Source organism: Meles meles, chromosome 3, assembly GCF_922984935.1.
Source record: "Meles meles chromosome 3, mMelMel3.1 paternal haplotype, whole genome shotgun sequence".
Lineage (NCBI taxonomy): Eukaryota > Metazoa > Chordata > Mammalia > Carnivora > Mustelidae > Meles > Meles meles.
This window is the reverse complement of record NC_060068.1, coordinates 22685058-22757146: the sequence shown is the minus strand read 5'-3', so window position 1 is coordinate 22757146 and position 72089 is coordinate 22685058. Positions and strand designations below refer to the sequence as shown.

Here is a 72089-nt window from a genome sequence, read left to right as displayed (position 1 = left end):
CAATTTTAAATATCTATGCCCCTAACGTGGGAGCAGCCAACTATATCAATCAATTAATAACAAAATCAAAGAAACACATCAATAATAAATACAATAACAGTAGGGGACTTGAACACTCCCCTCACTGAAATGGACAGATCATCCAAGCAAAAGTTCAACAAGGAAATAAAGGCCTTAAATGACACACTGGACCAGATGGACATCACAAATATATTCAGAACATTTCATCCCAAAGCAACAGAATACACATTCTTCTCTAGTGCACATGGAACCTTCTCCAGAATAGATCACATCCTGGGTCACAAATCAGGTCTCAACCGGTATCAAAATATTAGGATCATTCCCTGCATATTTTCAGACCACAATGCTCTGAAGCTAGAACTCAATCACAAGAGGAAAGCTGGAAAGAACCCAAATACATGGAGACTAAACAGCATCCTTCTAAAGAATGAATGGGTCAACCAGGAAATTAAAGATGAATTGAAAAAATTCATGGAAACAAATGATAATGAAAACACAACGGTTCAAAATCTGTAGGACACAGCAAAGGCAGTCCTGAGAGGAAAATATATAGCGGTACAAGCCTTTCTCAAGAAAAAAGAAAGGTCTCAATTACATAACCTAACCCTACACTTAAAGAAGCTGGAGAAAGAACAAGAAAGAAACTGTAAACCCAGCAGAAGAGAAATCATAAAGATCAGAGAAGAAATCAATGAAATAGAAACCAAAAAAAAAAAAAAATAGAAAAAATCAATGAAACTAGGAGCTGGTTTTTGGAAAGAATCAATAAGATTGATAAACCCCTGGCCAGACTCATCAAAAAGAAAAGAGAAAGGACCCAAATAAATAAAACCATGAATGAAAGAGGAGAGATCACAACTAACACCAAAGAAATACAGACAATTATAAGAATATACTATGAGCAATTCTACGCCAACAAATTTGGCAATCTGGAAGAAATGGAGGCATTCCTAGAGACATATAAACTACCACAACTGACCCATGAAGAAATAGAAAACCTGAACAGGCCCATAACCAGTAAGGAGTTTGAAACACTCTTCAAAAATCTCCAGAAAAAAAGCCCAGGGCCAGATGGCTTCTCAGGGGAATTCTACCAAACATTTAAAGACAGCCTCTTCAATAAACGGTGCTGGGAAAATTGGACAGCCACATGCAGAAAAATGAAATTGGACCATTTCCTTACACCACACACGAAAATAGACTCAAAATGGATGAAGGACCTCAATGTGAGAAAGGAATCCATCAAAATCCTTGAGGAGAATGCAGGCAGCAACCTCTTCAACCTCAGCCGCAGCAACATCTTCCTAGGAACATCGGCAAAGGCAAGGGAAGCAAGGGCAAAATGAACTATTGGGATTTCATCAAGATCAAAAGCTTTTGCACAGCAAAGGAAACAGTTAACAAAACCAAAAGTCAACTGACAAAATGGGAGAAGATATTTGCAAACGACATATCAGATAAAGGGCTAGTATCCAAAATCTATAAGGAACTTAGCAAACTCAACACCCAAAGAACAAATAATCCAATCAAGAAATGGGCAGAGGACATGAACAGATATTTCTGCAAAGAAGACACCCAGATGGCCAACAGACACATGAAAAAGTGCTCCACATCACTCGGCATCAGGGAAATACAAATCACAACCACAATGAGATATCACCTCACACCAGTCAGAATGGCTAAAATGAACAAGTCAGGAAATGACAGATCCTGGCGAGGATGTGGAGAAAGGGGAACCCTCCTCCACTGTTGGTGGGAATGCAAGCTGGTGCAACCACTCTGGAAAACAGCATGGAGTTTCCTCAGAATGTTGAAAATAGAACTACCCTATGACCCAGCAATTGCACTACTGGGTATTTACCCTAAAGATACAAACATAGTGATCCGAAGGGGCACATGTACCTGAATGTTTATAGCAGCAATATCTACAATAGCCAAACTATGGAAAGAACCTAGATGTCCATCAACAGATGAATGGATAAAGAAGATGTGGTATATATATACAATGGAATATTATGCAGTCATCAAAAGAAATGAAATTTTGCCATTTGCAATTACGTGGATGGAACTAGAGGGTATCATGCTTAGTGAAATAAGTCAATCTGAGAAAGACAACCATCATATGATCTCCCTGATATGAGGACATGGAGATGCAACATGGGGTTTAGGAGGATAGGAGAAGAATAAATGAAACAAGATGGGATTGGGAGCGAGACAAACCTAAATGACTCTTAATCTCACAAAACAAACTGGGTGTTGCTGGAGGGAGGTGGGGTTGGGAGAGTGGGAGGGGGTTATGGACATTTTGGAGGGTATGTGCTATGGTGAGTGCTGTGAAGTGTGTAAACCTGGTGATACACCGACCTGTACCCCTGGGGATAAAAATATGTTATATGTTTATAAAAGAAAAGAAAAGAATGGATGAATACCCAACTTTTGTTGCAACATGGACGGGACTGGATGTGATTATGCTGAGTGAAATAAGTCAAGCAGAGAGAGTCAAGTATCACAAGGTTTCACTTATTTGTGGAGCATAACACATGACATGAAGGACATTGGGAGATGGAGAGGAGAAGGAAGTTGAGGGAAATTGGAAGGTGATGTGAACCATAAGAGACTATGGACTCTGAAAAACAACCTGAGGGTTTTGAAGGGGCGGGGTGGGAGGTTGGGGAAACCAGGTGGTGGGTAATAGGGAGGGCACGTATTGCATGAAGCACTGGGTGTTGTGCAAAAACAATGAATACTGTTATGCTGAAAAATAAATAAATTTAAAAAAAAGAAAAAAATATATGACAACAGAAAAAAAATATATGAAAGCAAAAAAAGGAAGAACCTCGTCAAAAAGAACCTCAAGTATAAGATTTATATACTATCAGGATAAACACAAATACACAGAAACACTGGTGGAAAGAAAAGTTGGGAGAGTGGTTATAAATTCTCAGTGTAGGCAAGGAACATTATTTTGATTCTTCCTGGATGTATCTTGATGTCTTTGTGAAAGGACTCAACTTTCCTAAGATAAAGAGGGATTAAAAATTGTTTTACCTATGGGGTAGCATTCGTTGGGGAAAGGGGATTACCTTGAAGTTAGCGCCATATGTATATTAGAAAATAAAGATTAAAAAAGAATAAACTAGACTAAACTAAACTAAAATTAAAAAATAAAAAAATAGAAAAGCAAAAGAAAAACACGGGTGTATATATCAAAAAGTTCAGGTTAGATGGTTATTAAGGAATTTGATGTACTGGACATCTCACTGTGATGGGAAATATGTTAAAAATTATCTATATGTATAAAAAAAGAACAAGAATAATGGTAATGAGCTAAAAATAAAAGTTGTATTTATGAAGTAGTAGTGGTTTTTTTCTCTCTCTCTCTTTTTTTTTCTTTTCTGTTTGGTTTTCTGGGGGAGGGACCTGCCACGTGGGTTTTCAGTCAATGATGTTCCCTGAGTTAAGTCCTCACCCTTTCACCTCACCACCACCTTCAAGGGGGTGGGCTCTGAAGAAACTGTTTTTTTTTTTTTTCAGGCTTTTGTTCTCTGGAGGTTTTTATGTTTGTTCATCTGTTTTCTCTCTCCTTGACAGCTTTTGATGGTTTTTAGAGGTTTAGAGGAGAGCAAACTGCACCACAACCTCCCTCTCAGAAAGAAGCCTCAGAAAGCTCTGCAGAGCTCCTGGCAGAGTAGGTTCTGAGTCACAGTCCTTGGGCATGCAGGATCTCCTCCTTGTACCCCAAACCACAGCCGTGGTGGATGTCTGGGAAGCTCCAGACATCCAGACATCCAGAGATGTTCCAAGCAGCGATTGCACACTTGGATTTTCCCACTGGCCCGGGCTGGGAGTGCCTGGTTTTTCCGGGTCCAAGTGCTCCTGGCTAACGCCTCTGAGCACCTCTCCCAAGGGAGGGTGTGGGGCATGCGTGTCTCAGGAATGCCATCTGGTCAGGCTCCCAGCCCCTCACGGGAGCCAGACCCCACGTGTTATCGGGTGTGCTGGTAGCTCAGGCATACTGGCGGCTCAGGGACCAAGACCTGGTTTCTCTGCCGCACTCTCTCTGGCTCAGCACCAGGGGAGGCTGTCCTGGGTCTGGTGACTTAAGCCCCTGTCCCTAACCGCCCCAATTCCCACAATTTCCCCCATGATCCTTTGCTCTTTTTTGAGTGCTTTCAACCAGACTCCAAGTTAATGCTGGTCCCCAGATGCAGGGCATTCTCGTATTGGGGTATTGCTTTCCAATTGGTCACCTCTGGTGGTTCCCTCCCCCTTTTGTTTATCTTCCGATATCAGTCCAAATTTCCCACTCCGCTTTACCTGTCCACTGGAGTCTTCTGCTCTTGTAGAGATCCAGATGTGTATAATTCTGATCTCAGGCTGATTTCATGGGTGATCGGAGTTCTTTGGTAGCGAGTCAGCTCACTTTAGGGTACAGGTTGAAACGGCGCCTCCTCCTACTTCCCGGCCATCTTGACCTCTCTATATCTAAATTTTAAGTGGGATTTTGCAGTTTGAAATCATATGTGCAGAAATTTGCATCTTTTTAAAGACTGATTTATTTATTTGAGAGAAACAGTAGGGTGGAGAGGGGCATTGGGAAAGAGACATCTAAGCAGTATAGAGTCTGCTGCTGGGCTCATCATACAACTGCAAAACCAGGACCTAAGCCAAAACCTAAGATTAGGACAACCAACCCACTGCAACACCCAGGTGCCCCAGAAATATCAATTCTTATACCTACTTACTTTCCAGATAATTAATGGTCTGTTCACAAATCCTAGGAAACCAAACAAATGTACTCATCATTCCCTGAACCGGGTCACAACATGAATGTTTAAGCTGAATAAATAGAAAGGCCTTTATTTTTTATATTTATTTTTCCAACATACAAATGCTTATTAATACGAATGAGGATTTAAAGACAGGCAAAGTGAAAATAGTTATAGAAAGACCTTTGAAGATTTTATTTATTTATTTGACACAGAGATAGAGATCACAGGTAGGCAGAGAGGCAGGCAGAAAGAGAGGGGAAGCAGTCTCCCCACTGTTCAGACAGCAAGATACATGGCTTGACCCCATGAACCTGAGTTCATGGTCTGAGTTGAAGGCAAAGGCTTAACCCACTGAGTCACCCAGGCACCCCTAGAAAGACCTTTAAATAAAGAATATCTTCTGTGTACATTTGTTTTCATATGGCACCAGAAAATAAACCCTAAAGAAATTAATTTAAACCTGATCCTGTGTAAACATGAGAATTTTATTCTTTTCCAATCATTGCATCCTTCTTAATCATCTCCAGTGGGATTTTCATTATGGAGAAATGAGTCAGGCAGTGGGACTGCGTAATTGGATAGAACTGTGAAATATTTTTAAGTCCTTCAAAATTCTTATGTTCCCAAGGGGAAGAAGACAAATGAAAGAAGTTTAATATGATTTGGTTAAAACATGAGACAATGGAATATATTTACAAATATCAAGACAGTTATTTGCAAATGCTTTTAGATACCAACTGGAGCTTTTTTTTTTTTTTTAAGAAATGAAGTTGGAATAAATAACCTTAAGTAAAGTTCAAATAGTGCTTTGCTTTATAGTACAATTAGGTGAATGGAAACTCTGTAAAAATGTTACCAAAAAATCATTTAGTTGGATCATTTCAACGACACTGATTAAAAGTCAGCAAAGGTAACTTTAAATACTGTGCCAACTATGATTCACCCATAATATTAGGGTGTTTAATTAAAATGTAATAAATAATAATTGAAGGGATAATTTAAAATCTATCCACTTTTCCTTGTTTATTATCAGTAAGACAAATAATTGTCCCTGATATTCCATAATTTGTTTACTTAAAGAGAATAAATATTGGATATATATAATATTATAGAGGTATATTTAAACTTATGAGTATAAAAACAAGTAATATATATTTGGAGAGTTTTTCAAAAGTAAAAGCCTGTTATTCATAGGACACATCTATGATATCTGTTTGATCTACTGTCATACCCTATAAAATAAATCAACACTTTAAGTATTCTTAAATAAGAATTCTATTGAATACAAATGTGTTGGAATGGGTGTATATAATTACCACCACTAGCAGCGTAGCATATAATCTCACTATTATAAACTCAATTAAAATTTCCTTCTTTTATAAATAATTAAAAAACAATTCAGATTTATATAATGATTAGAGTCTAATTTCAGATGTACAAGACATAGAATATATGCAGTGGATTAATAAATATAATTAATTAAATTTCTTTTTTTCTCTCTGCTTTTATTAACATCAGTTTCATTGTACATATAGTTCTTATGGCTGGAAAAATAGGAAAACAGCATCATCAGGATTCATATATATAATTCACATGTGTCTACAATATGCTACTCATATAGCTGTCAGAATAGTAAGGAAAATCCTTTATCAAAAGCATCCCTCAATTAACTCCTGACAAAATTGATATTTTGTAGCATCCATGTTCCTGAAATAATCATGAAGAATGGGCTTGCTATTATTCATTTGATGGTTGGTACACATCCCTAGGACTGACTTTGAAGCCTATATTAGTTTATAACTTTCGACTGTCAATGGTTCTCAATGCAGGACACCAATTTTTATTGATATGACTTTTTGTCTGTGAATCAAATGCAGCTCAGGTCCATGTCTTTATTCCTGTTTTCTGTGTTGAATTCTCACTCATTCCTATTATGCCACAACTATTACAGCAACAAAATAAGAGCAATGGTGAGGCTATGTAACAGATCTTAAACCTTCTCTTTGGATCTCAAATGTTTCACTTTTATTCATATTTTATTTGTCAGAACAAGTCACACAGTGAAACTTACATTAAATTGAGAGGGAATATTCCATTTCTCTGGATGTGCTAATCCCCAAACAAATCCCCAAACTTGTTCCCAGGGGGTAGTGCTTGTATTGCTTTAATGGTATACTTTGATATGCTTAGCTTTCCATTTGACTTATTATGTTCCCATCACTAGTCAAGATTTTCCTTTGAAACCTATTATAATGCACAAAGGACAACTACAAAATCTCAGTGAGATAAAAAATAAAATAAGCATTTATTTCACGCAACCTTACAGATTTGATGGCTGGTTTTTGAGTTCAGAATGGTTCCATGTGTCTCTTAATCCTCCCAAACCAGCTCAATGGACAGCAGCTACTCAGGGCATACTTCCCTTGTGGTGGAAGTTCAAGTTTTCAAGGGAAAGCTGCTTATAAAATAAGCAGACTCCAACTTTTATCCACATTTTTATTAACATATAATGTATTATTTATTTCAGGGATAGAAGCCTGTGATTCATCAGTCTTATATGATTCACAGAACTCACCATAGTACACATACCCTTCTCAATGTTTATCACCCAGCCACCGCATCCCACCTACCCCCTTCCCTTCCAGCAACCCTCAGCTTGTTTTCTGAGATTAAGAGTCTGTTATGGTTTGTCTCCCTTTCTGGTTTCATCTTTTTTCATTTTTCTCACCTTTCTACTATGATCCTCTGTCTTGATTCTCAAATTCATCATATTGGTGAGATTATATAATTGTCTTTCTCTGATTAACTTATTTGCATATCATAATACCCTCTAGTTCCATCCACATCATTGCAAAAGGAAAAAAATTCATTTTTGTTGGCCGCATAGTATTCTGTTGTATATATATATATATAGCATATATTCTTTATCCATTCCTCTGAAGCTGGACATATAGGCTCCGTCCATAGTTTGGCTATTGTGGACATGGCTTTTATAAACATTCATGTGCATATGCCCCTTCAGATCACCACATTTGTTTCCTTACGGTAAATATCCAGTAGGGAAGTTGGTGGGTCATAGGGGGGCTCTGTTCCCTCCCCCTTTTATTTCACTCAGATGTCTTTTACCCCTTGTCTATAGAGAATTTATTTTAAATTTACTTAATTTTTTCAGTGTTCCAAGATTCGTTGTTTATGCACCACACCAGTGGTCCATGCAATACGTGCCTTCCTTAATACACACCACCAGGCTCACCTAACACCACAATTCCTCCCCCCAAAACTGTAACTTTGTTTCTCAGAGTACACAGTCTCTCATGCTTTATCTCCACCTCCAATTTCCCCAACTCCCCTCTCCTCTCCATCTCCCCATGTCCTCCATGTTATTCCTTATGCTCCCCAAGTAAGTGAAACAATATGACAATTGACTCTCTCTACTTGACTTATTTCACTCAGCATAAGCTCCTCCAGTCCCATTCATGTTGATATCAAAGTTGGGTATTAATGCATAATATTCCACTGTATATATGGACCATATCTTCTTTATCCATTCATCTCTTGAAGGGCATCTTGGCTCTTTTCACAGTTCATCAAATGTGGCCATTGATTCTATGAGCACTGGGGTATATACAGAGCTTCTTTTCACTACATCTGAATCTTTTGAGCAAATACCCAGTAGTGCAATTGCAGAGTCATGGTGTAGCTCTATTTTTAAATTTTTTTTAAGATTTTATTTATTTATTTGACAGAGATCACAAGCAGGCAGAGAGGCAGGCAGAGAGAGAGGAGGAAGCAGGCTCCCCGCGGAGCAGAGAGCCCAATGCGGGGCTCAATCCCAGGACCCTGAGATCATGACCTGAGCCAAAGGCAGCGGTTTAATCCACTGAGCCACCCAGGCACCCCGTAGCTCTATTTTTAATTCCTTAAGGAATCTCAACACTGTTTTCCAAAGTAGCTGCACCAACTTTCATTCCCATCAACAGTGTAAGAGGGTTGCCATTTCTCCACATCCTCTCCAACACTTGTTGTTTACTGTCTTGTTAATTTTGGTCATTCTAACTGATGCAAGGTGGAATCGCAATGTGGTTCTGATTTCAATCTTCCTAATGGCTAATACTGATGCACATTTTTCATGTTACTGTTAGCCACTTGTACGTCTTCTTTGGAAAAGTATCTGTTCATGTCTTCTGCCCATTTTTTTTTTTGCATGATTATCTGTTTTTTGAGTGTTGAGTTTGAAGAGTTCTTTATAGATCTTGGATATCAGCCCTTTGTCTGTACTGTCATTTGCGAATATCTTCTCCCATTCCTTGGATTGCCTCTTTGTTTTGTTGACTGTTTTCTTTGAAGGTCAGAAGCTTTAGATCTTGGTGAAGTCCCAAAAGTTCATTTTTGCTTCTGTTTCCTTTATGTTTGGAAACTTGTATTGAGAGAAGTTGCTGTGGCCGATGTGGAAGAGTTTACTGCCTTTGTTCTCCAAAGGGATTTTGATAGATTCCTGCCTACATTGAGGTTTTTGTTTTGTTTTTGTTTTTGTTTTTGTCCATTTTGAGTTTATCTTTGTGTATGGTATAAGAGATTGTCGTGTTTCCTTCTATATATAGCTGCCCAATTTTGCCAACACCATTTATTGAAGACACTATCTTTTTTCCACTTGGTATTTTTGCCACCTTGTCAAAGATTAGTTGATCATAGAGTTGTGGGTCCATATGCAGACTCTCTACTCTGTTCCACTGGTCTATCCTTCTGTTTTTGTGCCAGTACTATGCTGTCTTGGTGACCATAGCTTTATAATAATGCTTGAAATCAGACAACATGATGCGCCCATGTTTGCTTTTCTTTTTCAACATTTACTTAGCAATTAGGGGTCATTTTCAGGTCCATACAAATTTTAGGATTGTTTGGTTCAGCATTATGGAAAATACTAGTGGAAATTTGGCTGGGATGGCATTGAAAGTATAGATTGCTCTGGCCAGTATAGACATTTTAACAACATTTATTCTTCCAATCAAAGATCATGGAATGCTTTTCCATCTTTTTGTTTCTTCTTTAATTTCTTTCATAAGTGTTCTGTAGTTCGTTGAGTACAGATACTTTACCTCTTTGGTTAGGTTTATTCCCAGGTATCTTATGTTTCACAGTGCTGTAGTAAGTGGAATCAATTCTTTAATTTCCCTTTCTGTATTTTGATTATTAGTGTAAAAGAAAGAAACTGATTTCTGTGCATTGATTTTGTATCCTGCCACATTATGCAATTGCTGTATGAGTTCTAGTAGTTTGGAAATGGAGTCTTTTGAGTTTTCTGTGTAATGTATCATGTCATCTGCAAAGAGAGAGTTTGACTTCTTCTTTGCCAATCTGAATGACTTTTATTTTCTTTTAGGTGTCTGATTGCTGTTGCTATGACTCCTAGACTATGGTGAACAACAGAGGCAGGAGTCATCATTCTTGTGTTTTTGACCTCAAAATTAAGGATGTTAGCATTTCCCCTTTGAGAATGATATTCTCTGTGGGTTTTTCATAGAAAGATTTTATGAAGTTTTGGAATGTTCCTTTTAATCCTATCCTTTGAAGAGTTTTTTGTTGTTTTTGTTTTTGCTGTTTCAGGAAAGGATGTTGTATTTTGTCAAATGCTTTTTCTGCTTCAATTTAGAGGACCACGTGGTTCTTTGTTCTTCTCTTATTGATTTGTTCGATCACATTGGTTAATTTGGGAATGTTGAACCACACCTCCATCCCAGGGATAAATCCCACCTTGTCACAGTAGATAATATTTTTAATGCACAGTTGGATCCTGTTACCTAGGATCTCATTGAGAATCTTGACATGTACACTGATCATGGATATTGGTCTAAAACTCTCCCTTTTGATGGGGTCTTTGCCTTATTTGGGGATCAGGGTAATGCTGACTTCATAGAAAGAGTCTGGAAGTTTCCTTCTATTTCTATTTTTGGGAAAAGCTTCAGGAGAATGGGTATTTTTTCCTTCCTTGAATGTTTGGTTGAATTCCCTAGGGAATCCATCAGGTCCTTGGCTCTTGCTTTGTGGGAGGTTTTAGGTCACTGCTTTAATCTCCTTACTAGATATTGGTCAATTCAGGTTGTCAATTTCTTCCTATTTTAGTCTTTGAAGGTTATAGGTTTCCAATAATGCATTCATTTCTTCTAGGTTGCTAGATTTATAGGTGTATAGCTGTTGATAATAATTTCTGATGATTGTATCTATTTCCTTGTTGTTAGTCATGACCTCTCCCATTTCATTCATAATTTAATTAATCTGAGTATTCTCTCTTTTCTTTTGGATTGACTTGGCCAGTGATTTATTGATCTTATTAATTCTTTTAAAGAATCAGCTTCTAGTTTCCGTGATGTGTTCTACTGTATCTCTAGTTTCTAACTCATTGATCTCTGTTCAAATCTTGATTATTTCCCTTCTTGTGCATGGAGTTGGCTTAATTTGTTGTTGATTTTCAGTTCCTTAAGGCATAACAGAGCTGATGTATTTGGGATTTTTCAATTTTTTTGAGTGAGGCTTGGATGGCTATGTATTTCCCCCTTAGAACCACCTTTGATGTATCCTATAGGTTTTGGACCAATGTGTCTTCATTCTCATTGGTTTCCATGAATTTTTTAAGTTCTGCTTTGATTTCCTGGTTGATCCAAACATTCTTGAACAGGATGGTCTTTAGTTTCCAAGTGTTTGAATTCCTTCCAAGTTTTTTCTTATATTTGAGTTCCAGTTTCAAAGAATTGTGGTTTGAGGATATGCAGGAAATAATCTCAATCTTTTGTTATCCATTGAGCCCTGATTTGTGATCCAGTATGTGGTTTACTCTCAAAAAATTTCCATTTGCACTTGAGAAGAATGAGTAGTCTGCTGTTTTAGGGTGGAATGCTCTGTATATAATTTTGCGGCCCATCTGGTCAAAGGTGTCATTCAAAGCTCCTGTTTCCTTTTTATTTTAATATTTTATTTATTTATTTGACAGAGATCACAAGTAGGCAGAGAGGCAGACAGAGAGAGGAGGAAGAAGGCTTCCAGCTGAGCAGAGAGTCCGATGCGGGGCCAGATCCCAGGACCTGGGATCACGACTTGAGCCGGAGGCAGAGGCTTTAACCCACTGAGCCATGCAGGTGCCCAAAGCTCCTGTTTCTTTTTTTGATTTTTTAATTGTTTGATCTGTCTCTTACTGAGAATGGCGTGTTAAGATCCCCTGGAATTAATGTGTTCACATCAACATGACTTTATTTTAATTGACAGTTGGCTTATATAATTGGCTGCTCTCATAGTGGGAACATAAATATTTATGATTATTTGATCTTATTGGTGGATGGATCCTTTAAGAATGATGTAGTATCTTTCTGTTTCTCTGTATACAGTCTTCAGGTTAAAGTCTAATTTATCTGATATGAGAATCATTACCCCAGCTTTCCTTTGAGGCCTGCTGGCATGAATGATGCTTCTCCATCCCTTCATGTCAGTTTGGCTGTATCTTTAGGTTCCAAATGTGTCTCTTGTAGACAGTATATGGATGGCTCCTGTCTTCTCATCCAGTCTGCAACCCTTTTCTGTTTTATAGGAGCATTTTGGCTCTTCACATTGAGAGTAATTATGGAAAGATAAGTTTTTATTGACCTCATGTTGACTGTGAAGTCCTTGTTTCTATAGATTGCAAATGTCTTTCTATGTCACTTGGGTTCTTTCTTCTTTTATAGAACCCTTAATATTTCTTGTAGTGTTGGCTTGGTGATCATATACTCTTTTAAGCCTTATCAGTCTTGGAAGATCTTTATTTCTCTATCCATTCTGAATGTCAGCCTTGCTGGATAAAGTATTCTTGCCTGCATGTTCTTCTTATATATTGCCTTGAATATGTCTTGCCAGCCCTTTCTGGCTTGCCAGGTTTCTGTGGACAGGTCTGACGTTATTCTGATGGGCCTTCCTCTGTATGTAAGGAATCTCTTTCAACTAGCTGTCCTTAGGAACTCATGTCTACAATTTTGATTCATGAATTTCACAATCAAGTGTCTGGTGGTTTTTCTAGATTTGTTGATCTTGGGAGGTGACCTTTCTGCCTCGAGGACCTGAACACTAGTTCCATTCCCCTGATTGGGAAAATTTTCATCCAGAATTTGTTCAAGTATATATTCTAGTCTTCTCTCTTCCTCCACCTCCCTCAGGCATCACAGTAATTCTAACATTGGGACGTTTCATGACGTCATTTCCCCCCAAACTAATTCTGCTTTCATGGCTTTTAAGCTGTTTGTTCCAGGCTTCCTCCTAGTCCTTCTTCTCTATCAATTTGTCCTCTCAATCACAAATTCCAACTTCTGAATTGATTAGCCTAGCTATTAGACTATTTAGATTATACTAGATCTCTTTGATACCCTTTTAAAATTCTGCTAGGTTGGTTTTCACTTCTGCCTTTAGAGATTCTATGTTGTCACTAATTGTTTTCTCCAACCTAGCGATTGATGGATAATTGTTACCCTGAATTCCCTTCCTGACATACTGTTTATGTCTATGTGCAATAGTTCTGTGGGAGAGGCACTATCTCTGGATTTTTCCTCTGTTGGATGTCCCTCCTCCTACTCATTTTGGTGAGAGGTGGTTGAGGGGATGTATAGCTGAATATATCAACCACGATCCAAGCCAACTGCACCCTGGAAAGTTTGGGGGCAATCAGAAGTCACCACCAAAAAGAAAGAACGAGAAAGAAAAAGAGAGAGATTGCGAGAGAGAAAGAGAGAGAAGAAAACCCAGCAAAAATGAGCCCCCAAAGTAAGATTTATGAGGTATATAAACAAGAAACAAACAAACAAAAAGATCAACAAAGTAAATGACTAGAATAAAAAAGAAGCCAGCCTAAATGAACCCCAAGACCAAGATTTATATAACACCTGAACAAAATCAAATACCTAGAAACACTGACAGGAAAATAAGATGGGAGAGTGGTTACAAATCCTCGATGTGGGAGAGAAAGCTTATTTCAGTTCTTCCTGGGTGCATCTTTATATCTTTGTTAAGGGACTCAACTTTCCAAAGATAAAGGGAAATTAAAACTGTTTTATATATAGGGGTAGTATCAAATAGGGAAAAAGGATTACCTTAAGGCTTATATCTATATGTCTATTAAAATATGAAAAAAAAAAGAAAACGAAAGAAAAAGAAACACAGGTATATATATATGAAAAAAGTTCAAGTTAAACACTTATTATGAATTATGTTGTATTCAAACTTTAGTTGCAAAAATAAGTAGGTTAAAAAATTAACAGAACAGGGGCGCCTGGGTGGCTCAGTGGGTTAAGCCGCTGCCTTCGGCTCAGGTCATGATCCCAGGGTCCTGGGATCGAGCCCCGCATCTGGCTCTCTGCTCAGCGGGGAGCCTGCTTCCCTCTCTCTCTCTGCCTGCCTCTCTATCTACCTGTGATCTCTCTCTGTCAAATAAATAAATAAAAATCTTTAAAAAAAATTAACAGAACAATTATGAAAATGAATTAAATACAAAACAAAGTTGTATCTATGAAATATATGGGTTGTTGGGTAATACCATGAGCTTAATATTTTGTATTCCACTGATGCTAGGGTTTTGCAGTTTGATGGGGACCCTGTGGTTGTCCTCTTGTTCTTTCGGCTTGCCTTTTGGAGGAGGGGCCTATTGAGTTATTCTACCTTCAATCTTGCTTGGGTTGAGTTGTCCTGCAGGTTATGAAGGCTCTGGGCTCTGTAGAAACTGGTTTTTCAGGGTTTTATTCTCTGTAGGTTTTTGTTCTTTGGAGGCTTTTTGTGGCTTTTAAAGGGTCAGAGCAAAGAAAATATCTGTCTGCACCCAGAACTTCGCCTGAGAGAGAAGTCTCAGGCTTTTCCCCTCTGGGTAGACCAGAACACAGACTCCCCCTCTGCAAAACTCTGCTGAACAGTGCAACTTCCCACAGGCGGTGTGCATTGCCAGCCACCCTCCCAGTGGTCAGCTGAGCCCTCCACTTGTCTCTGCACCCCCCATGACACTAAAATTGGGAGCGATTTTGGTCCAGGGAGGCTGCTTCTGGTAACTGCCCTGCCGGGACTGCTGTGTAGAGTCCAGGCCCACGCAAAAGTGCTCTGACCCAGTGGTTGTGGAGGTGAAGGAAGGCAGTACCATACTGTCTTGATGGTTACAGCTTTGTAATAGAGCTTGAAGTCGGAATTGTGATGCCATCAACTTTGGCTTTCTTTTTCAACATTCCTCTTGCTATTCAGGGTCTTTTCTTGTTCCATATAAATTTTAAGATTATTTGATCCACTTCTTTGAAAAAAAGTAGTGGTATTCTGATATGGATTTCATTAACTGCTGATTTCTCTAAATAGCATAGACATTTTCACAATATTTGTTCTTCCAATCCGTGAGCATGGAACATTTTTTTTTTCTCATTTCTTTGTGTCTTCCTCAATTTCTTTCATGAATGCTCTATAGTTTTCTGAGTGCAAATTCTTTGCCTCTTTGGTTAGATTTATTCCTCTGTATCTTATGGTTTGGGGAATAATTGTAAATGGGTTCAACTCTTTAATTTCTATTTCTTCTGTCTTGTTGTATAGAAATACAACTGATTTCCATGCATTGGCTTTATATCTTGATATTTCACTGAATTTCTATACGAGGTCTAGCAGTTTTGGAGTGGAGTCCTTTGGGTTTTCCACATAAAGTGTCATATCGTCTACAACGAGTGAGAGTTTTACTTCTTATTTGCTAATTAAGATGCCTTGTATTTGTTTTGGTGATCTGATTGTTGAGGATAGGACATCAGTACTATGTTGAATGGCAATGGCGACAGTGGACAGCTCTTCTATGGTTCTGTCCTTAGGGGAAAAGCTCTCAGTTTTTCCAAATTGAGAATGATATTTGTTGTGGGTTTTTCATACATGGCCTTGAATATATTGAGGTATGAACCCTCTATCCCTATGCTTTGAAGAGTTTTTATCAAGAAAGGATTCTGGTTTTTTTTTTTGTGAAATGCTCTTTCAGCATCTATTGAGAGTTTCATATGGTTCTTAATCTTTCTTTTATTACTGTGTTGTATCACATTTATTGATTTGCTGATGTTGAACCAACCTTGCAGCCCAGAAATAAATCCCACTTGGTCATGGTAAATAATAATTTTAGTGTACTGTTGGATCCTATTGGTTAGTATTTTGGTGAGAATTTTTATGTCCATGTTCATCAGGGACATTGGTCTGTAATTCTCCTTTTAGATGGGTCTTTGCTTGGTTTTAAGATTAAGGTAATGCTGACCTCATGAAGTGAATTTGAAAGTTTTCCTTCCATTTCTGTTTTTTGGATTAGTTTCAAGAGAATGAGTATTAATTATTCTTTTTTCTGTTTTGTTTTTAGAGCATTTTTTTATTTGTTTATTTTCAGCATAACAGTGTTCATTGTTTTTGCACCACACCCAGTGCTCCATGAAGTACGTGCCCTCCCTATTACCCACCACCTGGTTCCTCAACCTCCCACCCCCCCGCCCCTTCAAAACCCTCTGGTTGTTTTTCAGAGTCCATAGTCTCTCATGGTTCATCTCCCCTTCCAGTTTCCCTCAACTCCCTCTTCTCTCCAACTCCCCATGTCCTCCGTGATCTTTGTTATGCTCCACAAATAAGTGAGACCAAATGATATTTGACTCTCTCTGCTTGACTTATTTCGCTCAGCATAATCTCTTCCATTCCCGTCCATGTTCTACAAAAGTTGGGTATTCATCCTTTCTGATGGAGGCATAATATTCCATTATGGGTATGTACCACATCTTCCTTATCCATTCATCCGTTGAAGGGCATCTTGGTTCTTTCCACAGTTGGGCGACCGTGGCCATTGCTGCTATAAACATTGGGGTACAGATGACTGTTCTTTTCACTACATCTGTATCCTTGGGGTAAATACCCAGCAGTGCAATTGCAGGGTCATAGGGAAGCTCTATTCTTAATTTCTTGAGGAATCTCCACACTGTTCTCCAAAGTGGCTGCACCAAATTGCATTCCCACCAACAGTGTAAGAGGGTTCCCCTTTCTCCACATCCTGTCCATAACACGTGGTTTCTTGTCTTGCTAATTTTGGCCATTCTAACTGGTGTCAGGTGGTATCTCAATGTAGTTTTAATTTGAATCTCCCTGATGGCTAGTGATGATGAACATTTTTTCATGTGTCTGATAGCCATTTGTATGTCTTCTTTGGAGTGTCTGTTCATATCTTCTGCCCATTTTTTGATATGATTATCTGTTGTGTGTGTGTTGAGTTTGAGGAGTTCTTTATAGATCCTGGATATCAACTTTTGTCTGTACTGTCATTTGCAAATATCTTCTCCCATTCCGTGGGTTGCCTTTTTGTTTTGTTGACTGTTTCCTTTGCTGTGCTGAAGATTTTGATTTTGATGAATTCCCAGAAGTTCATTTTTGCTTTTGTTTCCTTGGCCTTTGGAGACATATCTTGAAAGAATTTGCTGTGGCTGATACCGAAGAGGTTACTTCCTATGTTCTCCTCTAGGATTCTGATGGATTCCTGTCTCACAATGAGGTCTTTTATCCATTTCAAGTTTATCTTGTGTACAGTGTAAGAGAATGGTCAAGTTTCATTCTTCTCCATATTGCTGTCCAGTTTTCCCAGCACAATTTATTGAAGAGACTGTCTTTTTTCCATTGAATATTTTTTCCTGTTTTGTCGAAGATTATTTCACCATAGAGTTGAGAGTCCATATCTGGGCTCTCCACTCTGTTCCACTGCTCAGTGTGTCTGTTTTAATGCCAGTACCATGCTGTCTTGGTGATCACAGCTCTGTAGGAAAGCTTGAAATCGGGTAACGTGATGCCGCCAGTTTTGTTTTGTTTTTCAACATTTCCTTAGAAATTTGGGGTCTTATCTTTTTTTTTTTAAAGATTTTATTTATTTCTTTGACAGATAGAGATCACAAGTAGGGAGAGAGGCAGGCAGAGAGAGAGAGAGAGGAGGAAGCAGGCTCCCTGCCAAGCAGAGAGCCTGATGCGGGGCTCGATCCCAGGACCCTGGGATCATGACCTGAGCCGAAGGCAGAGGCTTTAACCCATTGAGCCACCCAGGCGCCCCTGGGGTCTTTTCTGATTCTGTACAAATTTTAGGATTCTTTGCTCCAGCTCTTTGAAAAATACCGGTGGAATTTTGATCAGAATGGCATTAAAAGTAAAGATTGCTCTAGGCACTATAGACTTTTTAACAATGTTTATTCTTCCAATCCAAGAGCATGGAATGGTCTTCCATTTTTTGTGTCCTCTTTAATTTCTTTCATGAGTGTTCTCTAGTTCCTCAAGTACAGATCCTTTACCTCTTTGGTTAGGTTTATTCCCAGGTATCTTATGATTCTTGGTGCTATAGTAAATGGAATTGATTCTCTAATTTCCCTTTCTGTATTTTCATTGTTAGTGTATAAGAAAGCCACTGATTTCTGTACATTGACATTGTATCCTGCCACGTTACTGAATTGCTGTATGAGTTCTAGTAGTTTGGGGGTGGAGTCTTTGGGGTTTTCCATATAAAGAATGATGTCATCAGTGAAAAGAGAGAGTTTGATTCTTCCTTGCCAATTTGCATACCTTTTATTTCTCTTTGTTGTCTGATTGCCATTGCTAGGAATTCTAATACTATGTTGAACAAGAGTGGTGAGAGTGGGCACCCTTGTCGTGTTCCTGATCTCCACGGGAAGGCTGCAAGCTTTTTCCCATTGAGGATGATATTTGCTGTGGGTCTTTCATAGATAGATTATATGAAGTTCATGAATGTTCCCTCTATCCCTATACTTTGAAGCGTTTTAATCAGGATCGGATGCTGGATTTTGTCAAATGCTATTTCTGCATCAATTGAGAGGACCATGTGGTTCTTCTCTCCTCTCTTATTGATTTGTTCTATCACACTGATTGATTTGCGAATGTTGAACCAACCTTGTAACACAGGGATGAATCCCACCTGGTCATGGTGGATAATCTTTTTAATGTGCTGCTGGATCCTGTTTGCTTGGATCTTGTTGAGAATCTTAGCATCCACATTCATCAGTGATATAGGTCTGAAATTCTCCTTTTTGGTAGGGTCTTTGCCTGGTTTGGGGATCAGGGTAATGCTGGCTTCATAAAAAGAGTCTGGAAGTTTCCCTTCTGCTTCAATTTTTTGGAACAGCTTCAGGAGAATTGGTGTTATTTCTTCTTTGAAAGTTTGGTAGAATTCACCAGGGAATCTGTCATGGCCTGGGCTCTTGTTTTTTGGGGAGTTTTTTGATCATTGCTTCAATCTTGTTACTAGCCATTGGTATATTCAGGTTGTCAATGAAGTGTCTTAATTCTCATTGATTTCCATGAATTTTTTAAGTTCTTCTTTGATCTCCTGGTTGATCCAAGCATTCTTAAGCAAGGTGGTCTTTAGCTTCCATGTGTTTGAGTTCCTTCTGAACTTTCCCTTGTGATTGAGTTCCAGTTTCAAAGCATTGTTATCTGAGAATATGCAGGGAATAATGTCAGTCTTTTGGTATTGGTTGAGTCCTGCTTTGTGACCCAGTATGTGGTCTATTCTGGAGAAGGTTCCATGTGCACTTGGGAAGAATGAGTATTCTGTTGTTTTAGGGTGGAATGTTCTGTATATGTCTATGAGGTCCATCTGGTCCAAAGATTCATTCAATGCTCTTATTTCTTTATTGATTTTCTGCTTCAATGATCTGTCTATTTCTGATAGAGGCATATTACGATCTCCTGCTATCAATGTATTCATATCAATATGACTATCTTGATTAATAGTTTTCTTATGTAATTGGGTGCTCCCATATTGGGGGCGTAGATATTTATAATTGTTAGATCATCTTGGTCCCTTTAAGAATGATGTAGTGTCCTTCTGTATCTCTGAGTACAGTCTTTAGTTTAAAATCTAATTTATCTGATTTGAGAATCGCTAACCCAGCCTTCTTTTGAGGCCCATTGGCATGAAAGGTGCTTCTCCATCCCTTCACTTTCAGTCTGGGTGTATCCTTATGTTCAAAATGGGTCTCTTGTTGACAACATATGGATGAGTCCTGTCGTTTTATCTAATCTGCAACCCTGTGTCATTTTATGGGCGCATTTAGGCCATTCACATTGAGAGTGATTATTGAGATATAGGTTTTTATTGACATCGTGTTACCTTTGAAGTCTTTCTGTCTGTAGATTGTTTCTATATTTCTGTTCAATGATATACTTAGGATTTTTTCTCTTTAAAATAACCTCACTTAATATTTCCTGCAGTGTCAGCTTGGTGGTTGCATAATTTTTTAAGCCTTGGCTTTCTTGGAAACTCTTTATCTCTCCATTCATTTTAAATGTCAGTCTTGCTGGATAGAGTATTATTGGCTGCATGTTCTTCTCATTTAGTACTCTGAATATATTTTGCCAGTCCTTCTTGGCTTGCCAGGTCTCTGTGGAGAGGTCTGATATTATTCTAATGGGCTTTCCTATGTATGTAAGGAGCTTCTTTGTCCTAGCTGCTTTTAAGAGGGTCTGTCTTGAAACATAATTCCTCATTTTAAATATAAGGTGTTGTGAGAACCTTTAAGAATCTAAAATCTTGGGGGGAAATCTCTCTGCCAATAGTTCGTGAATGTTGTTTCCATTCGTGAGACTGGGAATTTTCATAGACATCTTCTTCCACTATATCTTCTAGAATTCTTTCTTTAACCTCCCCTTCAGGGACTCCAATAATTCTGATGTTGGAACGTTTCATGGCATCATTTATTTCCCTGATTCTGTTTTCGTGGCTTCTGAGCTGTTTGTTCCAGGCTTCCTCCTGACCCTTTCTCTCTGTTTGTCCTCCAGATCACTAATTCTATCTTCTGTCTCAGTTACCCTAGCTTTTAGAGAATTTAAATTAGATTGGAACTCATTGAGAGTATTTTGAACATCATCCCTGGTGACTTTCAGTTCTGCCCTAATCAATTCTGTTTGGTCATCCATGGCTTTCTCCAACCTAGCTTTTGCCTGGAGAATTGTTAGTCTGAATTCCCTTTCTGACTTATTGTCTATGTTGGTAGCCATTAGCTCTGTTGGAGAAGGTCCATCCTCTGTATTTTTCTTCTGTTGGGTATTCCTCCTCCTATTCATTTTGCTAAGAGTTTACTGAACAGATGCAGCTGGATTTATCGATTGTGGTGCAGTCAAGATGCACCCTGGAATGCTTCTGTGCAATCAGGATTCCCCATCCAAATGAGAGAAAAACAGAAAAGAAAAAGAAATAGAGTAGAAGAAAGAAAAAAAAAAGGAAATGAAAAAAGGAAAAAAAAAGAGAGAGAGAGAGAGGGAGACAGGGAAAAAATAGAAGATAAAAGAGAAGGCTCAGCCCAAATGGGCCCCAAGGTAAGATTCATGAAATATCTAAACAAAAACAGACAAACAAAAAGCCTGATAAAAGTATATGACAAGATATATATGCAAAAAAAGGGAAGAACCTCATCAGAAAGAACCCCAAGTATAAGATTTATATATTATCAGGACAAACACAAATTCACAGAAACACTGGCAGAAGGAAAAATTGGGAGAGTGGGTATAAATTCTCAGTGTGGGCGAGGAAGTTTTTTTGATTCTTCCTGGATGTATGTTGATTTTTTTTTAAGGGACTCAACTTTCCTAAGTTCCAGGGGGATTAGAAACTGGTTTGCCTATAGGTGTAGCATTGATTGGGGAAAGGGGATTACCTTGAAGTTTAACTCTATATGTATATTAGAAAATAAAAATTTAAAAAGAATAAACTAGACTAAGCTAAGTTAAAATTTTTAAAAAATTAATAAATAGAAAAGAAAAAGAAAAACACGGGTGTATGTATCAAAAAGTTCAGGTTAGAAGGTTATTAAGGAATTTGATGTACTGGACATCTCAGTGTGATGGCAAATAAGTTAAAAATTATCTGTATGTATTAAAAAAAAGAACCAGAATATTGGTAAAGAGATAAAAATAAAAGTTGTATTTATGAAGTAGTGGTGGTTGTTCTCTTGTAGTTTTCTTTCTTTCTTTTTTTTTTTTTCTTCTTTCCTGCTTGGTTTTCTGGGGGAGGGCCTGCCACGTGGAGCAAACTGCACCCCAACCTTCCTCTAAGAGAGAAGCCTCAGAATGCTCTGCAGAGCTGCTTGCAGAGTCGGTTCTGAGTCATGTTCCCTGGGGATGCAGGAGCTCCTCGTTGTACCCAATACCAGGGCAGTGGCGGCTGTCTGGGCAGCTTCAGACCGCCAGAGAGATTCCAAGCAGAGATTGCACACTGAGATTTTCCCACTGTCCCGGGCTGGGAATGTCTGGTATTTCCGGATGTCAGAGCTCCAGGCTAGCACCTATGAGCACCTCTCCCAGGGGAGTGTGTGGGAGGCGAGCCTTTCAGGATTACCATCTGGCCAGGCTCCCAGCCCCTCACAGGAGCTGGAACCCACTTGTTCTCAGGCGTGCTGGCAGCTCAGGTGCGGTGGCAGCTCAGGGACCGTGACCCAATTTCTCCGCCGCACTCTCTCTGGCTCAGTGCCAGGGGAGGCTGTCCTGGGTCGGGGGGACTTAGGTCCCTGTCCCTAACCGCCCCCGATTCCCACTATTTCCCCCTGGGATCCTTTGCTCTTCTTGTTTTTTGAGTGCTTTCAACCAGACTCCAAGTTAATGACGGTCCCCAGATGCAGGGCACTCACGTATTGGGGTATTACTTTCCAATCGGTCACCTCTGGTGGCTTTCTCCCCCTTTTGTTTATCTTCCGATATCAGTCTGATGTCCCCACTCTGCTTTACCTGCCACTGGCGTCTTCTTCTCCTGTAGAGATCCAGACGTGTATAATTCTGATCTCAGGCTGATTTCATGGGTGGTCGGAGTTCTTTGGTAGGTAATCAGCTCACTTTAGGGTACAGGTTGAAACGGCGCCTCCTCCTACATCCCCGTCATCTTGACTCCCCCTTATTCTTTCAATGTTTGGTAGAATTCCCCTCTGAAACTGTCTGGATCTGGGCTCTTGTTTGTTGGGATATTTTGGTGACTGTTTCAATCTCCTTAGTAGTTATGGGTCTGTTCAGGTTTTCTATTTCTTCCTGGTTCAGTTGTGATAGCTTATATTTATATACATTCACTATATACATTTATATATACATTTATTTTTATATATTTTTATAAATTTAATATATTTTTATATATTATATATATACATATAAATATATATATTTATGTACATTCACTATATACATTCACTATACATTTATATACATATATATTTATATACATTCACTATGAATGTATCCATTTCTTCCAGAATGTCAAATTTGCTGGCGTAATTTACTCATAATATGTCCTTCTAATTATTTGCATTTCTTTGGATGTTTGATGTGATCTCTCCTCTTTCATTCATGATTTTATTATTTTAGGTCATTTCTCTTTTCTTTTTGATAAGTCTGGCCAGGTGTTTATCAATCTTATTAATTCTTCCAAAGAACAAGCTCCTAGTTGCCCTGATCTGTTCTTTTGGTTTTTATTTCATTGATTTCTGCTCTGATCTTTATTATTTCTCTTCTCCCACTGGGCTCAGGCTACATTTGTTGTTCTTTTTCCTACTCCTCCAGGTGTAGGTTTAGATTGTGTATTTGAGAACTTTCCTGTTTCTTGAGAAAATCTTGTAGTGCCATATACTTTCCTCTTAGGATGGCCTTGGCTGTGTCCCAAAGGTTTGGGATAGTTGTGTTTTCATTTTCACTTGTTTCAATGGATTTTCCTTATTTCTTCATTAATTTCCTGGTTGACACACTCATTCCTTAGTAGACTGTTCTTTAGCTTCTATGTATTTGAGTTCTTTCCAACTTTCCTCTTGTGCTTGAGCTCTAGTTTCAAAGCATTGTTGTCTGAAAAATTGCAGGGAATGATCCCTATATTTTGGTACCATTTGAAACCTGATTTATGACCTAGGATTTGATATATTCTGGGGAATGTTCCATGTGCACTAGCGAATGCTGTGCATTCTATTGTTTTGGGATGGAATGTTCTGAATATATCTGTGGTGTCCATCTGGTCCAATGTGTCATTTAAACCCTTTCTTTCCTTGTTGATCTTTTGCTTAGATGATCTGTCCATTTCAGTGAGGGATATGTCCAAGTCCCCTACCATTATTGTTTTATTCTTCATGTGTTTCTTTGGTTTTGTTATTAATTGATTTATATAGTTGCCTGCTCCCATGTTAGGGCATAGTTATTTAAAATTGTTAGATCTTTTTGTTAGACAGACCCTTTAAGTATGATATAAGTATCCACATTTTATCAGCTAAGTCACACAGCTATTGCTTGTGTGAGTAATCAAGAAAACATACTTATCCCATATATTTGGAAGAGGTGTGTGTTTGAGAGTGAGTTAATATTTCTTAACTAATAATTTAATCTATGCAAATTCTGTTCAGTTTTTCAATACATATTATATGGGATCAGCTATTTGTCAGATATAGAAGTCAGTTTTTAATGTATATTCATTTGAGTACAGAGAGGCAGAAACAGACACAAACACAGATAATGCCACTCTATGAGAGGAAAAAGTAAAGCAAAATCAAAAATTAAACAACAACAACAACAACAAAAAAACACAAAAACTCTAATAACCCAAAAGTACAACATGTAGAAAAATGTTGGTGTATTTAAATTGGAGGAACAGGGAGAGATTGTCTTTTATAGAGACCTCTCAGTACAGAACTAAGGAAATTAAAAGTGAATATGCATATGCCTGATAATAAAGTGTTCAAAGGAATTGAACTAATTTCCTAAAGCAGGAACCTTGTAAGAATGTCCAAAAAATGAAAATTAGGAAAATATTATGGAATATAATAAAATGTATATTTATTCTAGAATTTGCATGGGTAAGTAAAAGACCCAGAATAACCAACAATATATTAAAGGGAAGAACAAAGTTGGTCCGATAAAACAGAATAGCAAGAATTGTGATAAAGCTGCAGTAATCAAGGCAGTGTGATGTTGGCAAAATAGTAGACATGTAGATCATCAGAAAAGAATAGAACCCAGAGATAGACACACACTAATATAATAACTTGATCTTCGACAAATAAGCAAAAACAAAACAAATGGAGAAATGTAGTCTTTTCAATAAAGCTGCTGGAAGAACTGCTTGTACATAAGAATTAATTCTTCATTTCTCCATAATGAGGTAGGTGAATTTCATTAGAATTGAAAACTTTTGCCATGTGAAAGACTATGTCTAGAGCGTAAGGATGTAAGAAGCACATTTTGAGATCTTACTAACAAAACCACATCTGTTATCCAAAATATTCAAATAATTTTTTTTAAGATTTTATTTATTTATTTGACTGACAGAGATCACAAGTAGGCAGGAAGGCAGGCAGAATGAAAGAGGAAGGGAAGCAGACTCCCTGCTGAGCAGAGAATCTGAAGTGGTGCTCAATCCCAGGACCCTGGGATCATGACCTGAGCCAAAGGCAGGGACTTTAACCCACTGAACCACCCAGGATCCCCTACTCAAAGAATTCTTAAAGTCAACAATAAGGAAACACCTTGATTTAAAAAAAAATGGACCAAATACCATAAGAGACACTATACCCCCCAAATTAAATAAAAATAAATAAATAAATATAGATGGAAAATAAGCATGTGATAAGATGCTTCACATATTATGTTGCATGAAAATACATTAACATACATTGCACATCTATCAGAGTATCCAAAATCCAGAACACTAACAACAACAAATGTGGACCAGGATGTGAAGCAACAGTGACTCTCATTCACTGCTGGTAGGAAAGCAAAATTCTACAGCCATTTTCAAAAATAGCTTGTCAGTTTCTCATTAAACTCAACAAACTCTCACCACACAATCTAGCAATTATCCAAAATAATTGAAAATTCATTGTTCACACAAAAACCTCATGTGGATATTATTCATAATTGATAAAACTCAGTAGCAACCCTCAAGTCCTCCAGTAAGTGAATGGTTAAGTAAACCATTGTGTATCCAGAAAATGAAATATTGTTCTACACTAAAAGTAAACAGCACTTATCAAGACATAAAAAGACATGGAAGAACCTTAAACACATACTAAGAAATGAAAGAACCCAAACTGAAAAGGCCACATAATGTATGATTCCAGCTATATAATATTTCTTGTCAAAAGGACAAAACCATGGAGACAGGGATTGGGGAGGGATAGGGGTTAAAAAGTGGAAAACAGAAGTTTTTTGGGATGATGAATCTATCCTCTATTATACTATAGTAATGAATCCAAGTCATTATACATTTGTTCAAACCTATAGAATGTATAATACCAGGCATAACTCTTAGGTTAACCATGCTTTTTGGTAACTGAGATGAATCAGTGTGGGCTTATCAAATGTAACAAATGTAACACCATGGTGAGGGATGTTTATAATGAGTGAGACCAGGGATGTGTGGGGAAGAGGTATATGAAAATCTTTGTATCTTCCTTGCAATTTTGTTGTGAATCTGAAACTACTCTAAAAATAAAGTTTACAAAAATAAAAAGAATACAAGTGTATACATTTGGACAAATGTTACTCATAAATATAATTCATTATGATAAATAAAATACCAGAAAATTGAATCTATCAGTAGACAAGTGAATGCTATATTTAAACATACTTTAATAATTGCAGATTCCAAAGATGTACCAGTTTTAGGATTAATTCAATTTTTTTTTCATTGAAAATTATGTCATTCATGTTGTCAGCTCCTAATTTAGGTTTTACCATTAGAAGAGTAAACGACATCTTATTTTAATGTTCAGAAGCCTGCATTCTAATGAGGGACTGTGCCACGAATGCATATATAAATGTACGGATAATACAATTCAAACAATGGCAACAGTTATGTACTTAAAAACAGCAAGACAATGGATAGAATGTTATGACACACTCTGTCTGCCTGTGCTCACTCGTGCTGCTCTCTCCCTCTTTTTCTAAAAAAAAAAAAAAGGAATGCTATGGCACTCTTAAGTTGTTTGGTCAACCGAAGTTCTTTTATCAGTAATATTTGAAAAATATCTGAATGTGCTGAGGGAGCTAACTGAAGGCCATTTATGCAGAAAAGAAGTTTTAAGAGAGGGAACAGCAGTGCAAAGACCTTGAGACCATGAGGAAAAACAAACAGGACAGCAGTACAAATCCAGTGAGGGAGGGGCATACTATGGGTAAGTTCTGAGATAAGCAATTTATGGAAGTTTATACGATTTGGTTTTATTTAAAATCTATTGGATAAATTTCAGTAGAGAAATGTGTCACCTGGCTAATTTTTCTAGAGAATACTTCTGGATGTGTCATGGAGATATCTTAGAAGAAAAAAAAAAAGATGAAAATCAGAAGAATGGTTAAAAGTTCTTCACGGTACCAAGGCAAGGGACAATGGTGTCTGAGTCTAAGAATCTGCAGGGGAGATGCTAAGAAGTGAATGCATGGAACCTGTTCTAAAGATGCAGTGAACAGCTATGCTGGCAAATTAGATATAAGGTAAGATGTGGGTCATATATACAGTGTATATATATATACAGTGTATATATATTACTCAGTAATATATGCCTCGGTACCAAGGCAAGGGACAATGGTGTCTGAGTCTAAGAATCTGCAGGGGAGATGCTAAGAAGTGAATGTATGGAACCTTTTCTAAAGATACAGTGAACAGCTATGCTGGCAAATTAGATATAAGGTAAGATGTGGGTCATATATACAGTGTATATATATATACAGTGTATATATATTACTCAGTCATCAGAAAGAATGAATTCCTACCATTGACATTGACGTGGATGAAATGAGAGTATTATACTAAGTGAAATAAGTTAACCAGAGAAAGAAAATTATTATACACTTTCACTCATATGTGGAATATAAGGTATAGTTCTGAAGACAATACAGGAAAGGAGGGAAAACTGAATGGACAAACCATGAAAAACTCTTGACTCTGGGAAACAAATCGAGATTTGGAGATAGAGGGGAAGGTAGGGGATTGGGTAATATTGTGATGGGCATTAATGCAGGCACATGGTGTGATAAGCCCTGGATGTCATTTGCAACTAATGAATCATTGAATATTATATCAAAACCTAATAATGTAGTGTATGTTGGCTAATTGAATTTAAATTAAAAAAATATGTTAGAGAAAGAGAAGAGTCAATAATGTTTTTAAATTAGAGAAAAACTATGACATCACACAAATGGGGATAAAATTTTTGTTAAACAGGAATACAAATTCCCATAGAAAACTAAAAGCAGGGCGCCTGGGTGGCTCAGTGGGTTAAGCCGCTGCCTTCGGCTCAGGTCATGATCTCAGGGTCCTGGGATCGAGTCCGGCATCAGGCTCTCTGCTCAGCAGGGAGCCTGCTTCCCTGTCTCTCTCTCTGCCTGCCTCTCTGTCTACTTGTGACCTCTCTCTGTCAAATAAATAAATAAAATCTTAAAAAAAAGAAAACTAAAAACAACACACACACACACACACACACACACATTTTTTGTATTGCAGTCCAAAAAGAGTCTATAGTATAGTAAAAGCCATAGTTATATTGTACGAAAAAATAAAACACTTAATAGTATCAGGGCATTAAATACCAGATAACATGCATTTTTAAAAAGATTTTATTTATTGATTAGACAGAGAGATAGAGAGCATAAGTAAACAGAGTGACAGGCAGAAGGAGAGGGAGAAGCAGGTCCTCCACTGAGCAGGGAGTCCAGTGCAGGCTCAATTCCAGGATCCTGGGATCATGACGTGAGCCAAAGGCAGCCGCCTAACTGAATAAGCCACCCAGAAGCCCAAAAGGTAACATGCATTTATCTCAACATTATCCTAGAAGCAGCGACCATGCATAGGGGTAGTAATTATCTCTGAAAACAAATGAACAAAAATATTAGCTTTTCCAAAACAAGCAAAATCAATCATTGTGTATGATATAAATTATCTAGAATATAGTTGGATTTTACTGGGAAACCGTAAGAATGATTAGAAAGTGTAGGAGACACCCAATTAATATAGAAAAATGACAGACCCTAGAGAGTTAGAAATTCTACTTTATGGTTACAAATGTACCAAAACTTACACGTCTTGAACATAAATTCGTCAAGAAATTTGTAGTATTTATATATGGTCAATTTTTCCCTGGAACTTTGTGAAGGAGGAGGTAAGTAAATGTATTATGTTTCTACAAGTTAAGGACGATTATAGAGTATAGGATAGAACATACAATTGTAACTCCATTCCAATGGACTCCATAAAAGTTGTGGAATTCTAATTCAAATTATAATTTTTCTAGGGTCCTTTTGGGGGTATTCATTTGAATTTGAAGTGCAGGGATATCATGATGAAGCTACATACACAAATAACACATTTCCATGAATAATTATCATGTTCTAATATGCACCCTTAACCCACTACCCAGTGCACATTTTTAAAATCTGCTACATCACATCCTTGAATACCTGTCTCTAACAATATGAGTTTGCTTGCTTGCTTTCTCTCTTTCTTTCTTTTCTTCTTTCTTTAAAATGTAGGCCTCTTTCAATATGTGTATTATTCCATAATATAGTCTTAAACATTTAACGACAATTTCTTAATTTAATAAAATACTCAATGCTAAAAGTTCAATGATTCGTGTACATATATGTACAAATCATAATCCAGAAGAAATGCATCTAGTTAATTTAATACATTTTAAGTCTCTTTTAGTATATACATTATCCTCCTCATTTAAAAATAGTATTATCTGTTAAAGAAGTTGAGTTATTTATTCTATAGAATAACATTCACCCTAGATTTTTCTGGTTTAATATCCATATTGTTAAGGAGCAAGAACTTTGTTTATTGCTTGTGGATTATTCCAAGTAATATAAGAGAGAAATCAGCAACATGAACTTACTGTTAGTTAGCAGAATATATTGTAAAATGCTGTTATAAGTGAAGAGTATAGTTCTCATGTAATAAATAAACAAACAGTACAGAGGATCAGAATTCAAAGCCCTGAAGATAACACAAATGAATTTAACACAAAAGAAGGGAAGGCTACACAAAAAAATGATGATAACAGTGTGTTATTGAAAAGCATAACCAGGAAAATTGGTGAGTCAATCTGGAATAAAAAAAATTCAGATTCTACAATTAACACCAAATTCCCAAATTAACTTCAAATAGGTTAAACTTCAAAATTTTCACTCTGAAATCATAAAAGTACTAGAAAAATATAGATATTTTTGTTTTATTATTTTCTGAAAAGGGGAGTCATCTTTTCTTAACATGACACATAAAAGAAACCCTACAAAATCTACTTAGAGTATTTTGAAATTTAAGAAATGAACTTTTAGTTCTGGGTGCAATTGTAAATGGGATTGACTCCTTAATTTCTCTTTCTTCTGTCTTTTTGTTGGTGTACAGAAATGCAACTGGTTTCTGTGCATTGATTTAATATCCTGACACTTTACTGAATTCCTGTACAAGTTCTAACAGCTATAAGATACCTAGGAATAAACCTAACCAAAGAGGCTAAGAATCTATATGCAGAAAACTATAAAGTACTCATGAAAGAAATTGAGGAAGACACAAAGAAATGGAAAAATGTTCCATGATCCTGGATTGGAAGAATAAATATTGTGAAAATGTCCATGCTACCTAAAGCAATCTGCACATTTAAGGCAATCCCTATCAAAATACCATCCATTTTTTCCAAAGAAATGGAACAAATAATCCTCAAATTTATATGGAACCAGAAAAGACCTCAAATAGCCAAAGGAATATTGAAAAAGAAAGCCAAAGTTGGTGGCATCACAATTCCGGACTTCAAGCTCTATTACAAAACTGTCATCATCAAGACAGCATGGTACTGGCACAAAAACAGACATATAGATCAATGGAACAGAATAGAGAGCCCAGAAATCGACCCTCAACTCTAGGGTCAACTAATCTTCGACAAAGCAGGAAAGAATGTCCAATGGAAAAAAGACAGCCTCTTCAATAAATGGTGCTGGGAAAATTGGACAGCCACATGCAGAAAAATGAAATTGGACCATTTCCTTACACCACACACGAAAATAGACTCCAAATGGATGAAGGACCTCAATGTGAGAAAGGAATCCATCCAAATCCTTGAGGAGAATGCAGGCAGCAACCTCTTCGACCTCAGCCGCAGCAACATCTTCCTAGGAACAACGGCAAAGGCAAGGGAAGCAAGGGCAAAAATGAACTATTGGGATTTCATCAAGATCAAAAGCTTTTGCACAGCAAAGGAATCAGTTAACAAAACCAAAGACAACTGACAGAATGGGAGAAGATATTTGCAAACGACATATCAGATAAAGGACTAGTATCCAAATTCTATAAGGAACTTAGTAAACTGAACACCCAAAGAACAAACAATCCAATCAAGAAATGGGCAGAGGACATGAACAGACATTTCTGCAAAGAAGACATCCAGATGGCCAATAGACACATGAAAAAGTGCTCCACATCACTCGGCATCAGGGAAATAGAAATCAAAACCACAATGAGATATCACCTCACACCAGTCAGAATGGCTAAAATGAACAAGTCAGGAAATGACAGATGCTGGCGAGGATGCGGAGAAAGGGGAACCCTCCTCCACTGTTGGTGGGAATGCAAGCTGGTGCAACCACTCTGGAAAACAGCATGGAGGTTCCTCAAAATATTGAAAATAGAACTACCCTATGACCCAGCAATTGCACTACTGGGTATTTACCCTAAAGATACAAACGTAGTGATCCGAAGGGGCACGTGCACCCGAATGTTTATAGCAGCAATGTCGATAATAGCTAAACTATGGAAAGAACCTAGATGTCCATCAACAGATGAATGGATAAAGAAGAGGTGGTATATATACACAATGGAATACTATGCAGTCATCAAAAGAAATGAAATTTTGCCATTTGCAATTACGTGGATGGAACTAGAGGGTATCATGCTTAGTGAAATAAGTCAATCAGAGAAAGACAACCATCATATGATCTCCCTGATATGAGGACATGGAGATGCAACATGGGGGGTTAGGGAGATAGGAGAAGAATAAATGGCACTCAATGGGATTGGGAGGGAGACAAATCATCAGTGACTCTTAATCTCACAAAACAAACTGAGGGTTTCTGGGGGGAGGGGGTGTTGGGATAGGGGGAGTGGGGTCATTGACATTGGGGAGGGTATGTTCTGTGGTGAGTGCTGTGAAGTGTGCAAACCTGGCGATCCACAGACCTGTACCCCTGGGGATAAAAATACATTATATGTTTATAAAAAATAAGAAATAAATAAAAAATTAAAAAAATTAATGACAATTGATATGTCTCATCATCTAGAAGAAAAGAATATTTTATGTGAATATCTTTTTCTTTAGTTTCATAGGCATGACTTGGTGAAAGAATTCTTCACAGTCTAAAACACACACTTCAAATGGTTGCTTAGTCTGCTGAGTCCTCTGAGGTCAAAAGAAATTATAGTGACTTCATGAGTTTAATTCAACTTACATTTAAAAAAGAAAACATGGGATTAGTCTCAAACATATTATTTAAGGAAATACATTTCATTTTGATGATTATGTAGATTGAATTCTCTTATGCTTCTGATTTGTGCATAACTCAGTTGGGACTATTTCAGAGATAGCTTTACAATTAATATATTTCTTTTTTTTTAAAGATTTTATTTATTTATTTGACAGATAGAGATCACAAGTAGGGAGAGAGGCAGGCAGAGAGAGAGAGAGAGGAGGAAGCAGGCTCCCTGCCAAGCAGAGAGCCCAATGCGGGGCTCAATCCCAGGACCCTGGGATCATGACCTGAGTGAAAGGCAGAGGCTTTAACCCACTGAGCCACCCAGGTGCCCCACAATTAACATATTTCTTAAATGATCTATAAAAAGAGCATGGGTGTAAGTATTTGAGATTTTTTTGGTCATATTAAATTTGAATCATCACGGGTTTACAAGGACAATGGGTGTGGAAGTCATCTTGCCATAGTGTTATAGGATCTGAGTTTGATAGCAATATATACCTCCTTCTTAAAAAAGCATAACCTTGGAATAACCTTGTGTTCTTAATTGGGCTAGTGAACATGTATATTATTTCTTATTTAAATCTTAATATTTTACATTATGGTTATCACTAATTTTTACCCCAAAATATTTTTGAAATGATAAATGTGTGTAATATAGGTAAAGGATTTCAGAAAATAAAAATACATGGTGAGAATTTTATGCAGTTCTATTACAATAAAGTATTAAGTAAGTTGTATGGTTTCAAACAAGTCCTGGTTTTTATTAATAATATCATTCTGATATTTACTTTATCACTGCCTAGTATTATGAAGTAGGGAGCAGAGTTTCTATATGCTTGGCTTTAATTCTTACTCATTTCTTTAGTTTCTATCTGCTGACATGATTTATCTGAGAATTTTAATTAAACAAATGGACATTAAATATTTTAATAAAGTAGAATTTAATATTCAGGGAACATTGGAGAACGGTATGGAAATACATGTCAGGAGAGATAAAGATCAGAAGTTATAATGATATTAACTACAAATATGCTTCTATGTTTGATAAAGATGTTTAGTTATGAACTTTTAATTTTCCGTTTATGGATCTCATATTTCGTTCTCAAATATTTTATGATGTATCTAATATTAATATTGAAACTTTACACTTTCTAAAGGTTCTGATTTGGATCAAACACACTTTGTTTATTTATTTATTATTCATTAATGTATTCATTCCCCAGTGCCTTTGTCCTGATAGCTCTGGGATGATTCAAAGTCAATGTAATGCCAAATAAATCTCAAATGTGTACATCTATATGATATTTCCAGAAATCCTTTACATAATATCTGCACGACTCAGGCAGGTCAGAACTATCTGAAGTAAAATACACGGGCATATAAGAAAAAATACATATAATTCAGTCTGCATAATCATTGATATAAAACACTTTCATTAAAATATAGTTTCTGAGACTACTGGAAGGTTTTACTTGTAAACATGAATACATGGATCAAGGCACTGCAATTATCTTCTAACTCATTTCAGTGGAATCAGTAGGCTAAACACTTATTTGATGGCTCAGAGTTTTTTACTGTGAATGATAGTTCTTTGCCATCACCATGCCATGTCTGAGAGTGGGAAGAAAAAAAAAAAAAACAGATCTAACCTTGAAAGCAATTTTCCCACTAGATCCACAGACACATAAATTGTATTTCACCAGGACCGGGGCAGCTCAGTAAGTTAAATGCCTGCTTTCGGGTCAGGCCATGATCCCAAGACCCTGGCATTGATCCCCAAGTCTGGCTCTCTGCTCAGTGGGGAGTCAGCTTCTCCCTCCCCCTCTGCTCTCCACACCCACCCCTCATGCTCGCTCTCACTCTCTCATAAATAAATGAATAAAATCTTAAATAAAATAGAACTGGGTTGCACTACGACAACTATTGAAGGGTTTGAGCAATGAAGGGCATGCCTCCGTTCCGAATCCACCTTCATTTATGCAGAAGGGTAATCAGGAAAAGAGAATAATAACAGTAAAAACAACACCAAAAAGAAGTATTTTTTAAATTTTTTTATTTGTTTATTTACAGCATAACAGTGTTCATTGTTTTGGCATAACACCCAGTGCTCCATGCAGTACGTGCCCTCGCTATTACCCACCACCTGGTTCCTCAACCTCCCACCCCTCCCCCCGCCCCTTCAAAACCCTCTGGTTGTTTTTCAGAGTCCATAGTCTCTCATGGTTCATCTCCCCTTCCAGTTTCCCTCAACTCCCTCTCCTCTCCATCTCCCCATGTCCTCCGTGTTATTTGTTATGCTCCACAAATAAGTGAAACCATATGATACTTGACTCTCTCTGCTTGACTTACTTCGCTCAGCATAATCTCCTCCAGTCCCGTCCATGTTGCTACAAAAGCTGGGTATTCATCCTTTCTGATGGAGGCATAATACTCCATCGTGTATATGTACCACATCTTCCTTATCCATTCATCCGTTGAAGGGCATCTTGGTTCTTTCCACAGTTTGGCGACCGTAGCCATTGCTGCAATAAACATCGGGGTACAGATGGCCCTTCTTTTCACTACATCTGTACCTTTGGGGTAAATACCCATCAGTGCAATTGCAGGGTCATAGGGAAGCTCTATTCTTAATTTCTTCAGGAGTCTCCACACTGTTCTCCAAAGTGGCTGCACTAACTTGCATTCCCACAAACAGTGGAAGAGGGTTCCCCTTTCTCCACATCCTCTCCAACACACGTTGTTTCCTGTCTTGCTAATTTTGGCCATTCTAACTGGTGTCAGGTGGTATCTCAATGTGGTTTTAATTTGAATCTCCCTGATGGCTAGTGATGATGAACATTTTTTCACGTGTCTGATAGTCATTTGTATGTCTTCATTGGAGAAGTGTCTGTTCATATCTTCTGCCCATTTTTCGATATGATTATCTGTTTTGTGTGTGTTGAGTTTGAGAAGTTCTTTATAGATCCTGGATATCAACCTTTTGTCTGTACTGTCATTTGCAAATATCAAAAAGAAGTATTTTTTGGGTGTTCTGTGCCAGGCAATATTGTGAATTGCTTGCCTACACTTATTAATTTAATTATCCAAAATCATCCTCAGCTCTATGTACCATCACCATTCACAATAGAAAAGTGGGAGCAAACCTCAGAAAAAAAGAAAACAAACAATTCTGATTATCCTATTTATGTTGGTAAGCCATTCTTCCTTAGTCCCATTCCATCAGCACATTCCACTTTGACTCTCTTGCTAAATGTTGGAAAACGGAGGACACACACCCATTTTTATAACACGGGAAGGTTTTGTTTTGTCTGTTTTGTTTTGTTTTCTTTTGAGCCAGACTCTGAGCTTTTCATAACAATCCTAAGTAGTTTACATTTGTTACTTATAATACATTTAAAATAGTTTTTGTGAACAATATCAAGTTCAAATAAAAAAAAACAAATACCATCATTACTAAAAGTATTTGATCTAAATTTAGATGTTGAATTATCTTTTTTATTGTGTTATGTTAGTCACCATACAATACATCATTAGTCTTTTTTTTTTAAGACTTTATTTATTTGTTTGACGGACAGAGAGAGAGAGAGAGAGATCACAAGTAGGCAGAGAGCAAGCAGAGGGGGAGGGGGAAGCAGCCTCCCTGCTTAGCAGAGAGCTCAATGCAGGGCTTAATCCCAGGACCCTGAGATCATCACTTGAGCCTAAGGCAGAGGTTTAACCCAGTGAGCACCAGGTGCCCCACATCATCAGTTTCCGATGTAGTGTTCAATGAGTCATTGTTTGTGTATAGCACCTATTGCTCCATGCAATATGTGCCCTCCTTTTTTTTTTTTTTAGATTTATTTATTTGACAGACAGAGATTACAAGTAGGCAGAGAGGCAGGCAGAGAGAGAGAGAGGAGGAAGCAGGCTCCCAGCCAAGCAGAGAGCCCGATGCGGGGCTCGATCCCAGGACCCTGGGATCATGACCTGAGCTGAAGGCAGAGGCTTTAACCTGCTGAGCCACCCAGGCGCCCCCAATATGTGCCCTCCTTAATAGCCACCACTAGACTCACCCACCCTCCCACCCTCCTCCCTTCTAACACTCTGAGTTTGTCTTTTGGAGGGGGATAGGAACCATGAGAGACTGTGGACTCCAGGAATGATCTTAAAGGTAGTAAAGACATCAGCTTTAGGGACGTTGGCTTGTACAGACCCTTCCAAAGATCCTATCTTAACTGAACGTTGTATTTTTTTTTTCTTAAAGAAAGCACCAAAGACTGTCCATTTCAGGATTCTGAAATTATAGTTTTGTCCCATGATAGTCTTAAGTTATTTCCAGCAATGACTAACCTTGATGTAAGTGTTGATGACTTATGGGATTCAAACTTTATTTAAAAGCTGAGATCTGAATTACATAATTCCTTTTTGTCCCCTCTGAGGACAAGCAGGTGTGATTTATTGCTGACATTTTCTTTGGGGAGAAAGCCTTTTCACAACTAAGTCATTTTATAGGAAAGTAAGAGTCACTAAATTTTTTTTTCCATTTTATTTATTTTTTCAGCGTAACAGTATTCATTCTTTTTGCACAACACCCATTGCTCCATGCAAAACGTGCCCTCCCCATTACCCACCACCTGTTCCCCCAACCTCCCACCCCTGACCCTTCAAAACCCTCAGGTTGTTTTTCAGAGTCCATAGTCTCTTATGGTTCGCCTCCCCTTCCAAATTTTTTTTTAATAAACATATAATGTATTTTTATCCCAGGGGTACAGGTCTGTGAATACAATAAAGTGTTTTATAAGTTCTATGTTTTCAGATGAGTCCTGGTTATTATTAATACTTTCATTTTGATATTTACCTTCTCACTGCCTAATAATATTTAAGGAGATGACATAGTTTCTATACGTTAGGCTTTCATTCCTACTCATTTCTTTATTTTCTATCTGTGGATATGATTATCTGACACTTTTGAATTAAAAAATGGATATTAAATATTTTAATAAAGTAGAATTTAAAATTCAGGGGAAGTTGGGGGATGATAATGTGGGAATATGTGTCAGCTGTGATAAAAATTAGAAGAGGTTTTATTATGATGAAAATAACTACAAATATAATTGCTTATTAGTTAAATTTGTTTTGGTGTAAGTGTTCAACTTTCAGTTTATGGATCTCCTATTTAATTTGTTCTTAAATCTTCCATGATGATTCTAAATTTTAATATTGGTACTTCTTTCTTACCAAAATTTCTGGTTTTGGATTACACATACTTAATATAGTATTGTTCTTAGAAGTGTTTAAGATAGTGCTATCCGTAATTACTTTGCTCATATTGGATTTCCAAGCCATTGCTTAATACACCAGTGGTATATTGTAATTATATTTATTTAGGATTGAGAATTGTAAGTTTTAAATTAGTGAACATAATATCATACAAGCTGTCATTCCTCAATGTTTACTTTTTATTAAAGGGAATTGAGCCACTCATTAGGAATTTTAACTGTATGTAGAAATTTATCCTGGAAGTTGTAGTAGGATTCTGGGAGTAATGTTTTTTTTTTCTTTTGGGGAAAGAAGATGCATGATATATTTTACGTGCCTCTAATTGCAACTCCAACTTTGGCACACATTCCTCATCTATCAGGAGAAATATTTTCTTGCTGTATAACACATTAAATGTTGCATAGCTTAAAATTAACTTCTTCATATTTATGGAAATGTTTTTACAGCATTCAATGTTTTTAGTATTTAGCATAGTATTATTTTTTGGAAACAGAACTGGCAAAAAACCTGATTAGAAAATATGTATATGTTTTACAAAGGCCTAAGTATTCTGTAATTATTGAAATGTTTTGTATTCATACTTTATTACTGCTGTTATAGACTAAAGTTGAGTGATTTAACATTGTGGAGAACTTCTTACAGCATTCAATGGTTCACGTGCATACCACAGTATTATCCTTGGATTCAGAGATGGAAGGAAGCTGGAATAAAGAACTCTTTTTATGCTTAACAAATGGCCTAAGCATTCTGTACTTTTCCAAAAGAAAGTAAGACGAGGAAACATGTATTTTTCAAACTGGACAGAAATTTAAATTACTTTTAGGATGCCCATAAAAACACTGGGAAATTGGCCACAAATTGGACAATCTGGAAGAAATGGATGCATTCCTAGAGACATATAAACTACCACAACTGAACCAGGAAGAAATAGAAAACCTGAACAGGCCCATAACCAGTAAGGAGATTGAAACAGTCATCAAAACTCTCCAAACAAACAAAAGCCCAGGGCCAGACGGCTTGCCAGGGGAATTCTACCAAACATTTAAAGAAGAACTGATTCCTATTCTCCTGAAACTGTTCCAAAAAATAGAAACGGAAGGAAAACTTCCAAACTCATTTTATGAGGCCAGCATCACCTTGATCCCCAAACCAGACAAGGATCCCACCAAAAAAGAGAACTACAGACCAATATCCTTGATGAACACAGACGCAAAAATTCTCGCCAAAATACTAGCCAATAGGATTCAACAGTACATTAAAAGGATTATTCACCACGATCAAGTGGGATTTATTCCAGGGCTGCAGGGTTGGTTCAACATCCGCAAATCAATCAATGTGATAGAACACATTAATAAAAGAAAGAACAAGAACCATATGATACTCTCAATAGATGCTGAAAAAGCATTTGACAAAGTACAGCATCCCTTCCTGATCAAAACTCTTCAAAGTGTAGGGATAGAGGGCACATACCTCAATATTATCAAAGCCATCTATGAAAAACCCACCGCAAATATCATTCTCAATGGAGAAAAACTGAAAGCTTTTCTGTTAAGGTCAGGAACACGGCAGGGATGTCCATTATCACCACTGCTATTCAACATAGTACTAGAAGTCCTAGCCTCAGCAATCAGACAACAAAAAGAAATTAAAGGCATCCAAATTGGTAAAGAAGAAGTCAAACTATCACTCTTCACAGATGATATGATACTATATGTGGAAAACCCAAAAGACTCCACTCCAAAACTGCTAGAACTTGTTCAGGAATTCAGTAAAGTGTCAGGATATAAAATCAATGCACAGAAATCAGTTGCATTTCTGTACACCAACAACAAGACTGAAGAAAGAGAAATTAAGGAGTCAATCCCATTTACAATTGTACCCAAAACTATAAGATACCTAGGAATAAACCTAACCAAAGAGACTAAGAATCTATACACCGAAAATTATAAAGTACTCATGAAAGAAATTGAGGAAGACACAAAAAAATGGAAAAATGTTCCATGCTCCTGGATTGGAAGAATAAATATTGTGAAAATGTCTATGCTACCTAAAGCAATCTACACATTTAATGCAATCCCTATCAAAATACCATCCATTTTTTTCAAAGAAATGGAACAAATAATCCTAAAATTTATATGGAACCAGAAAAGACCTCGAATAGCCAAAGGAATATTGAAGAACAAAGCCAAAGTTGGTGGCATTACAATTCCGGACTTCAAGCTCTATTACAAAGCTGTCATCATCAAGACAGCATGGTACTGGCACAAAAACAGACACATAGATCAGTGGAACAGAATAGAGAGCCCAGAAATCGACGCTCAACTCTATGGTCAACTAATCTTCGACAAAGCAGGAAAGAATGTCCAATGGAAAAAAGACAGCCTCTTCAATAAATGGTGCTGGGAAAATTGGACAGCCACATGCAGAAAAATGAAATTGGACCACTTCCTTACACCACACACAAAAATAGACTCCAAATGGATGAAGGACCTCAATGTGAGAAAGGAATCCATCAAAATCCTTGAGGAGAATGCAGGCAGCAACCTCTTCGACCTCAGCCGTAGCAACATCTTCCTAGGAACAACGGCAAAGGCAAGGGAAGCAAGGGCAAAAATGAACTGTTGGGATTTCATCAAGATCAAAAGCTTTTGCACAGCAAAGGAAACAGTTAACAAAACCAAAAGACAACTGACAGAATGGGAGAAGATATTTGCAAACGACATATCAGATAAAGGGCTAGTATCCAAAATCTATAAGGAACTTAGCAAACTCAACACCCAAAGAACAAACAATCCAATCAAGAAATGGGCAGAGGACATGAACAGACATTTCTGCAAAGAAGACATCCAGATGGCCAACAGACACATGAAAAAGTGCTCCACGTCACTCGCCATCAGGGAAATAGAAATCAAAACCACAATGAGATATCACCTCATGGCAGTCAGAATGGCTAAAATGAACAAGTCAGGAAATGACAGATGCTGGAGAGGATGTGGAGAAAGGGGAACCCTCCTCCACTGTTGGTGGGAATGCAAGCTGGTGCAACCACTCTGGAAAACAGCATGGAGGTTCCTCAAAATGTTGAAAATAGAACTACCCTATGACCCAGCAATTGCACTACTGGGTATTTACCCTAAAGATACAAACATAGTGATCCGAAGGGGCACGTGTACCCGAATGTTTATAGCAGCAATGTCTACAATAGCCAGACTATGGAAAGAACCTAGATGTCCATCAACAGATGAATGGATAAAGAAGATGTGGTATATATACACAATGGAATACTATGCAGCCATCAAAAGAAATGAAATCTTGCCATTTGCGACGACGTGGATGGAACTAGAGCGTATCATGCTTAGTGAAATAAGTCAATCGGAGAAAGACAACTATCATATGATCTCCCTGATATGAGGACATGGAGAAGCAACATGGGGGGGGTAGGAGATAGGAGAAGAATAAATGAAACAAGATGGGATTGGGAGGGAGACAAACCATAAATGACTCTTAATCTCACAAAACAAACTGGGGGTTGCTGCGGGGAGGTGGGATTGGGGGAGGGGGAGCGGGCTATGGACATTGGGGAGGGGAAGCGAACCATAAGAGACTATGGACTCTGAAAAACAACCTGAGGGTTTTGAAGGGTCAGGGGTGGGAGGTTGGGGCAACCTGAGGGTTTTGAAGGGTCAGGGGTGGGAGGTTGGGGGAACAGGTGGTGGGTAATGGAGAGGGCACGTTTTGCATGGAGCACTGGGTGTTGTGCAAAAAGAATGAATACTGTTACGCTGAAAAAATAAATAAAATGAAACTCAAAAAAAAATAAAAAATAAAAAAAAAATAAAAACAAAAACAAAAAAACAAAAAAAAAACACTGGGAAATTGATTGGGATTAATTCATCTAGTGATCAAAAGAGAAAAAAAAAGTGAAGGCTAAGGGAAATTGAGCAACCTTACATTCTCTAAAATGTGCCCTGTGTGTAACGATTTTGACTAAACTCTGATTTTGACTAAACTCTGATCATACAGGACTTACTCTCTGAAAGTTACTGTAATAAGATAATTTGTTTTCCCCTCATCTAAGGAAGAAAATAGAAGTGGCGTACGGTCTTGAAATTTCATTTGGCTGAGAAAATGCTATGGAGGCAATAAAAGCATGTAGTAATAATCACTTTCTTTTTCCTTAAAGGATTTTCATGGAATCTCGGGATATGATCTGTTCTGATGTGTTTCAGTTTAAACTATGAAGACGGGAAACCAATGTGTAGAAACAGATTTTATACTTTCTGGTCTATATATTTATCTTACAAATGAAAATTGTTACAGCCACTTTGGAAAAAATGTTGCCCAATTCTAAACCCATGATCTTTTTCATATCCCACAAACCAGCAATTCCAGTAATATACATATGCCCTGTATAAGTTATTGTCTATGGGAAGCAGGGGTCATATACATAAATATCCATAAATACACCATACATAATAGCACAAAACTGAAAGTTATCCATCTTAAGTCAATCAAAATATAAACAGATATGTGATAAAATTATAAAACAGAATTTTATCTGAGTAGGAATATATATTTATATATATTACATATAATATAATTAATATATAATATATAATATATATTATATATATTATATTTATATATATAAATATAATATATATAATATATATTATATATACAATAAAATAAAATATATAAAATTTATATAGTAAAATAATGTCAAATGAAGAGAGGCTCTGAAAAATGTGATGTAACACATAAGATGGTTTTTATAGAGTTCAAAGCTCCCATGGATGATAAGCATTCCATAGTTGTCCATGAATATATATTTGGTAATACTATAAGATAACAAGACAATCGTAGTCTAGAAACTCAGAGCAATGGAGGAAACAAAAAGACAGAGTAGACATTCTGAAGAGATCTAACAATTTCTTTTTTTTTTGACATTTTAACTTTATTTTATTTTTTCAGTGTTCCAAGATTCATTGTTTATGCATCACACCCAGTGCTCCATGCAATGCATGCCCTCCTTAAAACCCACCACCAGGCTCACTCCCCTCACCTCCAAAACCCTCAGTTTGTTTCTCAGGGTCCACAGTCTCTCATGGTTCATCTCCCCCTCTGATTTCACCCAACTCCCTTCTCCTCTCCTTCTCCCAATGTCCTCCATGTTATTCATTATGCTCCACAATTTCTAAAACATTTAACAATGTTTTAATTATTGGATTGGTGGTTGACTTACAGATGCATAGTATATTCTAAACAAATAAGCTACATTAAGAAAAATATTTATGGGCCAAATACAGTAACTTATCTTGAACCAAGAATGAGTGGTCCTAACAAAATTTAAATTCTTATAGAATTTATTAATAGCAAACACACAGTTGATATCAATGTGTCTCTAAAGTATTTCACAAAAATATGTATTTAAATTTAGCATCAAACCATTACTTTCCCAACCCTTAAGCACCAAGAAGTTTCAATATTTTGATTAGAATATTTGATATTAATACAACTGTTTATTTTTTTATTAAACATATATCTTACCTATGACCAAACAGTTTTATGCCTAGGAATACAATAAAATAATTGAGTGAATGTTTCCCAAAGAATATTTTTGTGTAGAGAGGGATATAACATTTTTATTCATAATAGATGAAAATATCAAATGATCCTATGAAGGCAATCATAATATATTTGTACAATGGAGTTCAACTCAGCAATAAAAACAATAGCATTATTCCTTGTATTACCAAGGTATATATATATATATAGCTTCTGTTAACATTGAAAAAAAAAAAAAAAAGAACCTGGAAGCTCCAGAGAAGTTGTTGTTTGATTATATTAGTAAGGGTTTCCATTTAATGTTGATGGGAGTCAGAATAATGACCACTGCATAGTTGAGGTGCTAGTAGTGAAGGAGCACTAAGGAAGTGGGTGATGGAAATGTTGTTCCTGTGTTTTTCCTCAATGGTGATAATAATGATTTCTTACTTCCAGTTGTTTATTACAGTCTCTTAGCCCGATTATCTGCTATACTTTTTTTTTAACATTTTATTTTTAAGTAATCTCTAAACCCAACCCGGGGCTAGAATTCACAATCCCAAGATGAGAGGTTTCATGCTCTACTGACTGAGCCAGTCAGGTTCCCCTCAATTCTCTGCTTTTCTAATTACCTCACACTGCACATCATAATCTCACCATAAGTCTCAAATGTCTGCTTTCCACTATTTCCAGAGACTGGCCAGTTCTTGCTACTCTACCATTACCACTTTTATCCAAGGCAGTATCTTTTAACAACTGTGCTCCTGTAATGGAAACACAATTGTGATTTTCAGTTTTCTGTAGAACCACACCAATGCCTGCCAATTTTCTTGGATTAAAGCCCAAATGCTTACCATGGTCAACCTAACATTTTAAATCCTCCATTATCGTCATTCATTTCTACAATTTCTGTCTTTTTTCCATTAGCTTTGATGTTATACTTTGATTTTCATTTACTTGCCATGCTTGTTTACTCTTTAAGACATTTTCATTGGCTTCCTCCTATGCCTAGAGCATTCCTAATGAGAAATCTGTATGAATTATTAACTCATTTCCATTCAATTTTTGACCAACTATCATTCTCTTGGTTGTCCCTACATTGGACTATTATATATAAAACCAGAAAATTCTCTCACTTTCTCTAAGCCAATTTTTAACTTTTTTTTTTTTGCCCCTAATAGTTACTACTGGTTGGTGTACTCCAGATTTTTCAAGTCTGTTTTGTTTTATCTTATTTTATCCTATCTTACTTTATGTTGTTTTATTTTATTTTGTTTTATTTTATTTTATTTTATTTTATTATGTCCCCCTGCAATGGAATGAAATCTTAATGAGATCAGAGCATTCTGTCAGTTTTTATCATTGTTTACTGCCACATCACCAGTGTCTATACTAGCACAACAGACATAACCGTACATCACTTTTGAATGAATGTAGACATGAGTGAACTACTTACAGTGACATATATTACAGTTTCCTTATTATACTTTTAATATCACGTGCTTGAGTATAGTATATTTCCTACTCACTACATTCAGACATTAAGGAGGACATTACAAAATACATGATTCAAGATGCAAACATTGAGTTAACAGTTGAAATGTATTCCCAGAAGCCAAATACTGTTGACAATAACACCATTTTTTTGAGGTTTCAATTTGGAAAAGCATGTAGCTTCAATAACTATGATTAAGCCATCCTGAAATGAGCAAGAATCAATATATTTATCAATTTATTGCATAAATATCCTTTAGATTAACATATTCCAAACAGTATTCTAGGTAAAGTGATCTATATTGGTCAATCTCAATCAATAAGGGGTTCCTAAAGTGACATATCCTGTACAAATATCAATTATGCCAACAGTCTTTTCAGGGCACCAGTAACCTCTTTATTTCTCAGGCTGTAGATGAATGGATTCAGAAGAGGTGTGATGATGGTGTAAAACACTGCCACTGCCTTATCCTGTTCTGGAGAATGCAAGGAGTGTGGCCTTGCATAGGTGGAGAGGGTAGTCATATAAAATAGGCTTGCCACAATTAGGTGAGAGGAACAAGTGGAGATAGCTTTTGTCTGTCCTTTACCTGAGCTCACCTGGAACACCACAGTAAGTATACGGACATAGGAAGCTAGAATGGCCATGAATGGTAGCAGCAGAATGATAAACCCACTTAGGAGGATTGTATGCTCATACTGGGAAGTATCCTGACACACCAGTGGTACCAGAGATGGAACTTCACAGAAAAGGTGGTTAACAATTCGAGACCTACAAAATGGAAGTTGAAAAGCATACAACGTATGCACTAAAGCATTGATAGAGCTACTGCCCCATGTGCATGTGACCATGAACCAACAGATATTCTTGCTCATAAGTACAGGATAGTGTAAAGGGTGACAGATGGCTACATATCAATCATAGGACATGAAACCAAGGAGAAGGGCTTCAGTTCCACCAAGTGTCAAGAATACAAATGCTTGAATTTCACAACCTAAAAATGTAATGGTCTTACTCTTTGTCAGGAAGTCAGTGGTCATCTTGGGCACGGTGGTGGAGATGTACATCATGTCAATAAAGGAGAGCTGACTGAGTAGGACATTGGAGTGTGGAGTATGATGTCCAACTGAATGAGAAGGACCAGTATGATATTCCCCACCAGAGCCACTGAAAAGAGGGTTACAATGGCAACAAAGAGGAAAGTGTCCATTTGACCATATTGGAAAAGACCAGAAAGTATAAAATCTGTTTCTACACATTGGTTTCCCGTCTTCATAGTTTAAACTGAAACACATCAGAACAGATCATATCCCGAGATTCCATGAAAATCCTTTAAGGAAAAAGAAAGTGATTATTACTACATGCTTTTATTGCCTCCATAGCATTTTCTCAGCCAAATGAAATTTCAAGACCGTACGCCACTTCTATTTTCTTCCTTAGATGAGGGGAAAACAAATTATCTTATTACAGTAACTTTCAGAGAGTAAGTCCTGTATGATCAGAGTTTAGTCAAAATCAGAGTTTAGTCAAAATCGTTACACACAGGGCACATTTTAGAGAATGTAAGGTTGCTCAATTTCCCTTAGCCTTCACTTTTTTTTTCTCTTTTGATCACTAGATGAATTAATCCCAATCAATTTCCCAGTGTTTTTATGGGCATCCTAAAAGTAATTTAAATTTCTGTCCAGTTTGAAAAATACATGTTTCCTCGTCTTACTTTCTTTTGGAAAAGTACAGAATGCTTAGGCCATTTGTTAAGCATAAAAAGAGTTCTTTATTCCAGCTTCCTTCCATCTCTGAATCCAAGGATAATACTGTGGTATGCACGTGAACCATTGAATGCTGTAAGAAGTTCTCCACAATGTTAAATCACTCAACTTTAGTCTATAACAGCAGTAATAAAGTATGAATACAAAACATTTCAATAATTACAGAATACTTAGGCCTTTGTAAAACATATACATATTTTCTAATCAGGTTTTTTGCCAGTTCTGTTTCCAAAAAATAATACTATGCTAAATACTAAAAACATTGAATGCTGTAAAAACATTTCCATAAATATGAAGAAGTTAATTTTAAGCTATGCAACATTTAATGTGTTATACAGCAAGAAAATATTTCTCCTGATAGATGAGGAATGTGTGCCAAAGTTGGAGTTGCAATTAGAGGCACGTAAAATATATCATGCATCTTCTTTCCCCAAAAGAAAAAAAAAACATTACTCCCAGAATCCTACTACAACTTCCAGGATAAATTTCTACATACAGTTAAAATTCCTAATGAGTGGCTCAATTCCCTTTAATAAAAAGTAAACATTGAGGAATGACAGCTTGTATGATATTATGTTCACTAATTTAAAACTTACAATTCTCAATCCTAAATAAATATAATTACAATATACCACTGGTGTATTAAGCAATGGCTTGGAAATCCAATATGAGCAAAGTAATTACGGATAGCACTATCTTAAACACTTCTAAGAACAATACTATATTAAGTATGTGTAATCCAAAACCAGAAATTTTGGTAAGAAAGAAGTACCAATATTAAAATTTAGAATCATCATGGAAGATTTAAGAACAAATTAAATAGGAGATCCATAAACTGAAAGTTGAACACTTACACCAAAACAAATTTAACTAATAAGCAATTATATTTGTAGTTATTTTCATCATAATAAAACCTCTTCTAATTTTTATCACAGCTGACACATATTCCCACATTATCATCCCCCAACTTCCCCTGAATTTTAAATTCTACTTTATTAAAATATTTAATATCCATTTTTTAATTCAAAAGTGTCAGATAATCATATCCACAGATAGAAAATAAAGAAATGAGTAGGAATGAAAGCCTAACGTATAGAAACTATGTCATCTCCTTAAATATTATTAGGCAGTGAGAAGGTAAATATCAAAATGAAAGTATTAATAATAACCAGGACTCATCTGAAAACATAGAACTTATAAAACACTTTATTGTATTCACAGACCTGTACCCCTGGGATAAAAATACATTATATGTTTATTAAAAAAAAATTTGGAAGGGGAGGCGAACCATAAGAGACTATGGACTCTGAAAAACAACCTGAGGGTTTTGAAGGGTCAGGGGTGGGAGGTTGGGGGAACAGGTGGTGGGTAATGGGGAGGGCACGTTTTGCATGGAGCAATGGGTGTTGTGCAAAAAGAATGAATACTGTTACGCTGAAAAAATAAATAAAATGGAAAAAAAAATTTAGTGACTCTTACTTTCCTATAAAATGACTTAGTTGTGAAAAGGCTTTCTCCCCAAAGAAAATGTCAGCAATAAATCACACCTGCTTGTCCTCAGAGGGGACAAAAAGGAATTATGTAATTCAGATCTCAGCTTTTAAATAAAGTTTGAATCCCATAAGTCATCAACACTTACATCAAGGTTAGTCATTGCTGGAAATAACTTAAGACTATCATGGGACAAAACTATAATTTCAGAATCCTGAAATGGACAGTCTTTGGTGCTTTCTTTAAGAAAAAAAAAATACAACGTTCAGTTAAGATAGGATCTTTGGAAGGGTCTGTACAAGCCAACGTCCCTAAAGCTGATGTCTTTACTACCTTTAAGATCATTCCTGGAGTCCACAGTCTCTCATGGTTCCTATCCCCCTCCAAAAGACAAACTCAGAGTGTTAGAAGGGAGGAGGGTGGGAGGGTGGGTGAGTCTAGTGGTGGCTATTAAGGAGGGCACATATTGGGGGCGCCTGGGTGGCTCAGCAGGTTAAAGCCTCTGCCTTCAGCTCAGGTCATGATCCCAGGGTCCTGGGATCGAGCCCCGCATCGGGCTCTCTGCTTGGCTGGGAGCCTGCTTCCTCCTCTCTCTCTCTCTGCCTGCCTCTCTGCCTACTTGTAATCTCTGTCTGTCAAATAAATAAATCTAAAAAAAAAAAAAAGGAGGGCACATATTGCATGGAGCAATAGGTGCTATACACAAACAATGACTCATTGAACACTACATCGGAAACTGATGATGTGGGGCACCTGGTGCTCACTGGGTTAAACCTCTGCCTTAGGCTCAAGTGATGATCTCAGGGTCCTGGGATTAAGCCCTGCATTGAGCTCTCTGCTAAGCAGGGAGGCTGCTTCCCCCTCCCCCTCTGCTTGCTCTCTGCCTACTTGTGATCTCTCTCTCTCTCTCTCTGTCCGTCAAACAAATAAATAAAGTCTTAAAAAAAAAAGACTAATGATGTATTGTATGGTGACTAACATAACACAATAAAAAAGATAATTCAACATCTAAATTTAGATCAAATACTTTTAGTAATGATGGTATTTGTTTTTTTTTATTTGAACTTGATATTGTTCACAAAAACTATTTTAAATGTATTATAAGTAACAAATGTAAACTACTTAGGATTGTTATGAAAAGCTCAGAGTCTGGCTCAAAAGAAAACAAAACAAAACAGACAAAACAAAACCTTCCCGTGTTATAAAAATGGGTGTGTGTCCTCCGTTTTCCAACATTTAGCAAGAGAGTCAAAGTGGAATGTGCTGATGGAATGGGACTAAGGAAGAATGGCTTACCAACATAAATAGGATAATCAGAATTGTTTGTTTTCTTTTTTTCTGAGGTTTGCTCCCACTTTTCTATTGTGAATGGTGATGGTACATAGAGCTGAGGATGATTTTGGATAATTAAATTAATAAGTGTAGGCAAGCAATTCACAATATTGCCTGGCACAGAACACCCAAAAAATACTTCTTTTTGATATTTGCAAATGACAGTACAGACAAAAGGTTGATATCCAGGATCTATAAAGAACTTCTCAAACTCAACACACACAAAACAGATAATCATATCGAAAAATGGGCAGAAGATATGAACAGACACTTCTCCAATGAAGACATACAAATGACTATCAGACACGTGAAAAAATGTTCATCATCACTAGCCATCAGGGAGATTCAAATTAAAACCACATTGAGATACCACCTGACACCAGTTAGAATGGCCAAAATTAGCAAGACAGGAAACAACGTGTGTTGGAGAGGATGTGGAGAAAGGGGAACCCTCTTCCACTGTTTGTGGGAATGCAAGTTAGTGCAGCCACTTTGGAGAACAGTGTGGAGACTCCTGAAGAAATTAAGAATAGAGCTTCCCTATGACCCTGCAATTGCACTGATGGGTATTTACCCCAAAGGTACAGATGTAGTGAAAAGAAGGGCCATCTGTACCCCGATGTTTATTGCAGCAATGGCTACGGTCGCCAAACTGTGGAAAGAACCAAGATGCCCTTCAACGGATGAATGGATAAGGAAGATGTGGTACATATACACGATGGAGTATTATGCCTCCATCAGAAAGGATGAATACCCAGCTTTTGTAGCAACATGGACGGGACTGGAGGAGATTATGCTGAGCGAAGTAAGTCAAGCAGAGAGAGTCAAGTATCATATGGTTTCACTTATTTGTGGAGCATAACAAATAACACGGAGGACATGGGGAGATGGAGAGGAGAGGGAGTTGAGGGAAACTGGAAGGGGAGATGAACCATGAGAGACTATGGACTCTGAAAAACAACCAGAGGGTTTTGAAGGGGCGGGGGGAGGGGTGGGAGGTTGAGGAACCAGGTGGTGGGTAATAGCGAGGGCACGTACTGCATGGAGCACTGGGTGTTATGCCAAAACAATGAACACTGTTATGCTGTAAATAAACAAATAAAAAAATTTAAAAAATACTTCTTTTTGGTGTTGTTTTTACTGTTATTATTCTCTTTTCCTGATTACCCTTCTGCATAAATGAAGGTGGATTCGGAACGGAGGCATGCCCTTCATTGCTCAAACCCTTCAATAGTTGTCGTAGTGCAACCCAGTTCTATTTTATTTAAGATTTTATTCATTTATTTATGAGAGAGTGAGAGCGAGCATGAGGGGTGGGTGTGGAGAGCAGAGGGGGAGGGAGAAGCTGACTCCCCACTGAGCAGAGAGCCAGACTTGGGGATCAATGCCAGGGTCTTGGGATCATGGCCTGACCCGAAAGCAGGCATTTAACTTACTGAGCTGCCCCGGTCCTGGTGAAATACAATTTATGTGTCTGTGGATCTAGTGGGAAAATTGCTTTCAAGGTTAGATCTGTTTTTTTTTTTTTCTTCCCACTCTCAGACATGGCATGGTGATGGCAAAGAACTATCATTCACAGTAAAAAACTCTGAGCCATCAAATAAGTGTTTAGCCTACTGATTCCACTGAAATGAGTTAGAAGATAATTGCAGTGCCTTGATCCATGTATTCATGTTTACAAGTAAAACCTTCCAGTAGTCTCAGAAACTATATTTTAATGAAAGTGTTTTATATCAATGATTATGCAGACTGAATTATATGTATTTTTTCTTATATGCCCGTGTATTTTACTTCAGATAGTTCTGACCTGCCTGAGTCGTGCAGATATTATGTAAAGGATTTCTGGAAATATCATATAGATGTACACATTTGAGATTTATTTGGCATTACATTGACTTTGAATCATCCCAGAGCTATCAGGACAAAGGCACTGGGGAATGAATACATTAATGAATAATAAATAAATAAACAAAGTGTGTTTGATCCAAATCAGAACCTTTAGAAAGTGTAAAGTTTCAATATTAATATTAGATACATCATAAAATATTTGAGAACGAAATATGAGATCCATAAACGGAAAATTAAAAGTTCATAACTAAACATCTTTATCAAACATAGAAGCATATTTGTAGTTAATATCATTATAACTTCTGATCTTTATCTCTCCTGACATGTATTTCCATACCGTTCTCCAATGTTCCCTGAATATTAAATTCTACTTTATTAAAATATTTAATGTCCATTTGTTTAATTAAAATTCTCAGATAAATCATGTCAGCAGATAGAAACTAAAGAAATGAGTAAGAATTAAAGCCAAGCATATAGAAACTCTGCTCCCTACTTCATAATACTAGGCAGTGATAAAGTAAATATCAGAATGATATTATTAATAAAAACCAGGACTTGTTTGAAACCATACAACTTACTTAATACTTTATTGTAATAGAACTGCATAAAATTCTCACCATGTATTTTTATTTTCTGAAATCCTTTACCTATATTACACACATTTATCATTTCAAAAATATTTTGGGGTAAAAATTAGTGATAACCATAATGTAAAATATTAAGATTTAAATAAGAAATAATATACATGTTCACTAGCCCAATTAAGAACACAAGGTTATTCCAAGGTTATGCTTTTTTAAGAAGGAGGTATATATTGCTATCAAACTCAGATCCTATAACACTATGGCAAGATGACTTCCACACCCATTGTCCTTGTAAACCCGTGATGATTCAAATTTAATATGACCAAAAAAATCTCAAATACTTACACCCATGCTCTTTTTATAGATCATTTAAGAAATATGTTAATTGTGGGGCACCTGGGTGGCTCAGTGGGTTAAAGCCTCTGCCTTTCACTCAGGTCATGATCCCAGGGTCCTGGGATTGAGCCCCGCATTGGGCTCTCTGCTTGGCAGGGAGCCTGCTTCCTCCTCTCTCTCTCTCTCTGCCTGCCTCTCTCCCTACTTGTGATCTCTATCTGTCAAATAAATAAATAAAATCTTTAAAAAAAAAGAAATATATTAATTGTAAAGCTATCTCTGAAATAGTCCCAACTGAGTTATGCACAAATCAGAAGCATAAGAGAATTCAATCTACATAATCATCAAAATGAAATGTATTTCCTTAAATAATATGTTTGAGACTAATCCCATGTTTTCTTTTTTAAATGTAAGTTGAATTAAACTCATGAAGTCACTATAATTTCTTTTGACCTCAGAGGACTCAGCAGACTAAGCAACCATTTGAAGTGTGTGTTTTAGACTGTGAAGAATTCTTTCACCAAGTCATGCCTATGAAACTAAAGAAAAAGATATTCACATAAAATATTCTTTTCTTCTAGATGATGAGACATATCAATTGTCATTAATTTTTTTAATTTTTTATTTATTTCTTATTTTTTATAAACATATAATGTATTTTTATCCCCAGGGGTACAGGTCTGTGGATCGCCAGGTTTGCACACTTCACAGCACTCACCACAGAACATACCCTCCCCAATGTCAATGACCCCACTCCCCCTATCCCAACACCCCCTCCCCCCAGAAACCCTCAGTTTGTTTTGTGAGATTAAGAGTCACTGATGATTTGTCTCCCTCCCAATCCCATTGAGTGCCATTTATTCTTCTCCTATCTCCCTAACCCCCCATGTTGCATCTCCATGTCCTCATATCAGGGAGATCATATGATGGTTGTCTTTCTCTGATTGACTTATTTCACTAAGCATGATACCCTCTAGTTCCATCCACGTAATTGCAAATGGCAAAATTTCATTTCTTTTGATGACTGCATAGTATTCCATTGTGTATATATACCACCTCTTCTTTATCCATTCATCTGTTGATGGACATCTAGGTTCTTTCCATAGTTTAGCTATTATCGACATTGCTGCTATAAACATTCGGGTGCACGTGCCCCTTCGGATCACTACGTTTGTATCTTTAGGGTAAATACCCAGTAGTGCAATTGCTGGGTCATAGGGTAGTTCTATTTTCAATATTTTGAGGAACCTCCATGCTGTTTTCCAGAGTGGTTGCACCAGCTTGCATTCCCACCAACAGTGGAGGAGGGTTCCCCTTTCTCCGCATCCTCGCCAGCATCTGTCATTTCCTGACTTGTTCATTTTAGCCATTCTGACTGGTGTGAGGTGATATCTCATTGTGGTTTTGATTTCTATTTCCCTGATGCCGAGTGATGTGGAGCACTTTTTCATGTGTCTATTGGCCATCTGGATGTCTTCTTTGCAGAAATGTCTGTTCATGTCCTCTGCCCATTTCTTGATTGGATTGTTTGTTCTTTGGGTGTTCAGTTTACTAAGTTCCTTATAGAATTTGGATACTAGTCCTTTATCTGATATGTCGTTTGCAAATATCTTCTCCCATTCTGTCAGTTGTCTTTGGTTTTGTTAACTGTTTCCTTTGCTGTGCAAAAGCTTTTGATCTTGATGAAATCCCAATAGTTCATTTTTGCCCTTGCTTCCCTTGCCTTTGCCGTTGTTCCTAGGAAGATGTTGCTGTGGCTGAGGTCGAAGAGGTTGCTGCCTGATTTCTCCTCAAGGATTTGGATGGATTCCTTTCTCACATTGAGGTCCTTCATCCATTTGGAGTCTATTTTCGTGTGTGGTGTAAGGAAATGGTCCAATTTCATTTTTCTGCATGTGGCTGTCCAATTTTCCCAGCACCATTTATTGAAGAGGCTGTCTTTTTTCCATTGGACATTCTTTCCTGCTTTGTCGAAGATTAGTTGACCCTAGAGTTGAGGGTCGATTTCTGGGCTCTCTATTCTGTTCCATTGATCTATATGTCTGTTTTTGTGCCAGTACCATGCTGTCTTGATGATGACAGTTTTGTAATAGAGCTTGAAGTCCGGAATTGTGATGCCACCAACTTTGGCTTTCTTTTTCAATATTCCTTTGGCTATTTGAGGTCTTTTCTGGTTCCATATAAATTTGAGGATTATTTGTTCCATTTCTTTGGAAAAAATGGATGGTATTTTGATAGGGATTGCCTTAAATGTGCAGATTGCTTTAGGTAGCATGGACATTTTCACAATATTTATTCTTCCAATCCAGGATCATGGAACATTTTTCCATTTCTTTGTGTCTTCCTCAATTTCTTTCATGAGTACTTTATAGTTTTCTGCATATAGATTCTTAGCCTCTTTGGTTAGGTTTATTCCTAGGTATCTTATAGCTGTTAGAACTTGTACAGGAATTCAGTAAAGTGTCAGGATATTAAATCAATGCACAGAAACCAGTTGCATTTCTGTACACCAACAAAAAGACAGAAGAAAGAGAAATTAAGGAGTCAATCCCATTTACAATTGCACCCAGAACTAAAAGTTCATTTCTTAAATTTCAAAATACTCTAAGTAGATTTTGTAGGGTTTCTTTTATGTGTCATGTTAAGAAAAGATGACTCCCCTTTTCAGAAAATAATAAAACAAAAATATCTATATTTTTCTAGTACTTTTATGATTTCAGAGTGAAAATTTTGAAGTTTAACCTATTTGAAGTTAATTTGGGAATTTGGTGTTAATTGTAGAATCTGAATTTTTTTTATTCCAGATTGACTCACCAATTTTCCTGGTTATGCTTTTCAATAACACACTGTTATCATCATTTTTTTGTGTAGCCTTCCCTTCTTTTGTGTTAAATTCATTTGTGTTATCTTCAGGGCTTTGAATTCTGATCCTCTGTACTGTTTGTTTATTTATTACATGAGAACTATACTCTTCACTTATAACAGCATTTTACAATATATTCTGCTAACTAACAGTAAGTTCATGTTGCTGATTTCTCTCTTATATTACTTGGAATAATCCACAAGCAATAAACAAAGTTCTTGCTCCTTAACAATATGGATATTAAACCAGAAAAATCTAGGGTGAATGTTATTCTATAGAATAAATAACTCAGCTTCTTTAACAGATAATACTATTTTTAAATGAGGAGGATAATGTATATACTAAAAGAGACTTAAAATGTATTAAATTAACTAGATGCATTTCTTCTGGATTATGATTTGTACATATATGTACACGAATCATTGAACTTTTAGCATTGAGTATTTTATTAAATTAAGAAATTGTCGTTAAATGTTTAAGACTATATTATGGAATAATACACATATTGAAAGAGGCCTACATTTTAAAGAAAGAAGAAAAGAAAGAAAGAGAGAAAGCAAGCAAGCAAACTCATATTGTTAGAGACAGGTATTCAAGGATGTGATGTAGCAGATTTTAAAAATGTGCACTGGGTAGTGGGTTAAGGGTGCATATTAGAACATGATAATTATTCATGGAAATGTGTTATTTGTGTATGTAGCTTCATCATGATATCCCTGCACTTCAAATTCAAATGAATACCCCCAAAAGGACCCTAGAAAAATTATAATTTGAATTAGAATTCCACAACTTTTATGGAGTCCATTGGAATGGAGTTACAATTGTATGTTCTATCCTATACTCTATAATCGTCCTTAACTTGTAGAAACATAATACATTTACTTACCTCCTCCTTCACAAAGTTCCAGGGAAAAATTGACCATATATAAATACTACAAATTTCTTGACGAATTTATGTTCAAGACGTGTAAGTTTTGGTACATTTGTAACCATAAAGTAGAATTTCTAACTCTCTAGGGTCTGTCATTTTTCTATATTAATTGGGTGTCTCCTACACTTTCTAATCATTCTTACGGTTTCCCAGTAAAATCCAACTATATTCTAGATAATTTATATCATACACAATGATTGATTTTGCTTGTTTTGGAAAAGCTAATATTTTTGTTCATTTGTTTTCAGAGATAATTACTACCCCTATGCATGGTCGCTGCTTCTAGGATAATGTTGAGATAAATGCATGTTACCTTTTGGGCTTCTGGGTGGCTTATTCAGTTAGGCGGCTGCCTTTGGCTCACGTCATGATCCCAGGATCCTGGAATTGAGCCTGCACTGGACTCCCTGCTCAGTGGAGGACCTGCTTCTCCCTCTCCTTCTGCCTGTCACTCTGTTTACTTATGCTCTCTATCTCTCTGTCTAATCAATAAATAAAATCTTTTTAAAAATGCATGTTATCTGGTATTTAATGCCCTGATACTATTAAGTGTTTTATTTTTTCGTACAATATAACTATGGCTTTTACTATACTATAGACTCTTTTTGGACTGCAATACAAAAAATGTGTGTGTGTGTGTGTGTGTGTGTGTTGTTTTTAGTTTTCTTTTTTTTAAGATTTTATTTATTTATTTGACAGAGAGAGGTCACAAGTAGACAGAGAGGCAGGCAGAGAGAGAGACAGGGAAGCAGGCTCCCTGCTGAGCAGAGAGCCTGATGCCGGACTCGATCCCAGGACCCTGAGATCATGACCTGAGCCGAAGGCAGCGGCTTAACCCACTGAGCCACCCAGGCGCCCTGCTTTTAGTTTTCTATGGGAATTTGTATTCCTGTTTAACAAAAATTTTATCCCCATTTGTGTGATGTCATAGTTTTTCTCTAATTTAAAAACATTATTGACTCTTCTCTTTCTCTAACATATTTTTTTAATTTAAATTCAATTAGCCAACATACACTACATTATTAGGTTTTGATATAATATTCAATGATTCATTAGTTGCAAATGACATCCAGGGCTTATCACACCATGTGCCTGCATTAATGCCCATCACAATATTACCCAATCCCCTACCTTCCCCTCTATCTCCAAATCTCGATTTGTTTCCCAGAGTCAAGAGTTTTTCATGGTTTGTCCATTCAGTTTTCCCTCCTTTCCTGTATTGTCTTCAGAACTATACCTTATATTCCACATATGAGTGAAAGTGTATAATAATTTTCTTTCTCTGGTTAACTTATTTCACTTAGTATAATACTCTCATTTCATCCACGTCAATGTCAATGGTAGGAATTCATTCTTTCTGATGACTGAGTAATATATATACACTGTATATATATATACACTGTATATATGACCCACATCTTACCTTATATCTAATTTGCCAGCATAGCTGTTCACTGTATCTTTAGAAAAGGTTCCATACATTCACTTCTTAGCATCTCCCCTGCAGATTCTTAGACTCAGACACCATTGTCCCTTGCCTTGGTACCGAGGCATATATTACTGAGTAATATATATACACTGTATATATATATACACTGTATATATGACCCACATCTTACCTTATATCTAATTTGCCAGCATAGCTGTTCACTGCATCTTTAGAACAGGTTCCATGCATTCACTTCTTAGCATCTCCCCTGCAGATTCTTAGACTCAGACACCATTGTCCCTTGCCTTGGTACCGTGAAGAACTTTTAACCATTCTTCTGATTTTCATCTTTTTTTTTTTCTTCTAAGATATCTCCATGACACATCCAGAAGTATTCTCTAGAAAAATTAGCCAGGTGACACATTTCTCTACTGAAATTTATCCAATAGATTTTAAATAAAACCAAATCGTATAAACTTCCATAAATTGCTTATCTCAGAACTTACCCATAGTATGCCCCTCCCTCACTGGATTTGTACTGCTGTCCTGTTTGTTTTTCCTCATGGTCTCAAGGTCTTTGCACTGCTGTTCCCTCTCTTAAAACTTCTTTTCTGCATAAATGGCCTTCAGTTAGCTCCCTCAGCACATTCAGATATTTTTCAAATATTACTGATAAAAGAACTTCGGTTGACCAAACAACTTAAGAGTGCCATAGCATTCCTTTTTTTTTTTTTTAGAAAAAGAGGGAGAGAGCAGCACGAGTGAGCACAGGCAGACAGAGTGTGTCATAACATTCTATCCATTGTCTTGCTGTTTTTAAGTACATAACTGTTGCCATTGTTTGAATTGTATTATCCGTACATTTATATATGCATTCGTGGCACAGTCCCTCATTAGAATGCAGGCTTCTGAACATTAAAATAAGATGTCGTTTACTCTTCTAATGGTAAAACCTAAATTAGGAGCTGACAACATGAATGACATAATTTTCAATGAAAAAAAAATTGAATTAATCCTAAAACTGGTACATCTTTGGAATCTGCAATTATTAAAGTATGTTTAAATATAGCATTCACTTGTCTACTGATAGATTCAATTTTCTGGTATTTTATTTATCATAATGAATTATATTTATGAGTAACATTTGTCCAAATGTATACACTTGTATTCTTTTTATTTTTGTAAACTTTATTTTTAGAGTAGTTTCAGATTCACAACAAAATTGCAAGGAAGATACAAAGATTTTCATATACCTCTTCCCCACACATCCCTGGTCTCACTCATTATAAACATCCCTCACCATGGTGTTACATTTGTTACATTTGATAAGCCCACACTGATTCATCTCAGTTACCAAAAAGCATGGTTAACCTAAGAGTTATGCCTGGTATTATACATTCTATAGGTTTGAACAAATGTATAATGACTTGGATTCATTACTATAGTATAATAGAGGATAGATTCATCATCCCAAAAAACTTCTGTTTTCCACTTTTTAACCCCTATCCCTCCCCAATCCCTGTCTCCATGGTTTTGTCCTTTTGACAAGAAATATTATATAGCTGGAATCATACATTATGTGGCCTTTTCAGTTTGGGTTCTTTCATTTCTTAGTATGTGTTTAAGGTTCTTCCATGTCTTTTTATGTCTTGATAAGTGCTGTTTACTTTTAGTGTAGAACAATATTTCATTTTCTGGATACACAATGGTTTACTTAACCATTCACTTACTGGAGGACTTGAGGGTTGCTACTGAGTTTTATCAATTATGAATAATATCCACATGAGGTTTTTGTGTGAACAATGAATTTTCAATTATTTTGGATAATTGCTAGATTGTGTGGTGAGAGTTTGTTGAGTTTAATGAGAAACTGACAAGCTATTTTTGAAAATGGCTGTAGAATTTTGCTTTCCTACCAGCAGTGAATGAGAGTCACTGTTGCTTCACATCCTGGTCCACATTTGTTGTTGTTAGTGTTCTGGATTTTGGATACTCTGATAGATGTGCAATGTATGTTAATGTATTTTCATGCAACATAATATGTGAAGCATCTTATCACATGCTTATTTTCCATCTATATTTATTTATTTATTTTTATTTAATTTGGGGGGTATAGTGTCTCTTATGGTATTTGGTCCATTTTTTTTTAAATCAAGGTGTTTCCTTATTGTTGACTTTAAGAATTCTTTGAGTAGGGGATCCTGGGTGGTTCAGTGGGTTAAAGTCCCTGCCTTTGGCTCAGGTCATGATCCCAGGGTCCTGGGATTGAGCACCACTTCAGATTCTCTGCTCAGCAGGGAGTCTGCTTCCCTTCCTCTTTCATTCTGCCTGCCTTCCTGCCTACTTGTGATCTCTGTCAGTCAAATAAATAAATAAAATCTTAAAAAAAATTATTTGAATATTTTGGATAACAGATGTGGTTTTGTTAGTAAGATCTCAAAATGTGCTTCTTACATCCTTACGCTCTAGACATAGTCTTTCACATGGCAAAAGTTTTCAATTCTAATGAAATTCACCTACCTCATTATGGAGAAATGAAGAATTAATTCTTATGTACAAGCAGTTCTTCCAGCAGCTTTATTGAAAAGACTACATTTCTCCATTTGTTTTGTTTTTGCTTATTTGTCGAAGATCAAGTTATTATATTAGTGTGTGTCTATCTCTGGGTTCTATTCTTTTCTGATGATCTACATGTCTACTATTTTGCCAACATCACACTGCCTTGATTACTGCAGCTTTATCACAATTCTTGCTATTCTGTTTTATCGGACCAACTTTGTTCTTCCCTTTAATATATTGTTGGTTATTCTGGGTCTTTTACTTACCCATGCAAATTCTAGAATAAATATACATTTTATTATATTCCATAATATTTTCCTAATTTTCATTTTTTGGACATTCTTACAAGGTTCCTGCTTTAGGAAATTAGTTCAATTCCTTTGAACACTTTATTATCAGGCATATGCATATTCACTTTTAATTTCCTTAGTTCTGTACTGAGAGGTCTCTATAAAAGACAATCTCTCCCTGTTCCTCCAATTTAAATACACCAACATTTTTCTACATGTTGTACTTTTGGGTTATTAGAGTTTTTGTGTTTTTTTGTTGTTGTTGTTGTTGTTTAATTTTTGATTTTGCTTTACTTTTTCCTCTCATAGAGTGGCATTATCTGTGTTTGTGTCTGTTTCTGCCTCTCTGTACTCAAATGAATATACATTAAAAACTGACTTCTATATCTGACAAATAGCTGATCCCATATAATATGTATTGAAAAACTGAACAGAATTTGCATAGATTAAATTATTAGTTAAGAAATATTAACTCACTCTCAAACACACACCTCTTCCAAATATATGGGATAAGTATGTTTTCTTGATTACTCACACAAGCAATAGCTGTGTGACTTAGCTGATAAAATGTGGATACTTATATCATACTTAAAGGGTCTGTCTAACAAAAAGATCTAACAATTTTAAATAACTATGCCCTAACATGGGAGCAGGCAACTATATAAATCAATTAATAACAAAACCAAAGAAACACATGAAGAATAAAACAATAATGGTAGGGGACTTGGACATATCCCTCACTGAAATGGACAGATCATCTAAGCAAAAGATCAACAAGGAAAGAAAGGGTTTAAATGACACATTGGACCAGATGGACACCACAGATATATTCAGAACATTCCATCCCAAAACAATAGAATGCACAGCATTCGCTAGTGCACATGGAACATTCCCCAGAATATATCAAATCCTAGGTCATAAATCAGGTTTCAAATGGTACCAAAATATAGGGATCATTCCCTGCAATTTTTCAGACAACAATGCTTTGAAACTAGAGCTCAAGCACAAGAGGAAAGTTGGAAAGAACTCAAATACATAGAAGCTAAAGAACAGTCTACTAAGGAATGAGTGTGTCAACCAGGAAATTAATGAAGAAATAAGGAAAATCCATTGAAACAAGTGAAAATGAAAACACAACTATCCCAAACCTTTGGGACACAGCCAAGGCCATCCTAAGAGGAAAGTATATGGCACTACAAGATTTTCTCAAGAAACAGGAAAGTTCTCAAATACACAATCTAAACCTACACCTGGAGGAGTAGGAAAAAGAACAACAAATGTAGCCTGAGCCCAGTGGGAGAAGAGAAATAATAAAGATCAGAGCAGAAATCAATGAAATAAAAACCAAAAGAACAGATCAGGGCAACTAGGAGCTTGTTCTTTGGAAGAATTAATAAGATTGATAAACACCTGGCCAGACTTATCAAAAAGAAAAGAGAAATGACCTAAAATAATAAAATCATGAATGAAAGAGGAGAGATCACATCAAACATCCAAAGAAATGCAAATAATTAGAAGGACATATTATGAGTAAATTACGCCAGCAAATTTGACATTCTGGAAGAAATGGATACATTCATAGTGAATGTATATAAATATATATGTATATAAATGTATAGTGAATGTATATAGTGAATGTACATAAATATATATATTTATATGTATATATATAATATATAAAAATATATTAAATTTATAAAAATATATAAAAATAAATGTATATATAAATGTATATAGTGAATGTATATAAATATAAGCTATCACAACTGAACCAGGAAGAAATAGAAAACCTGAACAGACCCATAACTACTAAGGAGATTGAAACAGTCACCAAAATATCCCAACAAACAAGAGCCCAGATCCAGACAGTTTCAGAGGGGAATTCTACCAAACATTGAAAGAATAAGGGGGAGTCAAGATGGCGGGGATGTAGGAGGAGGCGCCGTTTCAACCTGTACCCTAAAGTGAGCTGATTACCTACCAAAGAACTCCGACCACCCATGAAATCAGCCTGAGATCAGAATTATACACGTCTGGATCTCTACAGGAGAAGAAGACGCCAGTGGCAGGTAAAGCAGAGTGGGGACATCAGACTGATATCGGAAGATAAACAAAAGGGGGAGAAAGCCACCAGAGGTGACCGATTGGAAAGTAATACCCCAATACGTGAGTGCCCTGAGTCTGGGGACCGTCATTAACTTGGAGTCTGGTTGAAAGCACTCAAAAAACAAGAAGAGCAAAGGATCCCAGGGGGAAATAGTGGGAATCGGGGCGGTTAGGGACAGGGACCTAAGTCCCCGGACCCAGGACAGCCTCCCCTGGCACTGAGCCAGAGAGAGTGTGGCAGAGATATCAGGTCACGGTCCCTGAGCTGCCACCATGCCTGAGCTGCCATCATGCCTGAGAACAAGTGGGGTCCAGCTCCTGTGAGGGGCTGGGAGCCTGGCCAGATGGTAATCCTGAAAGGCTCGCCTCCCACACACTCCCCTGGGAGAGGTGCTCATAGGTGCTAGCCTGGAGCTCTGACATCCGGAAATACCAGACATTCCCAGCCCGGGACAGTGGGAAAATCTCAGTGTGCAATCTCTGCTTGGAATCTCTCTGGCGGTCTGAAGCTGCCCAGACAGCCGCCACTGCCCTGGTATTGGGTACAACGAGGAGCTCCTGCATCCCCAGGGACCGTGACTCAGAACCGACTCTGCAAGCAGCTCTGCAGAGCATTCTGAGGTTTCTCTCTTAGAGGAAGGTCGGGGTGCAGTTTGCTCTCCTCTAAAACTGCAAAAACCATCAAAAGCTGTCAAGGCAAGAGAAAACACATGAAAGAACATAAAAACCCCCAGAGAACAAAAGCCTGAAAGAAACAGTTTCCTCAGAGCCCACCCCCTGAGGGGAGCAGGAGGACCTAACTCAGGGAACATCATTGGCTGAAAACCCACGTGGCAGGCTCTCCCCAGAAAACCAAGCAGGAAAGAAGAAAAAAAAAAAAAAAAAAAAAAAAAAGAAAGAAAACTACAAGAGAACAACCACCACTACTTCATAAATACAACTTTTATTTTTATCTCTTTACCAATATTCTGGTTCTTTTTTTAATACATACAGATAATTTTTAACTTATTTGCCATCACACTGAGATGTCCAGTACATAAAATTCCTTAATAACCTTCTTCCCTGAACTTTTTGATACATACACCCGTGTTTTTCTTTTGCTTTTCTATTTTTTAATTTTTTTAAATTTTAACTTAGCTTTGTCTAGTTTATTCTTTTTAAATTTTTATTTTCTAATATACATATAGAGTTAAACTTCAAGGTAATCCCCTTTCCCCCAATCAATCCTACACCTATAGGCAAACCAGTTTCTAATCCCCCTGTAACTTAGGAAAGTTGAGTCCCTTAAAAAAAAAAAATCAACATACATCCAGGAAGAATCAAAATAAACTTCCTTGCCCACACTGAGAATTTATAACCACTCTCCCAATTTTTCCTTCTGCCAGTGTTTCTGTGAATTTGTGTTGTCCTGATAATATATAAATCTTATACTTGGGGTTCTTTCTGATGAGGTTCTTCCCTTTTTTTGCATATATATATATATATATATATATATATATATATATATATATAATATATATATATATATATATAATATATAATATATATATATACATATTATCTTCTCATACACTTTTATCAGGCTTTTTGTCTGTTTTTGTTTAGATATTTCATAAATCTTACCTTGGGGCCCATTTGGGCTGAGCCTTCTCTTTTATCTTCTATTTTTTCCCTGTCTCCCTCTCCTCTGTGGTTTTTTTTTTTTCCTTTTTTCATTTCCTTTTTTTTTTTCTTTCTTCTACTCTATTTCTTTTTCTTTTCTGTTTTTCTCTCATTTGGTAGGGGAACCGTAATTGCACAGAAGCATTCCAGGGTGCACCTTGACTGCACCACAATCGATAGATAAATCCAGCTGCATCTGTTCAGTCAACTCTTAGCAAAATGAATAGGAGGAGGAATACCCAACAGAAGAAAAATACAGAGGATGGACCTTCTCCAACAGAGCTAATGGCTACCAACATAGACAATATGTCAGAAAGGGAATTCAGACTAACAATTCTCCAGGCAATAGCTAGGTTGGAGAAAGCCATGGATGACCAAACAGAATTGATTAGGGCAGAACTGAAAGTCACCAGGGATGATGTTCAAAATACTCTCAATGAGTTCCAATCTAATTTAAATTCTCTAAAAGCTAGGGTAACTGAGACAGAAGATAGAATTAGTGATCTGGAGGACAAACAGAGAGAAAGGGTCAGGAGGAAGCCTGGAACAAACAGCTCAGAAGCCACGAAAACAGAATCAGGGAAATAAATGATGCCATGAAACGTTCCAACATCAGAATTATTGGAATCCCTGAAGGGGAGGATAAAGAAAGAATTCTAGAAGATATAGTGGAAGAAGTTGTCTATGAAAAATTTCCCAATCTCACGAATGGAAACAACGTTCATGTACTATTGGCAGAGAGATTTCCTCCCAAGATTTTAGATTCTTAAAAGTTCTCACAACACCTTATATTTAAAATGAGGAATTATGTTTCAAGACAGACCCTCTTAAAAGCAGCTAGGACAAAGAAGCTCCTTACATACATAGGAAAGCCCATTAGAATAATGTCAGACCTCTCCACAGAGACCTGGCAAGCCAGGAAGGACTGGCAAAATATATTCAGAGTACTAAATGAGAAGAACATGCAGCCAATAATACTCTATCCAGCAAGATAGATACTCTATCCAGCAAGATTTAAAATTAGTGGAGAGATAAAGAGTTTCCAAGAAAGGCAAGGCTTAAAAAACTATGCAACCACCAAGCTGACACTGCAGGAAATATTAAGGGAGGTTATGTAAAAGAGAAAAAATCCTAAGTATATCATTGAACAGAAATATAGAAACAATCGATAGACAGAAAGACTTCAAAGGTAACACGATGTCAATAAAAACCTATATCTCAATAATCACTCTCAATGTGAATGGCCTAAATGCGCCCATAAAATGACACAGGGTTGCAGATTAGATAAAACGACAGGACCCATCCATATGTTGTCAACAAGAGACCCATTTTGAACATAAGGATACACCCAGACTGAAAGTGAAGAGATGGAGAAGCAACTTTCATGCCAATGGGCCTCAAAAGAAGGCTGGGGTAGCGATTCTCATATCAAATAAATTAGATTTTAAACTAAAGACTGTAGTCAGAGATACAGAAGGACACTACATAATTCTTAAAGGGACCAAGATGATCTAACAATTATAAATATCTACGCCCCCAATATGGGAGCACCCAATTACATAAGAAAACTATTAATCAAGATAGTCATATTGATATGAATACATTGATAGCAGGAGATCTTAATATGCCTCTCTCAAAAATAGACAGATCATTGAAGCAGAAAATCAATAAAGAAATTAGAGCATTGAATGAAACTTTGGACCAGATGGACCTCATAGACATATACAGAACATTCCACCCTAAAACAACAGAATACTCATTCTTCTCAAGTGCACATGGAACCTTCTCCAGAATAGACCACATACTGGGTCACAAAGCAGGACTCAACCAATACCAAAAGACTGACATTATTCCCTGCATATTCTCAGATCACAATGCTTTGAAACTGGAACTCAATCACAAGGGAAATTTCAGAAGGAACTCAAACACCTGGAAGCTAAAGACCACCTTGCTTAAGAATGCTTGGATCAACCAGGAGATCAAAGAAGAACTTAAAAAATTCATGGAAATCAATGAGAATTAAGACACTTCATTGACAACCTGAATATACCGATGGCTAGTAACAAGATTGAAGCAATGATCAAAAAACTCCCCAAAAAACAAGAGCCCAGGCCATGACATATTCCCTGGTGAATTCTACCAAACTTTCAAAGAAGAAATAACACCAATTCTTCTGAAGCTGTTCCAAAAAATTGAAGCAGAAGGGAAACTTCCAGACTCTTTTTATGAAGCCAGCATTACCCTGATCCCCAAACCAGGCAAAGACGCTACCAAAAAGGAGAATTTCAGACCTATATCACTGATGAATATGGATGTTAAGATTCTCAACAAGATCCTAGCAAACAGGATCCAGCAGCACATTAAAAAGATTATCCACCATGACCAGGTGGGATTCATCCCTGTGTTACAAGGTTGGTTCAACATTCGCAAATAAATCAGTGTGATAGAACACATCAATAATAGAGGAGAGAAGAACCACATGGTCCTCTCAATTGATGCAGAAATAGCATTTGACAAAATCCAGCATCCGATCCTGATTAAAACGCTTCAAAGTATAGGGATAGAGGGAACATTCCTGAACTTCATATAATCTATCTATGAAAGACCCACAGCAAATATCATCCTCAATGGGAAAAAGCTTACAGCCTTCCCGTGGAGATCAGGAACACGACAAGGGTGCCCACTCTCACCACTCTTGTTCAACATAGTATTAGAAGTCCTAGCAACAGCAATCAGACAACAAAGAGAAATAAAAGGAATCCAAATTGACAAGGAAGAAGTCAAACACTCTCTTTTCACTGATGACATCATTCTTTATATGGAAAACCCCAAAGACTCCACCCTCAAACTACTAGAACTCATACAGCAATTCAGTAACATGTCAGCATACAAAGTCAATGTACAGAAATCAGTGGTTTTCTTATACACTAACAATGAAAATACAGAAATGGAAATTAGAGAATCAATTCCATTTACTATAGCACCAAGGATCATAAGATACCTTGGAATAAACCTAACCAAAGAGGTAAAGGATCTGTACTTGAGGAACTAGAGAACACTCATGAAAGAAATTAAAGAGGACACAAAAAGATGGAAGACCATTCCATGCTCTTGGATTGGAAGAATAAACATTGTTAAAATGTCTATACTGCCTAGAGCAATCTATACTTTTAGGCCATTCCAATAAAAATTCCCTTGGAATTTCTCAAAGAGCTGGGGAAAAGAATCCTAAAATTTGTATGGAATCAGAAGAGACCCCAAATTGCTAAGGAAATGTTGAAAAACAAAAACAAAACTGGCGGCATCACGTTACCCGATTTCAAGCTTTATTACAAAGCTGTGATCACCAAGACAGTGTGGTACTGGCATAAAAACAGACACATTGACCAGTGGAACAGAGTGGAGAGCCCAGATATGGACCCTCAACTCTATGGTCAATATTCTTTGACAAAACTGGTAAAAATATACAATGGAAAAAAGACAGTCTCTTTAATAAATGGTGCTGGGAAAACTGGACAGCGATATGTAGAAGAATGAAACTTGACCATTCTCTTACACCGTACACAAAGATAAACTCGAAATGGACAATAGACCTCAACGTGAGACAGGAATCTATCAGAATCCCAGAGGAGAACATAGGCAGTAACCTCTGCGATATCAGCCACAGCAACTTCTTTCAAGATATATCTCCAAAGGCCAAGGAAACAAAAGCAAAAATGAACTTTTGGGGCTTCACCAAGATCAAAAGCTTCTGCACAGCAAAGGAAACAGTTAACAAAACAAAGAGTCAACCCACAGAATGGAAGAAGATATTTGCAAATGACAGTACAGACAAAAGGTTGATATCCAGGATCTATAAAGAACTTCTCAAACTCAACACACACAAAACAGTTAATCATATCAAGAAATGGGCTGAAGATATGAACAGACACTTCTCCAATGAAGACATACAAATGGCTATCAGACACATGCAAAAATGCTCATCATCACTAGCCATCAGGGAGATTCAAATTAAAACCACTTTGAGATATAACCTGACACCAGTTAGACTGGCCAAAATTAGCAAGACGGGAAACAACGTGTGTTGGAGAGGATGTGGGAATGGGGAACCCTCTTCCACTGTTGGTGGGAATGCCAGTTGGTGCAGCCACTTTGGAGAACAGTGTGGAGATTCCTCAAGAAATTAAGAATAGAGCTTCCCTATGACCCTGCAATTGCACTGCTGGGTATTTACCCCAAAGATACAGATGTAGTGAAAAGAAGAGCCATCTGTACCCCAATATTTATTGCAGCAATGGCCACGATCACCATACTGTGGAAAGAACCAAGATGTCCTTCAATGGGTGAATGGATAAGGAAGATGTGGTCCATATACACAATGGAATATTATGCCTCCATAAGAAAGGATGAATACCCAACTTTTGTAGCAACATGGACGGGACTGGAAGAGATTATGCTGTGCGAAATAAGTCAAGCAGAGAGAGTCAAGTATCATATGGTCTCACTTATTTGTGGAGCATAACAAAGAACACGGTGGACATGGGAAGATGGAGAGGAGAGGGATTTGAGGGAAACTGGAAGGGGAGATGAACCATGAGAGACTATGGACTCTGAAAAACAACCAGAGGGTTTTGAAGGGGCGGGGGTGTGGGGGTGGGAGGTTGAGGAACCAAGTGGTGGGTAATAGGGAGGGCATGTACTGCATGGAGCACTGGATGTGGCGCAAAAACAATGAACACTGTTACACTGAAAATATACAAATAAAAAAAATTAAAAAAAAAAGTTTTACTGCACAAACAACAAAATGGCTTTTAACCAAGATGGAGTCGCTCTGGCTAAATAAGTCCTTATAAGACAGACTACTCTTGATTGTTATGTGGCAAATTTAATAAGCAAGAAAATTTGCATCCACGGCTTATCTTAGGCAGCTGCAAGATGAGTAGATATTTTCACTTACATGCCAGAATCTTTAAAGTTCACACTGAGGCTTTAATGGGGATCATTCACATATACAGTCCAGATCGTGTCAACAACACATTACTCAGTCCAACCCACATTTTTAAATGGCTCCTGGAGTAGGAACAGGAGAAGGGAATACATCCCAAGGATAGAGGATGAGGTAAGAAACCTCTGATTACCCAGATCCTCCTTGCAGGTCACTCAGCATTCATATCCTCTTGATGACCCCCTACAACAGGAGATATTTCTGTCTATATAAGGTCAGTTATTCTGTGACTTTTGCTTACTTAATTCAATCCATTTACATTTAGGGTGATTATTGATATATAAAAATTTACTAGTTTCATTTTAATTGCTTTGAGAATGGTTTATAATTCCATTTTTCCTTTATTTCCTCTTTCTGTATGCATTTGTAAGTTCATAATTTTCTGTTGTGGAACATGATGACTCTTTCGTCTTTATCTTCTGGGAATCTTCCATAGATTTGTGCTGTGGTATGAGGCTTACATAAAACATCTTATAGGTATAACAGTTTATTTTAAACTGATATAAACTTAAATTTGGTCACACAGAAAGACCCTACACTTCCTTCCCCTTTCATATATGTATGTTCCCCTTTTTATACTTTTGATGCCACAATTATTCTTTTTTCATATTGTATATTCATTAAGAAATTATACTAACTATAGTCATTTTAATATTCTTTTTTGTTAACCTTCATCATATAGTTAATTAGTTAATGGTGTGGGACATAAAGGCGAAAGAAAAAAAAATCTTACTGTCTACAGCCTGTTAACAAGTCCTTGCAACAGGTAGAGTGACCTTCCTTAGGAAAGCAGCTGTTTCAATGTTGACACTTTACTAAGGGCAAAAGGCAATCTTAGCTTAACATTATCCCAACACCCTAGGATCCTGTAAGTCTACATTAACATATAAAAATTATTTTGGAGACTTCCTTTATCTCTACCGCCAACCAGATATATGTTAGTAATCAGTCTCCAAGCTTATGGCCCACAGATATATATCTGATATATATACCTCACAAGATTTTATTAGACAGTAATAAATGACCTATTTCTGAACAACAGTTAGGCTCTCAAGGTCTTGGAAAACTTCCTTTTAAAATTCCTTAGAGATTTATGCATCTCTAACCCTCTCCCCACTTGAAAGTATATAATCAGTCCCCTATCACAACCCCAGTGTGGCTCTTTATGCCAATGGGTCCTGTCCCATGCTTTAATAAAACCACCGTTTTGCACCAAAGACATCTCAAGATTTATTTCTTGGCCATTTGCTCCAAAACTCAACATTTTCATATTAGTTAACACACCATCAAATTAGAGAATTAGAGTTTTCAAAACCTGACTATATATTTACATTTACCAGAGTGTTTTATATTTGGTATACTTTTAAAAAATTCATGCTAATATATTTACATTTCAGGGTGAAGAATTCCTTTCAGTATTTCTTAAAAGACAAACCTAGTGGAAATGAAGCCCTTTTATTTTTTGAGGATTTATGAATTTTGTGAATTGATTTCTCCAAATCTCTCCTCACATTTCAGAAGTTTATATGAATTGTTTTTTTAAATACACTTTTAAGATAAACTTTCTATTCCCTTATCCCACTTGTCTATTTATAATTTGAGGATTGTTTCTTTTAATGTTGCTTCATGTATTTTATTTACTCTTTTTTTACTCTTTATTTACTCTTTTTACTTTTAAAAAAAATTCCCCTCTGAACAAATAATCTTCGAGCTTATGTATTTTAATCAATACATCATTTATTCTGTCTTTGAATTTATATGTTGCATTTTTATTTCATTTGTTGTATTCTTCAGACTCAGAATTTCTGTTTGTTGGCTTTTTATTTAAATTCAGTTTGCTAAGGTATAATATGTTATTAGTTTTTGATATAATGTTCACTGATTCATTAGTTGGATACAACACAATGTGTTCATTCTATTATGTGCCCTCTTTAATTACCATCACACAGTTATGACATCCCCTCATCCACCTCCCTTTCCACAACCTTCAGTTTGTTCCTGGAGTCAGGAGTCTCAGATGGTTTCTTTCCCTTTCTGATTTATTCCCATTCAGGTTTCCCCCCATTCCTCTATTGTCTTCTGTACTACTCATCTATTGTCTTCTTTACATATTCTGTATATATTCCACATATTGTGAAACCATATGCTAATTGTGTTTCTCTGATTGAGATATTTCATGTAGCATAATCTTCTTCAGTTTCATCCATGTCAGTGCAAATGGTGGGTATTTATCCTTTCTGATGGCTAAGTAATGTTACATTGAATATATGAACCACATCTTTTTTATCTATTTGTCTTTTGAAGAATATATTTGTTCCTTCCATGGTTTCGCTATTGTAGACACTGCTGATGTAAACATTGGGGTGCATATGCCCCTTCTTTCCAATACATCTGTATCTTGGGAGTAAATACCTAGTAGTTCAATTGCTCAGTTATAGGGTAGCTCTATTTTTAACGTCTTGAGGAACCTCTATACTGTTTTCCAGAGTGGCTGCAGCAGCCTGCATTCTCACCAAAAGTGGAAGAGGGTTACCCTTTCTCCACATCCTCACCAACATTTGTTGTTTCTTGTCTGGTTAATTTTAGCCATTCTAACTGATGTAAGGTTGTATCTCATTGTTTTGATTTGCATTTCCCTGATAACTAGTGATGTTGAACATCTTTTTATGCATCTGTTAGCCATTTGTATGTCTTCTTTGGAGAAGTGTCTGTTCATGTCTTCTGCCCATTTTTTTTACTGGAATATTTGTTTTTTGGGTGTTGAGTTTGAGAAGTTCTTTAAAGATCATGCATATCAGCCCCTTGACTGATATGACATTTGTAAATATCTTCTCTCATTCTGAAAGTTGCCTTTTTTTTTTTAGATTTATTTATTTATTTATTTGACAGAGATCACAAGTAGGCAGAGAGGCAGAGAGAGAGAGAAGCAGGCTCCCTGCTGAGCAGAGAGCCCAATGTGGGGCTCGATCCCAGGACCCTGAGATCATGACCTGAGCCGAAGGCAGAGTCTTTAACCCACTGAGCCCCCCAGGCGCCCCTGAAAGTTGCCTTTTAGTTTTGTTGACTCTTTCCCTTGCTGTGAGAAGATTTTTATCTTAATGAAGTTCCTAGAGCTCCTTTTGGCTTTTGTTTCCCCTATCTTTAGGGGCATGTCTTGAAAGAAGTCACTGGGGTCAATGTCAAGGAGGTCACTGCCTAAGTTCTCCACTAGGATTTTGATGGATTCCTGAATCACATTAAGGTCTTTGATCCACTTTGAGTTTATCTTTGT

At 36.9% G+C, this 72089-nt stretch overlaps 1 pseudogene; it reads right to left on the bottom strand.

Annotated features, from left to right (window-relative positions):
- Window positions 1-44972: 44972 nt before the first annotated feature.
- LOC123939162 lies at window positions 44973-45889 on the bottom strand (annotated as a pseudogene).
- Window positions 45890-72089: the final 26200 nt, after the last annotated feature.